Source organism: Elaeis guineensis, chromosome 1, assembly GCF_000442705.2.
Source record: "Elaeis guineensis isolate ETL-2024a chromosome 1, EG11, whole genome shotgun sequence".
Taxonomy (NCBI): domain Eukaryota; kingdom Viridiplantae; phylum Streptophyta; class Magnoliopsida; order Arecales; family Arecaceae; genus Elaeis; species Elaeis guineensis.
The window spans coordinates 133097936-133170024 of record NC_025993.2 but is presented as its reverse complement, the minus strand read 5'-3'; the positions used below and the strand labels follow the sequence as shown (position 1 = coordinate 133170024).

At 41.6% G+C, this 72089-nt stretch overlaps 1 protein-coding gene and 1 non-coding gene across 4 annotated transcripts; one reads left to right on the top strand and one right to left on the bottom strand.

Annotated features, from left to right (window-relative positions):
• Positions 1–27890: 27890 nt before the first annotated feature.
• LOC140854971 (small nucleolar RNA R71) lies at positions 27891–27999 on the top strand. Its single transcript, XR_012138064.1, has one exon. It is a non-coding gene; the product is annotated as a small nucleolar RNA R71 (small nucleolar RNA).
• A 10082-nt stretch (positions 28000–38081) lies between these two features.
• On the bottom strand, positions 38082–53802 carry LOC105034239 (uncharacterized). Of its 3 annotated transcripts, none has more exons than XM_010909303.4 (2): positions 52694–53802; positions 38082–38476 (listed from the first exon to the last, which is right to left on the bottom strand). In XM_010909303.4, exon 1 carries the CDS (start codon positions 53695–53697, stop codon positions 52780–52782), a length of 918 nt encoding a protein of 305 aa, XP_010907605.2. In that variant the 5' UTR covers positions 53698–53802; the 3' UTR covers positions 38082–38476; positions 52694–52779. The 3 variants fall into 3 exon arrangements, with proteins under 3 accessions (XP_010907605.2, XP_010907606.2, XP_029117386.2); XM_010909304.4 differs by lacking the exon at positions 38082–38476 and adding an exon at positions 38483–38755; XM_029261553.2 differs by lacking the exon at positions 38082–38476 and adding an exon at positions 52261–52583.
• Between the last annotated feature and the right edge of the window lie 18287 nt (positions 53803–72089).

The window sequence follows — 72089 nt, the reverse complement described above, 5'->3', positions numbered from 1 at the left end:
CCCTGGGGGAGCCCGGGGGGCCGCTGGCTCGGCATCCGAAGGAATGTCGATCACCGGGGTCGCCTGGACGGGCGCGGCCAGGCTCGCCTCCTCCACCCTGGCCCTCTTCGCCGAGCCGGAAGTCGTCGCGCCCTTCCTTTTCTGGGCTCTCATGGCCTTGGCGAGCATCCGTGTGGCCTCGGCGTCCATTGCTAAAAAAAAAAAAAAAAAAAGGGGGGGGGAAGAAAAGAAGAAGGAAAAAGCAGCACCAATCAGTTCAAAAAAAAAAAAAAAAAAAAAAAAAAAAAAAAAAAGGGAGGGGGGGGAAAGAAAAGAAGAAGGAAAAAGCAGCACCAATCAGTTCAAAAAAAAAAAAAGAAGAAAGAAAAGAAAGAAGAGAAAGAGGAAAGAGGAAAAAGGAAGAGAGGGAAGAAGAAGACAAGAAAAGGAAAGATGTATACTTGCTGGATCTTGAGGGCTCAGGCCGATGTTGAAGAGAAGCGGCTCCCTCAGTAGGTTTGGAAGGGAAGGAGCGGGGTAACTCAGGAGCTTCTGGGCGACCTGAAGGTCGTCCTCTCCCAGGCCAGGAGCCCGGCGGATGGAATCCCTCAGAGACCCCAAGGGGGTAGGCCCAATTCCAGGGTCGGGCAGTAAACAAAGAGGAATTTTCCCTTCCAGTTGTGAATCGAAGAAGGGGCGCCCTTCAGCAACCCCTTCTTGCCGAACTGAGGGGAGAAGTACCACCAGTCCTTCGCTGAAGGATGGCGTTTGAAGGTGTAGAAATGTCTGAATAAGGAGAGGGATGGCTGGACCTCGGCTATATGGCAGAGAGAGAGAAACCCTATCAAAAACCTAAAGGAATTCGGGGCAACAGAAGCAAGTGAAATATCTAAAAAGCGAAAGAAGGCGGCGACGAAGTTTGGGAGCGGAAGCCGAAGCCCGGCACGAAAGGCCTCCTGGTACAGGCAAAAGCGGTCGGGAGGGGGAGCGCTGGCCCTATCAGAGGGGCCAGGAAGCTCCAGGTCATACTCCGCAGGGACCCCGTATCGAGCCCTTATCAGGAGAAGTTCGTCCGGGGTCGACGAACACGAAATGGCGCCCGGCGCGAAAACCGGGCGAGGCCCTGCCCCGAGCGCGGGTTCATCCGCAGAAACGGGGGCCTGGGGGTTCGAAGCAGAAGAACTCCCAGAACTTACGGAGGCAGAAGATTCAGAAGACATTTTTTCTCGGGAAAAAACCTAAAGGACCCTAGAAAGGCAAATCGAGAGGGGAACGAAATGCCAAAGGTCAACCCGGAGGAAGACACGAAGAGAGTGAAAAGACGAAAGATCCCCAGGCGGTGAAAAGAAGGTGGGCACTAACCTATCTTGCTCTGAGGACCCGGGGGGGGGCGAGAGACGGAAGGCGCCTACGGCTCGAAAGGGCGTTCGCGAGAGCAGACTCTCGGGGAGATGACAGACGCCAGCGAAAATCAAAAATGGAGTAGGACGCTTGAAGGGGGACTCCACCGCCATCAGCAAGCGCAGCTCCGCCCGGACTCCTGCGGGAGCCGAGCTCTGCCGCCGTCATCACAGCTCCGCCCGGACTCCTACGGGAGCCGGACTCCGCCGCCGACATCAGAACAGCTCCGCCCGGACTCCTACGGGAGCCGGACTCCGATCACGACAGCTCCGACCATTGTCGAGCTTCAATCGATAGATCCACGCAGCATCATCATTCCCTGACAAGCCACAGCAGCCATAGCCGCCCTGCTCCACTTCCTGTGGCGGACTCCGCACAGCTCCATTATCCCCCTGGCAGGCCACAGTAACGGCCACGAACCTGCTCCACCTCCTGCGACGGATACCATGCGATTCTCCTGACGACGGACGCTGCTCCACCCCTCATAACGGATTCCACGTGGCAAGTCGAGGTGATACCCACGTGTCTGCTCCATTATCTTTCGCAATCAATTCCCCTGACCATGGGCGGCCCACTACCAGGCAATTACACACGTCGCCATCAGTCCGTTGCCTCCCCCGCCTATAAAAGGGGGGACTCAGATACGTTATTTTTTAAGCCCTCTCTTCTATCTAAAAACTCTGCTAAATTCTCCGTTCGAGCACTCCATTCTTGTTGAGGCAGAGAACTGACTTGAGCGTCGGAGGGTCTTGCCGGAGCAACCCCACCTCCGGTTTAGACTTCCCTTGCAGGTCCCGGCGGCGACCGCGGCTTCCTCAGCTCCAGCTTCTCCGGCGCAGGCGGATTTTTGCACCAACAGAGGTCATATGGGATTAAACTGTTGACTATGTCTAGCTAACACTGGACATAAGGTTCAGATTTAATTCTGGAGATGATAATGATCTAATCAATAATCCAAAAAATATATGAGGGATTAAATTTATGTTCAAATTAATTTCAGATTAGATCTGATTTAATTAAGGCTTGATTGGGTTAAAATTCAAATTAGATTTGGACTTGAATCCTAATCAGATTAGAATTGATAGCCTAATCAAATTTGATTCGAATCAAATTTGAATTGGATTCGATTTGATCCAAATTTGGATTAGATCCTTAGAGTCCAAAATTTCTAAGACTCTCTCTCATAGTAGGCTGACCCAGAGTAGATGGGGTGCTGGCTTTTTCGCCCTCACATGTGAAGAAAAGGAGCGCACAATTGTTGGTGCTAATCCTCTCTCTTCTAGGTTTCTTAGGTGATTGGATAAGATCCAATTTGATTCAAATTAAGAGACCTAATTCCTTTGGGTCTTGATGGGGGGTCACCTATTTAAGAAGGGGGCCTAACTATCGGTTGGTCTGGTCTTGGTTTATGTGACAAAACAAAGAGAGAAAACATTGGTAGAAACAGGTTGTGCGACAACTAAAGGAGGGTGCTATTCTTTCTTGTCGTGAGACATCCTAGGCGCTGATTTCTTGGTGTGAAGGTTTCCTTCTAAGGCATCCCTAAGGAGAGAAAATCAGATCTCTTCTCTTCTCTTGTTTCCTTCTGAAGGTTTGACGTGAAGGCTTCATCCTGCTTTCCTACGAGGCTTGGCATGCGCATGAAGTAGAGGGTCATGCGTTTAGACCTCGTGAGGCATTGGATTCGAAAATCTTCTAGAAATTTTGATCCCTATTCTACTGCATATCAGATAAACATAAAATTTATGTTAGCTTATCATAGAAAAATTTTCATATGCACCCTAACGATCTGATCAGATCAGGCAAATTTTTTCTTCATGGCCAACTATGCAAAAGGATTTCAAGAATTATGTTTTATGGTGTGACAAGTGCTAGAGGAATTCAAGCATACAACGGTTGCCTGTGGTGCTGATCACCCCCATTTGCATGCTTTGGCCCTTTGTACAATGAGGAATGTTTTGGAGCAACTTCCCCACATTGTGGATGTCAAGAAACAGCAAGGATTAGGTCGTAGAGGTCCTTGAAGGCCAGCAACCAAGCAAAACAAAAATAGCCTTCAGGATTTCAGCAGGTTTGTAAATTCTGTCGACAGGATTTCTTTCTACGATTTGAATTCCTTCTCCACCAGATATGAAATCCACCTTTTGGAACCTGAAAGTATTCTTGATGAAGCCTCCAAAAAATAAAAGATGAGACCTGAAACTCCTCTTGGATGGCCAAGAGGGGGCGCACAAACATGGGGGCATGCATAAAGGGGGGGCATTGGTTTCTAGCGCCTGCTTTCTTTCCTTTTTGGGTTGGTAGCCAAGAAACCCTAGGGTTTCTTGCTGCTAGGATGTGGAGAATACCAGAGAGAGAAAGGAAGAGAGAGAAAGATTAAGGAGAAAATAATTTTGTATTCTTTCAATTCATTGAGTCCAAATACAGTATATGTTTGTATATAGGGTCAATGTGATCCAATCCAAAAACTCTCCTAACTAACTCAATATAAGATTGCGCTTATCCAAGCACATGTACACCTATAACTTGATCCAATCTCATAATTTTGAATTCAATCCTAGTTCAAATATAAGTTAGCCCTCAAGGCCCAAAATTTTTGGACCTCATGACCCGAAAGGCTGACAGCCTTTCATCCTATAGCCCAAACTAGCCCTAGAAACCCTATGACCACCTCATGGACTTTAGACCTTGACCTTAGTCTTAGTTTCCAGAGCTTTGAAAGCACCATATGAGGCCCAACAATCTCCACCTTGGTGCCTCAAGACCTCAACCAACTCCGTCCTATCCATCAAGTACATCAGTGTCACATATTTTCAAAAGTTGTCCCGTGGAAGCACCTTCGTCAGTGCATCTATTGGATTCTCCTTGGTGTGGACTTTCACCAGCTCCACCTCACCTTCTTTCACAAGCTCTCTAATCCAATGATACCTGATATCAATGTGCTTCATCCTCGCATGGTAGATAAAGTTCTGTGCAAGTAATAGTACACTCTGACTGTCATAGTGCACCTTGACAGCCTCCTATGCGAGGTCCATCTCCAACGCCAAGTCCTTCAACCATAGGGCCTTCTTCACTACCTCTGTAACACCAATATGCTCCACCTCAGTCATGGATAAGGCCGTGATAGGCTGCAAGCATGATCTCCATGAAACGGGACCTCCAAATAGGTTAAATATAAAATCTATCGTCGACCATCGGGTGTCCACGTCTCCATCGAAATCTGCATCCACAAACCCTCCTATCTACCCCTGAGCCTCCTTGGATGTGTTTGAAAGTCGTTCAACACCTTCTCACTGTCCGTAGTAGATGCCGACTCTAACAGTACCCACAAGTACCAGAAGATCCCCTTCAGTGCTCGCCAATGCTTCCTACCAGGCTGCACCATGAACCTGCTGACCTGGCTCACTGTATGGGCGATATCCAACCTACAACACATCATGACGTACATAAGGCTTCCCATACCAGAGGTATATGGCACTCTCTCCATCTCCTAAACCTCCACTTCAGTCTGTGGCGACATCGTCTTCAAGAGTTTAAAGTGCCTGACGAGTGGCAGCTCTGCTGGTTTTGCTTCCTTCATCCCAAACCTCTCCAAAATCTTCTTAATGTAACCTCCCTAAGATAAATGCAGCATCCTCTTGGCTCGATCTCTGAAGATTTTCATACCTAAGATCTTTCTCACAGGCCCCAAATCTTTCATCTCAAACTCTCGAGATAAGGTTGCCTTTAGTTCCTGCACAACTTTCTTACTCTTACATGCTATAAGTATGTCATCCATATACAAGAGTAGAAACACCCTAGACCCATCCTCCAAAAATTTAATATAAACACAAGAGTCATACTCGTACCTAAAAAGTCTGATGCTCCTCACATAAGAATCAAACCATTTGTACCATTGCCTCAATGACTGCTTCAGTCCGTACAGTAATTTCTGTAATAAACAGACTTTTCCTTCTGCTCCTGGCTCTCGAAACCTAGGTGGCTGCTCCATGTAGATGCTTTCTTCTAGATGCCCATAGAGGAATGCTGTCTTGACATCCATCTACTCCAGCTCCAAGTCCTGAGCTGCTATGATGCTCAGCAGCACCCTGATGGAAGTATGCCTGATGATAGGAGAGAAAACCTCACTAAAGTTGATGCCTTCCTTCTGAGAGTATCCCTTGTCCACTAGCCTCATCTTGTACCTGATAGCTCCCTATTTCGGAGGCCCCTCCTTGCGTTGGTAAACCCACTTATAATTAATGGATTTTCTTTCCTTGTGGTAACTGCACCAATTGTCATGTCTCATTCTTTGGAGAAACTGCATCTCCTCAGACATTATTTGGACCTACCTCTCTCTATCCTGGCTCTCCATAGCCTCTCCGTAGGTGTAGGAGTCCTCGATCACTATCACCAGGGTATATGACACCATCTCTTCAAAGCCATATCATTCCAGTTGCCTAACGTTCCTTTTGGGCTTGTACAGTGCAACCCGGATATCTATCCTAGGATTAGTTTGCTCCTACTAGATCTCCTGGCCTCTTTCATTCTTCCGAGCTCTCTCCACTTGTGGAGACACCTTTGGGGAGTGCTCCATTTGAATACCAATTTCTCTTGATGTTGGAAAATATATCCCAAAAGCCAATCGGCAACCTATTGACGGTTGAGCAACCTTGTATTGTAATTAATTTATTAATAAATAAAATATATTTTTGATATTTTCATCACAAGTTTTCATCTTCTAATGAACTCCGTTGTTGTGATGAAGTCCTTAGAACTATTTAGGTTCAATAAAGAGAGGATTTATCGATTAGTCCTTAAAACTGTTCACGACTAAATGATAGGCTGTTAATAAGGACGACAGCTTCTATCGAGCATAGATCACTGTAGGTCATATGGGTTGGTTATCCTCTTAACCAAGGAGTGTGGAGATACTGGTATGGCATACAAGTGAGATGTAAGGATACATCGTCATTGAACGTGACCAACTCTAGAGCATTCTGCTGTCGAGAATGTCTCTGATGGGATATAGGTATAAGTGTCCCTTAGATCTGAGATCGTCTCAGTGACTTGCAAGCAACTCACTGTGATTTGGTACTGGACTAACTGAATTTCTAACTCAATGATGGAAGGCTTCTAAGTATAGTCAAGTACTTGCGAAGTCAGAGTGTGATCAAGATGGGATGGACCACTCCAAGAGTTGGAGAAGAATGAGTCACTGTATTTCAATTTAACAAAACCTTGGCCAGGGTAATCCATCAGATGAATTTAATATTTTGAAATACAATATGGACAATCTGATCAGAGTTGACAGTTCAACTCTGAGGTGTCCTATGAGCATTTTGGTCAAGGGGATGAATAATATGAAAACTATATCTGCATGGATTCTAAGGATGTTGTTCTACACATTCGACCTATCCGACCGTCAAATACCATTGCTAGATGGTCACTTCGATTGGTATAAGAATTTATTCCTATGCTACCGACTTAGGTTCGGACCTATGAGCTCACACATATTAGAGTTCACAATCCCATCGGATGGTTGATCAATGATTAAGAATCATTCTAGGGTTAAATGATCAATACGATTGACATTTAATCTAGTGTAAGTATTGCAGGAGGATCGATTAGCAATTTGATTACTAATTAGCTTAATTTGATTAAGTCAATGGGCTGAGATTAAGTTTAATTAAATATAATTTAATTAGATTTAGTTTGGACTTGATTGGATCAAGTCCAATTGATTTATTGGATAAGCCAAGTGCAAGAAAAAACTAATCCTAGTCCAATTAAGACTTGGGTCAACCTAATTTTTAATTTGATTAAAAAATTAAATTAGATTTAAATTTAACTTAATTTGATTAAAGTATATTTTTAATTGGGTTAAAACCTATTTTAATTTGGTTGATTTGGTTTTGGTTTGATTTGATTTGAGAAACTAAATTTGAACAAGTCATAGATTGAATCCTAGTAAGACTAGGATTCCACCTTGCACCAACTTAGCCCCCCACGCCCACTCTCTTTTATTTTATGTGACAAAACCTTCTCTCCCGGGTTTTCATGCACGCCCAAAGCATTCCACTCTTTCTCTCTTACATGGTATGTGGTTGTGGACCAAGTCAAAGTAGAAATTAGTTTGGATTTCAAATTCTATGAGATAGAATTTTAGGAAACCAAAACTCTTTCCTTATGGCACTAATTTTACCCAGATTTTTTCTAAAATTTTTGTGACTTTTATGGCACATATTGTGCACCCTTTGCTGGTGGTCCATGGCAAAAAAAAGAGGGGGCATCCAAGAGTTGGGCACCCCTTGTCTTGTCCTATTTGGATTTTCCTTGACTAGGTATTTGATCTAGACAAAGATTCTTCATATCTCATTATTTAAGATAAAATTCTTCTTGAGATTTTTATAGATTATAGAGCATTGAGAGACCTTTAGGGCATATGAAAATTAAGGAGAAAGAGTGTTGGAGCGTAGAGACATAAGAGACACAAAACAAAGTGTCTGGGTTAGAGCAAAGAGAAGAAGAAGAGGGTCTTCTTCTAGGGTTGCTGAGTTCTCCTCTTTTCTTCCTCCATCTGTAAGTTTTCTGAGAGTATCTCACATATAAAACTCTTTCTCCTATTTTTTATCTTTGAAAGAGTCTAAATCAAGAAGAAGAAGGCATCTGATCGATCATCGAAGAAGGATCAGCACAGTACTAGCATACTGTGCTGATTTCCTGGATCGGGACTTTTGATCATGATTCGTGGGCTTGTGTGGATGACTCCTAGACGTCGGACTCATGTGTGGCTCACAACATCATCCTCAAGTCTGGATTAGCAAAGTTAGAACATCTAACTTGCAAGGTAATAGATCTGATCTATTATATTTTACATACATTAAATGTAATATAGAAATATATTGATATGATCAACATGTAGTTCTTGCTCTTTATATTTTAATTTTTGATTTAATATCATGTAATAATTATATAATAGGATCTTAGATCTAGAGATTTTTTGATTTTATAAGATAAATTTTGATTTATTTTAGTCTTTCGCTACCTGATCTTGAAAAAATTTCAAGATCTAACCCTGAAACACTAGATCTAGTTCTTTCAATTGGTATCAGAGCCTAGGTTGTTTATTACATGATTATATATACATACTTAGATTATTTTTAAGATTAGATCTAATTTATAATCTAATTATTAAATCTAAAATTAAAATTTTTAGATCAATCATGAACTGTAGGTTGTCCTGCTGTAAGGTTTACCCCTTACAGTGCAAAGGTTGTCCTAGTTCGTGTAGATCTATTTTTAATCATAAATTTGTTAGACGTGATCTAGATTAAATTTATAATTTATTATATTTAAAAGATATTTAAATCTAAAATAAAATATCTTTATTAATAATTCTCTCGCAAAGAACCATCATATATTTGTCTGAAAAATTTGCGCAGTTTAAAGTTAAAATTATTTCAATTACATGAACTTGTTTAGATTAGATCAAAAGTAATTTTGTGCTTATTTCACTTGTATTTTGATTATGAATCAAACATGTAACTTGGTTGGTAGAACTATATTGTAAAAATATTTTACAAATATGAAAATTATTTTCGAAAAACCGAACCCCAACCTCAGCCCAAAACTTAATTGAGAATTAAAAAGTTGTTTGATTAGGTTCTAGGATTGTGAATTGAAGAACCTAAGACAAACCATAACACATTGGGTTAATGGGTTAGTGAAAATTAGGTCCATTAATTGGGTTAGACCTAAGGTTAGATTAAAAATGAACTTACTTAGAGAATTGACTAAATCTAATCAATTATTGTCTTAGATTAGGTCAAGGATTCTCTAGATCAATTATAATAGTTATAATTGGTCAAGTCCATGCCTTTAACGAGAACCAAATGGACTTGATTCTTGGCTAAGCGGTCTAGCACAAACTGTTAGGTTGATCTAATCGAAATTAATTAAATCAGTTAGTGTCTAAGATAAACCAGACTGGTGGTTTTTAATTGGCAGCCCGCTTATCTGGACATTTCTTATGGTGTTTAAGGCAAGCTTTGGCAGACCCTCCCACTGATCGAACTTATCTAGCCTCTTGATGAAATTATATTTTGATCGGATTACTTGACTATTCGAGCTGACCCATGTCAGCTAGGTAAATCAGTGTGACTGATTTAAGTGCTCCTAGACCAGCCTTTTTAATGGTCTCCCTTAAGCTGACTTGGTGAAACTAGTGGGAGGATCATGATAAGCTGGTTCATCTGACCTCCTCCTCTAAATCAATTAAATCTTCTAAAATTATTAGGTTCTTAAAATAAAATAGTTATGGTGATAACTAGATCATAGCCTCCCATTAAGTGGATGATAATGGGTCCATCAGTTGGATAATCATTGGAGGCCCAAAGGCCTGGTGCTTATCGGCCGATGGAATTATCATTCATAATATGATTTCTTGACTGCATCTTTCTTAATGGTGGTTAGGTTAGCCAACCAAAGTTGGGCCTAATTATTCATTGGCTAGATGGGCCAAATATGGTCATGTTAATGGTTGGACCTAACCAGACCTTTTTAGTGGAGGCCAAAGCCTACTGATTAGGGACTGGGGCAAAATTAAATTACTAAAAATTATTTAGAAAAATAATTAGTTATGAACCTACTCTTAGATATACATGGATTGATCAACCAAAGTTGGACTTGTGTGCAGTCTAAGTGGATTCTAGTACCCACCAAAGAATAGGGTAATTCCTCGAATTGGAGGTAGAGGCTACCAATTTGAATAAAATAGTGGGAGAAACTTTTTGATTAAAGTCTAAATCTTTAGGTTTAATGAATCAATTACTAATTAGGTTATGATTTTCTTTTGTACAGATATGGCCACTTTCCTTTCACTCCGATCATTGTTGGACAATGAAAATTTGGTGGGACCCAACTTCGGTAGTTAGTACCAAAAGTTGAAGATAGTCCTAGAGCATGAACGGATCCTATATGTGATAACGGATCCTACACCTGAGGAGCCAGCTGCCAATGCACGTGGAACAGTTAGAGACACTTACCAGAAGTGGCTCAGTGATCGGATCATGGTGCGCTGTATCATGCTGGCTGTCATAAGCAACGAGTTCAGTCGCATATTTGAGATGGCTCAGCCAAAGGACATGCTTCAAGTGTTGGAGGATGCCTTTGGCACACCCAATGATGCAGAGAGGTACAAGACTAGTTATGCCATCTTCAACGCCAAAATACGGGATGGTGCCTCTGTCACTGATCATGTATTGTACATGATCGAGCTAATAGAGCATTTGAGCAAGCTTGGCTTTTCCTTGCATGAGCAGCTTGAAAAAGATGCAATACTGAACTCGCTGTCCAAGTCTTATCTCCCATTCCTCACTCATTATAGAATGACAAAGCCTGAAGTAAACTACCATAGGTTACTGGGGTTGCTTCAGAACTTTGAGAATGATCACCAACTCCACAAGGAGTTGATGAACTTAGTGGGAGGTTCGTCTTTTGGTTCTCGACCCTTTGAGAAAGGAAAGAAGAATAAGAAGAAGAAAGTGAAGAAGGTGCAAGTTCAGGCTAGAACATCAGTGCAGGGCTAGACCAAAAAGATCAAGCCCGATAAGAGTCAAACTGAATGCTTCTTTTGCAAGAAGCAGGGGCACTAGAAGAGGAACTATCCTCAGTATATTGCCTCTCTGGACTGAAACAGACAGAGAAAGAAGCAAGCTGTTGCTGGGTAAGGTATTTATATGATAACTCTTGTAATTTCTCTATTTGTGATATAACTGACTGGGTATTGGATACCGATAGCCCTTACCATATTTGTAATTTGTTGTAGGAGTTGCAGGTCAGTAGGAGATTCGAGCAAGGTGAGAGGTTCCTGAACATTGAAGATGGAAGACCAGTCCCAGTTCTAGCATTAGGAATCTTGAAACTTATATTTGAGTCCCATACCATTATTTTTAATGATTATCATTTCTGTCATAGTTTTTTTTTAAATGTTATTTCTGTAGGTCTTCTGGCCAAAAATGATTATGAAATTTCAATAAAGAAATAAGTTTGTAATATCATTATGAATGGTGTTACTATTTTTTGTGGATATTTGAACAATGGTGTGTATATGTTATCACAACCTGTTAACGTAGTCTATTCTACTGGCAAGCATCCTAGATTAGATAGTGTATCAGATATCTACTTATGGCACTATAGGCTAGGTCATATAAACAAGAACAGGATAAACATGTTGACTCAAGAGGAATCCTTGAAGTCAATAATTATAAATCACTTCCAACCTGTGAGTCCTGTTTTCTTGATAAAATGACTAAGTCACTTTTTACTGAAAAAGTGAGAGAGCTACTGAGCTTTTGGGCCTAGTACATACTGATGTATGCGGACCCATGACACAAGTGCTAGAGGTGGATATTTCTACTTCATCACTTTCAAGGATGATCTATCCAGATATGGATATGTCTATCTGATGAAACATAAGTCGGATTCATTTGAAATGTTCAAACGATTCCGAAGTGAAGTAGAAAAATAAACTGGGAAGAGTATTAAAATTCTTCGATCTGACCGAGGGAGAGAATACCTTTCTGATGAGTTTCTCACATATCTAGAAGAGAATGAATTCTCTCCCAATGGACTCCTTCAGGAACACCACAATATAATGGTGTGTCTGAAAGTAGAAATCGGACTCTGTTAGATATGGTCCGATCCATGATGGGTTTTGCCAGCTTGCCGATATTTTTCTGGAGATATGCACTCGAATCGACTGTTATCTGTTAAATAGGGTTTCAAGTAAGTCTGTAATTAAGACTCCATATGAGATATGGATAGGGTGTAAGCCAGCACTTTCACACCTTAGGGTCTGGGGTGCCCGACCTATGTCAAACGCTTAGTTACAGATAAACTTGGACCTAGGTCTGACAAATGCACATTCATAGGGTACCCCAAAGAGACCAAAGGATATTTTTTCTACCATGCTGATGAACAAAAGGTGTTCGTCAGCCTTAAGGCAATCTTTTTAGAAAAGGAGTTCCTTAGTGAAGGAACCATTGCCTCTAAGGTTGAACTTGATGAAGTTCAACAGATAGAAGGACCGACACCAATAGCTGAACCTAAGTCGGATTTGATTAGATCAGATCCAGAGCCCAATGTACCTGCATCATTAAGACGATCCGATAGAGTACCGCATTAGCCGAACAGATACTACGATTTCTTGGTCCGGGATGGTGATCCTATTGAACTCGATGAGAACGATGAGAATCCGATCACCTATATGGATGCAATGTAGAGACCTAATTTTGAGAAATGACTTGAAGCCATGAAATCCAAAATGGAGTCCATGAAGGTCAACGATGTATGGACATTGGTTGACCCACCTGAAGGGATTAAACCTATTGAGTGTAAATGGGTCTTCAAAAGAAAGAGGAGCGCAGACGGAAAGGTGGAGACCTATAAAGCCCGTCTGGTTGCCAAAGGGTATCGTCAACATTATAGTATTGACTATAACGAGACATTCTCCCCTGTGGCAATGCTCAAATCCATTCGAAAAATGCTTGCAATAGCTACCATCTGGATTATGAGATCTAGCAGATGGATGTAAAGACAGCTTTTCTGAATGGAGAGCTGACCAAAGAGTGTATATGATACAACCTGAGGGGTTTATATCCATAGATGAGTCCAAGGTGTGCAAACTTCAGAGATCCATTTATAGATTGAAGCAAGCTTCTCGGAGTTGAAATATGCATTTTGATAAGGTGATCAAAATGTATGGCTTCGTTAAGAATGGAGAAGAGTCCTGCATCTATAAATGGGCAAATGGTCCAGTTGTGGTATTCCTTGTCTTGTACATGGATGACATTCTCTTAATTGAAAATGACATCCCCGTACTACAGGGAATAAAAGTTTGGTTGTCATCGCAGTTCTCCATGAAGGACTTGGGTGAAGCATCCTACATCCTAGGGATGAAGATCGATAGGGATAGATCTAAAAGGATGCTTGGGTTATCCCAGTCTACGTACATAGACACTGTACTGAAGAGATTCAGTATGAAAAATTTCAAGAAGGGCTATCTACCGAAAGGCCATGAAATTTCTCTCTAAGAAGGATTGTCCGACAACTCCTGAAGAGAGAGAGCGTATGAGTAGAGTCCCATATGCTTCGGTCGTGAGATCTATCATGTACGTCATAACATGTACAAGGCAGATGTGGCATACTCACTAGGAGTAGTGAGTAGATACCAATCTAATCCTGGAGAAAACCACTGAAAAGTGGTTAAAGCCATCCTTAAGTATTTGAAAATACTAAGGACCAATAGTTGGTTTATGATGAGACAGATCTGAAACTTGTGGGGTTCATAGACTCCAGCTTTCAATCTGATCTTGATGACAGCAGAAGCGTGTCGGGTTATATCTTTACTCTGAATGGTGGAGCCATCTGTTGGAAGAATTTCAAGCAGCATACTGGGCAGACTGTTTGTGAGGCAGAGTACATCGCAGCATCGGATGCTGCAAAAAAGCTGTGGCTGAAAAAATTCATCATCGAGTTCGGAGTAGCACCCTCTGTCGATGGTCTGACCTGCTCTACTGTGACAGCACTGGTACCATTGCTCAGGGAAGGAACCCAAAGCACACCAGCGGATGAAGCATATTTTGCACCGCTTTCACCTATCCAGAAGATCGTAGATCGAGGTGACGTCGTCCTTTAGAAGATCGACGGAAAGGAGAACTTGACCGACCCCTTCACTAAAACCCTGGTGATAAAGGAGTTCGACAACCACAAGTCGAAGATGGGTATTAGATACTGTGCCAAGTGGCTTTAGGACAAGTGGGAGTTGTTGAAAAATATATCTCAAAAGTCAATCGTCAACCTATTGACGGTTAAGCAACCTTGTATTGTAATTCATTTGTTAATAAATAAAATATATTTTTGATATTTTCATCATAAGTTTTCATCTTCTAATGAATTCCATTGTTGTGATGAAGTTCTTAGGACTATTTAGGTTTGATAAAGAGAGGATTTATCGATTAGTCCTTAAAACTGTTTACGATCAAATGATAGGCTGTTAATAAGGACGACAGCTTCTATCGAGCATAGGTCACTGTAGGCCATATGGATTGGTTGTCCTCTTAACCAAAGAGTGTGGAGATACTGGTATGGCATACAGGTGAGATGTAAGGGTACATCATCATTGAACATGACAACTCTAGAGCATTCTACTATCGAGAATATCTCTGATGGGATATAGACATAAGTGTTCCTTAGACCTGAGATCGCCTCAGTGACTTGCAAGCAACTCACTGTGCTTTGGTACTGGACTAACTGAATTTCTAATTCAGTGATGGAAGGCTTCTGGGCAAGTCAAGTACTTGCAAAGTCAGAGTATGATCAAGATGGGATTGACCACTCCAAGAGTTGGAGAAGAATGAGTCGCTATATTTCAATTTAGCAAAACCTTGGCCAAGGTAATCTATCAGATGGATTTGATATTTTGAAATATAATGTGGACAACCTGATCAGAGTTAACAGTGGAACTCTGAGGTATCCTATGAGCATTTTGGTCAAGGAGATGAATTATATGAAAACTATATCCGCATGGGTTCTAAGGATGTTGTTCTACACATTCGACCTATCCGACCGTCGGATATCATTGCTAGATGGTCACTTCGATTGGTATAAAAATTTATTTCTATGCTATAGGCTTAGGTTTGGATCTATGAGATCACCACATTAGAGTTCATGATCCGATCGGATGGTTGATCAACGATTAAGAATCGTTCTAGGTTAAACGATCAATACGATTGACATTTAACCTAGTATAAGTGTTGCAGGAGATCAATTAGCAATTTGATTCTAATTGGCTTAATTTGATTAAGCCAATGGGTTGAGATTAAGTCTAATTGAATATGATTTAATTAGATTTGATTTGGACTTGATTGGATCAAGTTCAATTATTTTATTGGATAAGCCAAGTGCAAAAAAAACTAGTCCTAATCTAATTAGGACTTTGGTCAACCTAATTTTTAATTCGATTAAAAAATTAAATCTAATTTAAATTTAATTTAATTTGATTAAAGTAAGTTTTTAATTAGTTTAAGATCTATTTTAATTGGGTTGATTTGATTTTGGTTTGATTTGGTTTGAGAAATCAAATTTGAACAAGTCATAGATTGAATCCTAGTAGGACTAGGATTCCACCTTGCGCCAACTTAGCCCCCCACGCCCACTCTCTCTTATTTTGTATGACAAAATCTTCTCTCCTAGGCCTTCATTCATGCCCAAAGCATTCCATTTTTTCTCTCTTACATGGTATGTGGTTGTGGACCAAGTCAAAGTAGGAATTAGTTTGGATTTCAAATTCTATGAGATAAAATTTTAGGAAATCAAAACTCTTTCCTTATGGCACTGATTTTATCCAGATTTTTTTTGAAATTTTTGTGGCTTTTATGGAAATATTGTGTGTCCTTTTTGGTGGTCCATGGTAGAAAAAGAAGGAGGGGGCACTCAAAAGTTGGGCACCCCTTGTCTTGCCCTGTTTGGATTTTCTTTGACTAGGTATTTAACCTAGATAAGGATTCTTCATATCTTATTATTTAAGATGAATTTCTTTTTGAGATTTTTGTGAATTATAGATCATTGAGAAACCTTTGAGGCATGTGAAAATCAGGGAAAAAAGTATTGGGGCGTGGAGATATAATAGACACAAAACTAGGTGTCTAGGTGAGAACAAAGAGAAGAAGAAGAGGATCTTCTTCTAGGGTTGCTGAGTTACCTCTTTTCTTCTTCCATCTATGAGTTTTCTGAGAGTGTCTCATATATAAAACTTTTTCTCTTACTTCTCATCTTTGGAAGAGTCTAAATCAAGGAGAAAGAGGCATCTGATCGACCATCAAAGAAGGATCAACACAGTACTAGCATACTGTGCTGATTTTCTGGATCAGGACTTCTGATCGTGATTCGTAGGCTCGTGTGGATGACTCCTAGAGGCCGGACGTATGTGCGGCTCGCAACATCATCCTCAACCCGGATCAGCAAAGTTAGAACATCTAACATGCAAGTTAATAGATCTGATCTATTTTATTTTACATACATTAGACGTAGTATAGAAACATGTTGATATGATCAACATGTAGTTCTTGTTCTTTATATTTTTATTTTTGATTTAATGTCATTTGTAATCATATGATAGGATCTTAGATCTATAGATTCTCTGATTTTATAAGATAAATTTTGATTTATTTTTAGTCTTCCACTGCCTGATCTTGAAAATGTTTCAAGATCTAACCCTGAAATCCTAGATCTAGTTTCTTCACCTGATGCACCTACAAGTGGTAAAATAGAATAGGATGTTAGTTGTCCAGCACTGCCCTGCTGGACCTCCTGCTGCTCCTCCATGCCATCTCATCTTTAAAGAACTGAATTTTTATCAAAGGTGATATCCCTATTGATGACAACCTTCTTCTCCAAGGGATCCCACAGTCAGTATTCCTTAACTCCTGACAGATATCCCAAGAACACCATCTTCTGTGACCTGGCATCCAATTTGCTCCATTCACCAGCACTGATGTGCACAAATGCCGTGCACCCAAACACCCTTAGATGGCTCAGCCCAATCTTCCTTTTAGACCATTTCTCCTCTAGAATACCACCATCTAACTTAGTGTGAGGTGACCAATTCACCAAATAATAGGCTACATCCACTGTATCAATCCAGAACACCTTAGGAAGCCCTACCTATAGCCTCATGCATCATGCCTTTTCTATAAGGGTTCAGTTCATTATCTCGGCCACCCCATTTTGCTAAGGAGTCCCTCTCACCGAGAAGTCCCTTTTGATGCCACAGTCCTCACAAAATATTTGAAACTCCTTGCTAGTGTACTCCCCATCATTGTCGGACGCAGACACTTCAAGCTCCAACCTGTCTCCTTCTCCACCTCAGCTTTTCCCACCTTGAATTTGGTGAAGACTTTTGATTTTTTTTTCATGAAGTAGACCCATACCTTTCTCAAAAAATTATCTATGAAGGTCAAGAAGTATCTCACCCCATTTCTGACTAAAATTGGGGCCGGTCCCCATACATCAGGGTGAACTAGTTTCAGTGGGGCTGCACTACTGACTGAACTGCTGGCAAACTGCACTCTCCTCTACTTTCCCATCAAGCATGGCTCACATACCTCTAAGATACCTCCATCCAGATCTAGAATCAAACCATGCTTGCTCAGTTCCTTCATCTCACGATCTCCTATGTGGCCTAGGCGGTAGTGCCACAATCGGTGAGTCTCCTACTGGTCCTGCCTGCTGTTGCTATATCAAATTCTTCAGTCACCACAGATCCTTCAATCTTGTAAAAGTTATTCTCCATCTTCCTACCTCTCATCACTACCATGACTCCATTTGAGATGTTCAACACTCTACTCCTGGCATGACTGCTGAAGCTGTAGCCACTCCACTCTAGGTAACCAAGTGATACGAGATTTTTTTCAGATCAGGAACGTACTTCACATTAGTGAGCATCCTCACCATCCATCAAACATCCTCACCCGAATGCTCCCAATACTAGCAACTCAATACGGGTGATCATATCCAAGTGTCACGCTCCCTTCATTCATCTTGGTGTATATAGCGAACCAAGACCTGTCTGGGATGTAGTGATGCGAATAGGCTGAATCCAGGATCCATATATCTGTGTTTTTCTGTGACCATCTGATACTACCAAGAGGTCATCCTCCACCTCACTATCAGCCATCATACTCAGTGCATCAGATCCTCCCTTATCTTCCTTTTTATTCTTCCACTGTGGGCAATCTCGTTTGAAGTGTCTGATCTCATTGCACTTGTAGCACCTAACTTCCTTCCTGCTCCTGCTCTTCCGAGACTTTGACCATCCCCTTGACTTGTCTCTTTTCCTTCCTCTTTTTGATCTCTCCCCCATGGCCAAGCTCTTTTGGAGAGCACCTTCCTTGGTCAACTTCGCTCGCTATTCATTGGACCGCAGCACCGAGACCATGTCTTCATACTCCAGGGTCTCTTTGCCGTAAAGCAGCATCGTCACTAATAGATTATAGGAAGGGGACAGCGAGCATAGTAGTAGCAACGACTTATCTTTCTTTTCCACCTTCACCCCAATGTTCAGCAACTTATTGCACACCTGATCGAATTTCTGGATGTGACCCAAGACATCTCCACCTTCCTGCATCCGAAGGCTGTACAGTCTCTTCTTCAACATCGGTTTGTTGCACATATTTTTTTCCATATACATGGTATGCAACTTCGACCAAAAACTTTTTGGGATCCTCTCCTCTAATACCGAATAGAGTGCCATATCTGCCAAATATCCTCTAATCACAGAACAAGCCTTCTTCTCTAGGAATATCCACTGACGATCCATTAACCCTTCAGGCTTCTCCTCCAATGTCTGATCTAGATCTGCTTGAACCAAAAGATCTTCTACCCAAACTTTCTATATAAAAAAATATTTTTTTCCATCAAACTTTTCAAAATCAACATTCATATTGCTTCCCATGGCTGGATCCAAACCAAAAACATAACAAAACTCGAAGGGATTTGAGAAATACCTTGACAGGGTCTTTGCTAAAAATTTCAGCCTTTGAAGATCTTCAACTTCTGGAGTCTTCTTCTTTCTCCACACAATCCGTGCTCTGATACCAATTATTGGAGCAACTTTTCAAGTTGTGGACATCAGGAAACAGTAAGGATCAGATTGTGGAGGTCTTTGAAGGCCAACAACCAAGCAAAACAAAAACAGCCTTCAAGATTTCAGAAGCCTTGTAAATCCTGTCGGCAGGATTTCTTTCTATGATTTGAATCCCTTCTCTACCAGACCTGTAATCCACCTTTTGAGATCTTAAAGTACTCTTGATGAAGCCTCCAAAAATTAAAAGATGAGATCTGGAACTCCTCTTAGGCGGCCAAGAGGGGGTGCACAAACAGGGGGGCATGCACAAAGGGGGGGCGCTAGTTTCTAGCGCCTCCTTTCTTTTCTTTTTGGGTTGGCGGCCAAGAAACCCTAGGATTTTCTGCTACTAGGACATAGAGAAGACCAGAGAGAGAGAAGAAGGAAGAGAAAGAAAGGTTAGAAAAAAAATAATTTTGTATTCCTTCGATTCATCGAGTCCAAATACAGTGTATGTTTATATATAGGATCAATGTGATCCAACCCAAAAACTCCCGTGACTAACTCAATACAAGATTGTGCTCACCCAAACCCATGTACACCCATAATTTGATTCAATCTCATAATCTTGGACTCAATCCTAGCCCAAATATAAGTTAGCCCCTCAAGGTCCAAAATTTCTGAACCTCAAGACCTGAAAGGCGGACAGCGTTTTGTCCTAGGGCCCAAACTAGCCCTAGAAATCTTATGACCACCTCATGGACTTTAAACCTTGGCCTTAGCTTTAGTCCCCTGAGCCTTGGGAACACCATATGAGGCCCAACAGAATGGACATTCTCGGCCCCTTTCACTAGCTTCAGATCAGTAGAAGTTGCTACTTGTCGTTGTGGATTACTTCACCAAATGGATGGAGGTCGAACCACTAGCCTGCATCACTAAAGCAAGGGTGACAGATTTTGTCTGAAAATTGATCATATGCTGATTCAAACTACCTTGAATACTAATCACCAATGATGGACAATAATTTACTGGAGCAAAGTTTCAAGGGTTCTACGAAGAGTATGGGATCTCACTTCGTCTTCTTTCGTAGCTCACCCTCAAGCAAACAGAAAAGCTGAGAAAAACAAATCAGACTATTTTATAGGATCTCAAAATAAGATTAGAGAGCCAAAAGATCTTGGCCCGACAAACTTCACCATATTCTCTGGGCATATCGGATGACATCAAGAGTCCTGACAAGAGAGACCCCTTTTAGCCTGGCCTTTAGGATGAAGCACTGATCCCAATTGAGATTGGGGCCCCATCAATTTTGAGAACTACGACGAGCAGACCAACATGGAGAGACTACGTGCTGATCTAGATTTACTTGAAAAAGTCGATAAAGAGCACATGTCCGAATGGTAGCTTATCAATATAAGGTCGCTCGGTACTAAACTCCAGAGTTCATAATAAGGTCTTCAGAGTCAGCGACTTAGTTTTATGCAGAGCAGAAATTTCTCAACCTGACAAACATGGCAAGCTAGCCCCAAATAGGAGGGTCCATATCAAATAGATGAAATCATCAAGCTAGAAACCTACCGACTGAATCAACTAGATGGAACCCCACTCTTCCGACCATAAAATTTGAAAAATCTGAGTGTACTATCAGTAATATATCATACAACACTAACAAGACCCTTACCATCTAAAAGTTATGATCTTTGTCTGGCCTAACTGAAGGAGCTTCTGATCTGTTTTAAACTAAAGACGACCTTTATTCAATCCAACTAAAAACTATCTTTGTTCAGTCTAATTGAAGGGACCTATGATTGGCTTTAAACTAAAGATAGCCTTTATTCAGTCTGACTGAAGGAGCCTTTGATCGGCTTTAAACTAAAGAAAATTTTTGCTTGATCCGACTAAAGGAGCTTTAATCTATTTTAAACTAAAGACGATCTTAGTTCGCCTGACTGGAGGAGCCTTTGATTAGCTTCAAATCAAAGACAGCCTATGTTCGGCCCAACTGAAAGAACCTTTGTTCAGCTTTAAATGAAACAGCCCGTGATCAGCCAAACATAGCAACAACTGGAGATCAAAAATTTCATGCACAAACATTACACAAGGAGATGTGAAACTCATTTTTCACTATTCAAAAAAGTTTTTACAAAAATAGTTCTTCAAGCCCCACCAAAAAAAAAGAGAAAAGGGATGAGGAGTTCACTCCTCATCTAAAGAAAAGGCCCCCACTTCCTCATCGTTGTTGCCAGGAGAAGGTAGTTAAGGTACAGTTACGGCATCATCCACCACAAGCGGGCCTTACAGCCTTCGAACCCAAAGATAAAAGTGGAGGTGGCAATACCGGTGACCTCTTCCTCAAATGCCGTCAAGGTCTTAAACTCTTTGATACAGCATTTGTGAACCGCATAAAAGATCCACATGAGGAGGAAGAGGCACTCTCAACCCCAACAAGTGGCGGTGGCTTCTTCTTGGGCCCCATAGAGGGAGTAGAAATTTAGCTCGATTGGGGAGCAGACGACATGCCAAAAGAGATAGACTGGCCCGACGCCCCTTTCTTTGCCTTCTTGAACAGAGGGCCTTCTTGGCTGTGGCCCTCCTCTCCTTAACTGCCTCCTTAATGGCTTTCTTAGAGGGCATCATGATGATGAAGGGGACGGAGAACTTTTGCAAATATTGAGAGAGGAGGAATGGAAGGTGAACTTTCACCAACCATCAACCCCTTTTTATAGGCATGAGTGCCTCTATTGATCGTCAATCATCAGTTTTGATGGTATGATTGTTCCCTAGGCCATAAATGGCATGTCTTCCCAACCTCGAAAACCAACTCAAGCAATGCTTTGCAGACTAGTATGTCGCCACATGGTGCATCCCTATAGGCTTGAGGCGGTCTCTCAAAATTTATTTCATCGAAGGAAATAGCATCATTATTCCTTAAGACCCTTGCCAAATCACATCACGTCCATCTTAAATGCACAAAGATTTACAAAGCACCATCCATAGTTAATGCAAGGAGTGATTGATATGACAAGCATCAAGAATTTCTCATCAAGAACTTAGTATGAAGTAGTCTAGCGATGACACTAGATAACATCACAGAGCAAAAAAAATGTAATATAAGAAGTTTTTATTGCATGTACAAAATTTTTATGACTACAAAAATGTTGTCACCTAGAATGGATGACAAAAGAAGTCATTGCACGAGGTCACAATCAATCCTGGCCATCAAAGCTTCATCGAAAACTTCCTCATGGATCTCCACACCTTCAGGACCATGCTCATGAATCTCCACCCCCGAGACCTACATCGAAAGGTGGGGGACTCAGTGTTGCCTTCAAGAGAGAGCCGAAAAGATCAAGTCCTAGGAAGGCCACCTCTAAACCAATTTCTGCATGTCCAAAAATTGGTAGTATAGCCCACATCGAACATTTATCAGATGTATCATCTAGACATGCAGGGTTGACGAGTCCTTGTCTGATCAAGCTCTAAGATCTTGAGACCACTGGCCGACTTTTCCTCAGCCTGCATTCGGCAACCACAGTTTTATTCCCCGAGCGCTCAAGTCTGGAGATCTTCTTTCGGGCAACATGAAGCTCTTTTTGGAGCTATGCCACATAATCGACGAAACGACACCTAGTCTCTTTGGTGGTAGCCTCCAACAACTCCAATTCTGAAATCCTTCCCTAAGCCAAGCAGAGCTGACTGTGAAAGTAGAGTTGTTTGGCAGCGGAACCCCAAATGGTTTCCTTGATGAGTTTCTATAGTCTCATCGATTCAGCAGCCAGCTGAGCCTTCTCCATGAAGTGTGCCATGATATTCCTAAATGGTCAACCTCAACCATGCAATTTTCATCGAAGCCTCATCGAGTGCCTTCTTGATCTTCGGTAGCTCCTTTCAGATGATAGTTTTTTTTATTCAACTCTTTGACCTTCTTTTTCAGGTCACTTATGCGAGCTCTAATCTGCACAGCACAAACTGCTAGTAAAGGCTCATCGATGGGACCAAAAGAAATATAGCCATCAGGACAAGCTGGCATAACTGGACAAACAAATGAAAAACAATGCGAGTTCAAAAAAGGCACAAGATCTCATTTCATAGATGAATTTTTTACTGAGGCTAAAGGGAAGAAAAAATATTAGATTTTTTATTTTTCGATCTCATCTTGAGAATCAGGAGACCTAGAGCAACCACTGATGGACCTGAGGATGTTTCAATCGAGGGAGTTACCCTTGAAATTGAAATATCGATGACGAGCGATGAAGAGACCTCCATTGCCATCTTTTCGCTCTGAGGCAGTCCCTCGACAATGAAAGACTCAAGAAGAATTGGCTCCCCTTCAGCTTCCTCTTCCCCCTTCTTCTCATCTAGGAAGGAGAGATCAGCCTCAGAGAGCTGAGTAGCAAGTCGGGTAGTCCTTGTATCCAGTCTCATGCCCTATATTAAAGGCCTATTAACTAAACATGATCTTGGTGTCATGAAACTCCTCTGATGCCTTGAAGCTCTCAACCACCTGAGCTTTCTCCTGCGCAAAATCCATCGAGGCCCAAAAACTCTCCACGATCGATCGATGAGCCTTGGCAATTTGCCCCTTGGCCTCCCACTTGGCGTCAGCAACCCAGTCCTTGGCCATCTTCTCAATCTCCATAACTTTGGCAGTGGCCTCCCGTGGCTCCTTCTTCCTCCAAGCAAGGCCGGCATTAGTCTTATTTAGCACCTCCTTCAGATGCTCAACCTTCCTCCTAGTTGTCTTGATCTGCGCACATGCCTCCATGGTAGCAGACTGATACGATCGCGATACTGTCATTAGGACACCGTGATTATCAATCAAATTTTAACTTAATAAAAATTAAAAATATATAAAAGTAATGAGTCGGATCGAATCCACAGAGAAGGCAAAATTTTGACTTGAAATCTTTAATTTTATAAAAAAAATAAAATTTTAGAGAAAGCAATTTAAGTCAAAAAATAAAAATTAAAAGTGTAAAAAATAAATCAGATACTAAGATCTACTAACTAGATCCTAGCATCTACTTGTAATAAAAATAAATAACAAAAATTTAAAAAGTATAAAAATAAATTGATACTAAGATCTACTAATTAGATCCTAGCATCTACGTGCAAAAAAATAAAAGACAAAAATTTAAAGTACAAAAAAATAAATTTTATATTAATTAAATTAAAATTCAAGTATAAAAAATTTAAAAAGAATAATAAAATAAAATAAAACTATAAAAAAGATCTGAAGTTGATCAGCCAAGCCTCATCGAGAAGATGGTTGATGACCACTCCATCTTCTATCGTACTTCGTAGAGCGAACTGACTTTTTTTCTTCTTTTTCTTGGGTTCCTAAAGCTATTTAATTTTTTCTCTATTTTTTTCTACACTTTTTACTCAATTTTTCTACTCACAAAGCTTATTCCCGGACTCCTATTTATAGATGAATTTTTTATAATTTTTTGGTAGGAAAAAGAGTCTTAAAATTCTTAAAAATTATATTAATTCTTTTAAAAATATTTCTGACCGTCGAATGGAGCTTGAACTACCCAGATCTGCCCAAAATCTATAGTTTTAATTCTTATCAAAGTTAGATCGAACCACAGCCATCCGATCGTGCCTGGGATTGGTTCTGGACCATCGGATCGCACTGATAATCTCTTATTCTCAGTTAGGAGCATCCTCAGCCGTTGGATCTCATGATGGATTCATTTTCGATCATCCGATCATGCAAAAACCTCTCTTTATAAACTGACAATGGACAGCAATCATTGGATCGATCCTCAGATTAAATCTTAGCCATTAGATCGCACTCAGGATCTTTTTCTCACTATGAGCCGTACCTGTGGATCGCATAATTATTCTTGTGGACCGCGCTAGCTCTGTGGATCGAGCAGTCAGTCCACCGTACATCAAAAATTATTTTCTTTTTTTTTAGGATATTTTAGCTCCATTTTCGTTTCGATTTTTATCTAAAAAATTGAAAAAAATATGCATTAAATTTCTTAAAAATTTCTCTTCATTTTGGTATTTAAATTCTTAATTAAATTAACATCTATTTTTTTATAAATATATCTAATTTTATATTTTTTTCAAAATTAATTATTTTTTAAGAAAATTCAATAAATTTATGAAATTAAAATTTTTAAGAAGATGTTAGCACCATAAATTATCAAAAATATCTTCAATAAATATAAAAATATACCACTTATCACACTCTCTAATTTAAACTTTGCTCATCCTCGAGTAGAGAAAGAATTTAGAATCAAGTATCGTTTAACTTAAAATCTCAAATTTTATCAAATAATTTTTAAAAAGACCACTGATGTTCAGTAGAGTGTAAATGAGGTATGTCATTGGAGTATTAATACTAGTCAATATGAGAGTTAAACTAAGAACACTAAATTTTTTTTAAATTTTTTCAAATTATCGCTACCTTTATCTCCAAATCATTCACCTTCACATGACAAGTATATTGTTACTTTCATCCTTCATTTATTAATTAATTTTTTTTTAAATATTGTACTGCTATTGAGTGTCTTAACCCCTTAAGCTTTTTGTTTGATCCATGTAGCGAGTTTTCAGTCAATGACTCCCAAACCAGATGGCTTTAGGGCATTAGGTATAAAATACCCCTCGAACCTACTTGCTCAAATCAAATAGGCTACGAGTTAAAACTAGCTTTACAACAAAGCTTCTTTATCTTTCATACCTTTTAATGCGAAACTCAATGCTTACTTAGGCAAAGAGGCCCAGTTACTTAGCATGAAGTACTTGAAAACTTTACTTTTTTTTTTTTTTTTTATATATGAAGAAACATATAGTTACCCTACACAAGTCTATAAAAAGTTAACTCTTTTTCTTTGATACTGATAGAAAAATTTAGAAATGCTCAAAGAAAACTATTTAAGTTCTAAACTTAACTTTTTATTGAATTTTCTTAGTACTTGATTTCTCAATATCTCACAAACTTTCTGATCTGTACATCAATTTTTTTTTAAAAAATACTTGGTTTAACTTGATTCTTAAGTATAATCAGATGCTTAAATACTAAATACTAACTTACTTGAAATTTTAAAAATTTAAAAAAAAATATTATCCTTATCCTCCCCCCCAACTTAATCGACATTGTCCTCAATAGAGTAAGAAAAATGAAGAGTGCATGCAAAGAGAAAGAAAAGGAGAGATGTCACCTGATTCAGAAATCTTTTCAAAATTGGTTCTCCCCCCAACTTAGCCAATATTATCTTCAGATCCCTACAAAAGATACTAAGCAAGACTTGATTAACCTAAATAAAATATAAAAGATAGCAAAAAGCACAAAATTGAAAATTGAAAACTGGATTGCCTCCCACGAAGTGCTAAGTTTACCGTCTTCAGCCAGACCATGCTGATTCTCTCACCTATCCTATGTCGAATATTGGATTGATAAATTTTAATAATTTTAGATTGACAATCTCAGAAAGATAATCTATAATAAATTTTAATATTTTATTATAAATCTTTAAAAAGTAGTTCGCATCTTCGTTCTTAATTTTAGAAAGATAGTTCACAAACCCATTCACAGACCTTGTTTATCAAAAATTTCTCCTATTTGTTCTTCTAAAATGCTCATGAATTTAGTTTTTAGGTTAGGAGTTGAGTTTGAAGTAATGGGTGCTGAAAGGGTGTCAGGTGATTTTAAACATGTGTACTCAGATGTGACCAAGGGCAATTTCAGTTCTGGAGGAGGTGATTTTAAAGTGGAAGAACCGACTTCTAGGACTGAAAAAAATGAAACTTTTGGTGAATATATCTCAGGTAACTCTTCTGCTCTCTTCTAAGTATCAATTTTAGGCTCAGATTTTTCTATTGGGTTAGCCTCAGTACTAACCCCCTTTTCTAAATTCACACTTTGACTAGCATCAGTACTAGCCTCACTCACTTGGACTTGGTATGGGTCCTTAAGAATCCTACCACTTCTAAGTTTTGTAATTGCTTTGGCATTTTCAAATTGAGGATTCTTAGATAGGACATTGGATTGATGACTAGGTCCAAATGGTTGATGAGTGGATGGGTTGTTCCTAGGATTTGATACTGGTTGGCTTGAGAGTTGACCTGGTTCTCTCCTCATGGTAGACTCAGCTAATTATCCTATTTATGCTTCTAGCCTAGCAATAAATTATTGTTGGATCATGATCAATTGTTGTAGTTGGTTTAATCTATCATCAACTAGATTAGTCTGTTGAGGAGGTGGGTATGATGGTTGATTTTGATATGATGGCTGGATAGATTGACTGGGCTGACCTCTATTGTAGGCATAATTCTGGTATGGAGGCCTACTCTGAAAGTTTTACAAAGGAAGAATTTGGGTCTGAGCCTGAGTCTGTTGGGGTCTCCAAGAAAAATTAGGATGGTTCCTCCAGTCTGAATTATATGTGTTAGAGAATGGATCATTGACAGGTTTGGAGTAATCTTGGGCAGCTTGAACTTGTTCTTGAATGAAAGGTGAAAACTGTGCAGCCGTGGGACATTTGCTTACATGATGGCCGGGCTAGCACAAATAGAACAAGTCTCCTGATAATTAGGTGGTGGTGTGTATTGTGCAGGAGATTGTTGATCTAATGCTAGAATTGATCAAATTTCTGGGCAAGAAGGTCGACTTTATCTAATCTTTGGGCTATTAGGTTCAGTCGGCCTTAAGACTAGAGTCTATTTGCTTGATCTCAAAAATTTCTGTCTGCTTTTGGTGAAGGATTAATCTTTCGTAGGAGGATAATGAAGCATGATTGATTGAATTTTCACTCAAAGTTTCAAATAAAGTGTAGGCTTCATCCTCACTTTTACTCATGAATGCACCCCTACAAGATGCATCTACCATCTGTCTGTATTGGTCACTAAATCCTCCTAAAAAGCTTGAACAATTTACCACTTAGATAGACCATGGTGTGGGTATTTTCTAAGAAGTTCTTTAAGTCTCTCCCATGATTCATGAATTTGTTCTCCTGAAAGCTGAGCAAATCCAGTGATGGCTCATCTCATGGTGTTGGTTCGACCTATAAGATAGAATTTCTTAAGAAACTCGTGCTGCATTTCAGCCCAAGTTTGGATTGGTCTCCCTATTGTGCCAAACCAGTACTTGGCTTTGTCTTTAAGTGAGAAGGAGAATAAAGTCAATCTAAGTGCATCATCAGTAAAATTTTAAATTTTCATCGTGGAATAAATTTTTAAAAACTCATCCAGATGCTTGTAAGGATCTTCATTAGTATTCCCATAGAAAGACGGAAGCATCTGGATTGTGGTCGACTTGATCTCATAGTGGCTTGTAGGGATATCAAGTAAGTGGATACAAGTCGATGGATTATAGGTGGAAGGAATAAAATATTTCTTCATCTACCTAGGTGGTTCTCTAGGATCTTCAGCCATCTGATTTTTAGGTTTAATATGAATCAACCATTCAATCTCAGATTGGGTTCAACTAGGTCAAGATAGAGAGATCTTCTACCTTGCATATACCAGTGCAAACCCTAATGTATGATTCAAGTTTTGTTTTTGTTTCATTTTTTTTTTAAGAGAAAAAGGAGAGAGAAGAAAGAAAGAGCCCTAGACCTAGATACGTAAGGTGAGAAGAATTAGTTGTGGTTTAATGTTAATTACAATCAAGTTAGCAAACAATTAAACCTAGACACCTATGGATTTTTAGACCTAACAGTTCGATGTAGAGTGGCTTAGTTTAGATACAAATTGGGTTTATTCTCACTTCCTTCAACTAGCCAAGTAAGAGGTGGGATCGTGGGGGTCCCCCCGTTGCTTGCCTTAGACACCAATTGAATTGGCCAGGTAAGCTAACAGAACCAATTACATAATCATAAATCCACTTAGGCTAAGTCTTTATAATCTTTTGCCTTAGACATCAGTTTCAGGAGTGAGTCCAAACTTACTTTACACTTGACTTGACCATAATACTCAGAACTGAACTCGATTAATAATAGAGGCCAATGTCTACTTGATTTTAGTTAGGCTAGGGTTAATGTGGGATGCTGGTTGGTTGTTTTTGGGCCAAGGAGGGTGATGAAATCTCCATCTTATCTTGTTATGGGTGTTGCCCTTAAATTGATTTGAGATAAATATGCACAATCAATTTCAAACAAGGGGTTCTATGCAACTAAATTAGATGTATAAAACTAATAAAACTTAAAAGGTTACCTTATCTCCAGCGATCACCAAAAATAAATCTATAATGATGAATGCTCCTAAAAATTAAGTTTTTACTCTTATCATGGAATTTTTATTAGATTTATGTGGATGAATTTTAGGTTAATTAAAAAAATAGTAATTCATACTAAAAAAAAATAGTTAAAGCTAGGGTTAGGATTGATCTCACCAACTTGGAAGCTTTCTATCTCCCTTTTTTTTTTTGAATTTTTAAATTTTTTTCTGCAAAAAGATAAAAAAAGTTAGTAAGCAATAGTCACAAAAAATCAAAAAAATTAAACATTAAAATTGATACCTTTCCTGATAACTGCGCCAAAAAATTGATATGATCACATGCTGTCGTTAAGACACCGTGATTATCAATTAAATTCTGACTTCAATAAAAATTAAAAATATGTAGAAAGTAGTGAGTCGGATCGAATCCACAAGAAGAAGAATTTTGACTTGAAATCTTTGATTTTATAAAAAAAAAATTTGGAGAAAGTAATTTAAGTCGAAAAATAAAAATTAAAAGTATGAAAAATAAATCGGATACTAAGATCTACTAACTAGATTCTAGCATTTACTTACAATAAAAATAAATAATAAAAATTTAAAAAATATAAAAATAAATTGATACTAAGATCTACTAATTAGATCCTAGCATCTACGTGCAAAAAAATAAAAGATAAAAATTTAAAGTGTAAGAAAATAAATTTTATATTAATTAAAATTAAAATTAAATATAAATAATTTAAAAAAATAATAAAATAAAATAAAATTGTAACAAGAATCTGAAGTTGATCAGCCAAGCCACATCGGAAAGATGGTTGATGACCTCTCCATCTTCCGTCGTACTCCATAGAGCGAACCGACTTTTCTCCTTCTTTTTCTTGGGTCCCTAAAGCTATTCAATTTTTTTCTATTTTTTTTATACTTTCTACTCAATTTTTCTACTCACAAAGCTTATTCCCAGATCTCTATTTATAGATGAATTTTTCATAATTTTTTGGTAGGAAAAGGAGTACTAAAACCCTTAGAAATCATATTAATCTCCTTAGGAATATTTCTGACTATCGGATGGAGCTTGAACCACCCAGATCTGCCCAAAATCCATAGTTTTAATCCTTATCAAAGTCGGATCGAACTACAGCCATCCGATCGTGTCTGGGATTGATTTTGAACCGTCGGATCGCACTGATAATCTCTTATTCTCAGTCGGGAGCATCCTCAACCGTCGGATCTCATGATAGATTTATTTTCGACCGTCCGATCGCGCAAAAACCTCTCTTTATAAACCGACAATGGACAGCAGCTGTTGGATCGATCTTCAATTAGATCTCAGCTGTTGGATCGCACTCAGGATCTTTTTTTCGCTGTGAGCCATGCCTGTGGACCACGTAACTATTCCTGTGGACCGGCCTGGCTCTGTGGACCGAGCAGCCGGTCCACCATACACCGAAGGCTATTTTTTTATTTTTTAGGGTATTTTAGCTCTATTTTCCTCCGATTTTTATCTAAAAAATTAAAAAAATATGCATTAAATTTTTCAAAAATTTTTCTTCATTTTGATGTTTAAATTGCTCAATTAAATTAATATTATTTTTTTAAAATAAATATACCACTTATCACAGACTCAGCCTATCAACACAATCCTTCATCATCTCTACTCTGTATGTTTGGTTCAAAAGGATGATCAAAAATGGATCATGTGCACCAAACCCATGTCAGGGAAGGAGATGAAGAAGAGAGAAGAGATCAAAAAATAAGAAAAGAAGCAAGGGACAAACCTGATGCATGATGGTCACATAATGTTGCTGCAGGTCATCAAAATCCATGTTGTCGATTCCCTCCAGCTCCGTGAAAAGGATCGTTCTCTCAATCAGCTCCCTAACGACCCTCCAGTTGTCAAAAGTTGCATCATTAGGGATTGAAGGGAGCCAAACATCCATGTCGACTTGATCCCTTGGGGGAGGTAGTCTACTCAAGCCAACCATCGAAGAAGGCCAGGCCCCATCTCTATGTAGGGATGTGGGAGGAGTCAGAGCACGAGCCTTGGAGGGTGGAGACACCTACCTCCGAGTAGCGAAGACGGGAGCCGCAACCATCGACAAAGGGCACGAGGGGCGGTGGTCGCCACTACAGTGGTGGCCTCGACAGTTGAAGCTTGCTCGGCCAAAATCTCTTTTCGACCAACTACGGCAATGTTGACTTTTTGGAGGTGCCCTCTGATGATGGAGCCTTCCTCTTCTTTGAAAGGTTTCTCTTCAACTTGGCTAGATCCTCAAGCCTCAGAGAATTGAAAGGTTCCTCTTCAATTGGGCTAGATCCTCAGGCCTCATCTCTGCAATCATCGAAATAAAGTCAGAAATAGGAAGGAAGAAAAATAAAAAAAATGGATGACTGCACTACTCACCCCTGGGGTCAGCTTGACTAAGCCCCCCATTATAGAGGGCTTATCGGACAATAATTTATTGATGGAGGAAACTTTGAAATTCCTAAGGGTCTTAAAATAATCCTCTTCCTCAGTCCTAAATTTTGGAACTTAGAAGGTGGAAGCTTCTGGCCAACCCTAGTTCAGCAAGTCTCAGTCATCCACTGAGGAGCTTGAAATAAAAAGAAACCGCTCCTTCCATCCATGGACGGAGGAAGGAGCATCCTTTATCAGAGGAGAAATCCTCCTCTAAGAAGAGAAGTACTACCAGTCCTTGACATATAGATGCCTCTTGATGGTGAAGAAAAAACAGAAAAAAGAGACAGATGGCCGAACACTGGCCATGATGCAAATGATCAAAAAATTCACTACAAACCTAAGAAAATTCGGAACAACTGTACAAAGGGAAAGGTCATAAAAGTGAAAGATGTCAAGGATAAAAGGGAGAATAGGGAACCTTAAGCCCGCTTGGGGCACCTCTTCATACATGCCAAGTCAATCAGGAGGTGGGTTATTCACCTGATCGCCAGTCCTAGGAAGTTCTAACTCGAACTCTAGAAGAACTCTGTACCAAATCCACATCTGACTCAAATCATTCGAATTTAGTATGGAGCCAAAGGCACTGCACCCAATCTCGCTCCATTCTCCAATCAGATTCTCAAGATTCATTGTCAGAGAGGATCGATCTCCTGCAGAATCGTCGAAACCCGCCATTCGAGTCAAACTGAAGAAGCCAAAAAAGCAGTTTGGAGAAAAAAGAAAGAAGAGAAAGGCAGATGGGTGAGAAAGGAAGAACAAGAAAATCAACCTAACAACAAGAGCAAACGGCAGAGGAATAGAACAGTGGGAAAACCCTTTCAGAAACCCTTCAGAGAGGCTGCAACAAAAACGGCATGATGGTGACTTAGACAAAGGAGATAGGAAAAGAGAAGAAAAACAAAAGGGGTTAGGAACAATTACAGAATCAGGAACAGACTTTTTTCCTATTTACAGTTAAAGAAAATAATTCCTAGAGATACCAAATTGCCTCCTGCCAAATGTCTGTAGCATGTGGCACCTACCTATTTGTCAGCTGCGGCCGTCAGTTGGCCAAATCGATGTCACACTACAAAAGAGAAAATTTGAATCGATGATCATTTAATTCAGCTATGATGGCTTGGCCATGACGCTTCACATCCGTCCCAAAAGTTGTTGTTGCCCAGCTATGCAACCCAAGAGGGGGGGGTGAATTGGGTTTCTAAAAATTTTAAGCCCAACAGATAATTTATGAAGAACAAAACAATGGCTTTAAATCAATATTAATTACCTAAAGCAGTATTGCAAGGATATAATAAAGAAATAAGATAAAGCAATAAAGCACACCACAAACACAAGGATTTATAGTGGTTCGGTGCTAACCTTGCACCTACATCCACTCCCCAAGATCCCACTTGGGAATTTCAATCCACTATCCTTTGTATTCAACCCGAATACAAAACGTCGGAAACTCCGACACTAGCTATCCCAAGCTAGAATACAAGACGTCGGAAACTCCGACACTAGCTATCCCAAGCTAGATCACTTGTTTCCCGGGTACAAGTAAACCCAAAACACTCCGATTTCAGGTTCGGATCAACCTTTCCTTGTTTTGGAAATCCTCCAAAAATAAGAACAAAAACTCACAAAGAGTTAGAAAATTTAGAGCACAGATTAATACGATAACAGCTCCTTAAATGAGTAAATATAACAATAAAAGCTTTACTCAAATGAAGAACCCCTTTTTCAGATTTTCTCAAAGTGGATGAACGCTTGAATGCTTGAGAAGAGGTTGATTGTTGATTGAAGATCTCTTGAAAGCTTTGAACAATCTCTAGATCAAGGTTGAAAACAATCGACTTGAAAGATTCTCTCTTTGAATGCTCTTGCTTTTCTTTTTCACAAACTCTCTTGAATATTGTGGATCCTCTCTCTTCTTCTTGAATATTTCGTTGATCTCAGATTTCGGATCCTCTCTTCTCTTTTGATCTCACGTTTGATCTCCCGATTTCCACACCTTTTCTTTGCAATTTGATCTGCTATTTAATCTGCAATTTTCTTTCACCATTTTAAGCATTTTATGGCATTAGTAGCAAGAGAAAATAATTTAGGCAGATAAAGAGCCGTTAGAGGATTTTTAGGAAGCATAAATGGCAATTAAAACGGGCAAAAAAATAGCCGTTGCTGACATTTTTCGTCGCAGGGGTCGACTCATGAGTCGACTCATGCTTCAGGGGTCGACTCATGAGTCGACCTCTGTTGCAAAAACCAGAGAATGCTTTTCTGGAATTTCTTGGCTCAAATTAGCAGGGGTCGACTCATGAGTCGACTCGTGCCTTGTGGGTCGACTCATGAGTTGACTCACAGGTCGTGCCAAGCCAGAAAACTAGCGTGCCAAGGAGAATTTTTGCGTGCCAATCAGCTCACAGTGCCATGAGTTGACTCATGAGTCGACTCATGCACTTCAAACCTTCATAACTTCAAAAATATAAGTCCAAACACAATGAAATTTTCACCAATAGATTTCAAATCATTTGTTCTACCAAATGATACTATCAAATCAAGATTTTAGTGAAATTATGATTTTGCCCTTGAAGATCATAAAGACTTTTTCATTTTAAAATTATTTGAATCCCTTCAATCTGATTGTAATCATCAAAATCAATCTAGGAGCAACAGTTGTATACATCCCATCAACTGAAAAATCTCTTCATGTCCTCGGCTTAAGGAAGCAAGTATACTCCCTTCACCCGACCAAAGCTCAGACTCGAGAGTAGGGGGTATATGTTGAGAAAAATTTTATACAGACCGATGATATGAAGAAGTCTAAGGCCCAAAACATCCCAGCTTAGTAGGCCCACCAACTGGGCCTCCACTGACCTATCGTCGGCTATGGCTTTCGTTGTCTTATCACCGACTAGTCCTTGACTTCCACCCTATCGGCACTCCACAGCCCGAGTAGATGAAGGCTCACTAACTGGTGCTCAATAACACTCCCTCGAGACTGTCGATGGGTTAGGCTGAAGGGTCATCTGTATGCTCCAATGATTAATTCAGTATGACCAGATAACAGTCATCAACTGATTACATCCAGTCGACCAACTTTTCACTGCTGAACAAACCACGACTTTGAACTTTCCCACCTGAGGATGGCACAGAGCGTCCGACTTCTGATAGTAACCGACCAGTCCTCAGCTTACTGATATCAATTGGCACACCAGTTCAAAATTCAACATCTACTAAGTGACAGCTATCACAAAGCGGATAAGATAACCATAACTGCCATATCTCTAGAGTCTTGGATCATAATTCTATCACCATGCATGAATTATGTCCTAGCCGGACGGGATCATGCCAACCAACTTACCAATCAAAGCTCCCACTTTTATTCATAAAAGGAGGTCCAAGGGGATCCTAAGAAAGGTACACCATCACTCTACCTCTCATGCTCTCCATCTGTTAAATAAGAGTTCTAACTCGAGCATCGGAGGATCCCCATTGAAGCAACCTCCAACCAGGATTTTTTTGTAGGTCACACCCTCGGAAAGGTCCAATCTCGCCTTCTGCTCCAGCATCCCGGCACCCTACGGAATCTTCCACCAACAGCCTCCTTTCAACCCTCATAAACAAAGCATGGTTTTGGATTGGGTGTTCGCCAGCAATTGGTTCAAGTCTTCCATGAATGTTGTCCATTGTTTCGGTTTTTTGGTTGACCAACCTCAAGATCTCATTTGAAATAAAGGCAAAGACCTTGTAATCTTCTAACTGATCTTGCTTCTCATCTTGTCTAGCTCCAAGACCATGGTTTCTAGACGGCAATTACCAAAATTCTTTTTTGAACACTCGAATCCTATTATTGCCCTTTTTTCTTCAATTGGTCCTCTTTCTTTCTTCTTCGACCACCCTGACATCGGCCATCAGTTATTTTCTTGTGGCCTCCATGCATCATTGGTCCTCCGATAGTGGCCTCCACCAGCTAGGGAGGCTCCCCTACCTCAGAAGAAGGGGAAATAATCCCCTATTTCAGCAAGAACTAAAGGAAGGGAGAGAGAGAAAAAAAAATAAAGAAAAAAAAAAAGAACAAAAAGAAAGAGAAAAAAAAGAGAGTTTCTCTCGCTTCTCTCTCTCCATTCCCTCTCTCCCCTACCTCTCCTTTTTTCTCTCTAAATTTTTTCTCTCCACTCTCTTTATGGTTGTTTGATCCAGGCTCTCCTTAATGATTTTAATAGACCCTAATGAAGGGGCCCCTAACCCTTGGCCATCAGGTAGCTACTAGCCCCCACCACGGCCCGGATCGAGCATTGCTGGATTTCAGCATCAAGCGTATCCTTGCATGACTTGATTTATAGTTGATCACTTGAATGTTCTAAAATCGAACCAATCGAAAAATTGAGTTCTACAATATAGCTAGCTCTATGAGAGTGTCAGAACCTAGAATTTTTATTCTTAAAATAATCAAGATGAAGATCTAATAAAAATATTTTTTTTGAATATTAAGCTCTGAGAGAGATGGATTTATAGATTGGTTTTGCTTGCAAGGTATGCAACTCTTTTTCTAGATTTTTCAGAAAAGTATATAGTATTATTTGAATTTTGAGTCATATTATTTATGATTTAAGAACATAAAACATAGTATTTATTGAATATATCTTGTTATGAAATATTATTTGATGCATGATCGAAGGTATTGATTTTTGGATTACGATCGACTAACTTTAATTTCATATGGTTTTGCATATTTTTCAATTTAAAACATGAAACTGATTTTATGGAAAAGAAGCTTTGATTCGAGATAGATTTTGACCCATAACCTATAAATCGATATCCTACTTATAGAAATTATATGCTGATACATCAATATCCTATCGGTAGGTATTGTAAGCTAATATATCAATATCCTATCAGTGGAAGTTATCCATTGGTATATCGATACCTATTAGTGAAGGTCAAGCACTTAGAGTTGTGCAATAAGTTGGTCAAACCATAAAACTGATTCAAACCACTACTTTTAGTTTGATTTGAATCAATTTTTTTAGATTCAGTTCAATTTCAGTTTAAAAACTATAGAAACCAAAAACAATAGGTCTGTTTTTATTTAAATTTTGAAAAATCCTATTTAAACTAAACTGACCCATATATATATATATATATATATATATATATATATATATATATATATATATATATAGTGTACACACATACATGAATAAGTATAAATCATAAGCTACCCTATTTCATCCAAAGACGTTGTAGTCCTATCCCACTTAGCTCATCCACAAGCTATTCATTTAGCTCATTCCATAGATTGCCCATTTAGCATGGTTTTAAAACTTAAAATAAATAGCAATCATTTAACTTATTCGATAAGTTGCCTATTTGACAATAGTTCATAGCCCATAATCCAATAAATCGAACCTCTTTTTTCAGATTGATTTGAATCAATTTTTTCATATGGTCGGTTCGATTTCAATTTTGATTTTAAAAAATCGATTCAAGTCAATTCGATTTGAAGATTGATCCTACACCAATCCAAATCGAACTATGCATATAACTATATGTGCTAGTATGCATTAGTATATCGATACTCTATCGATGCAAGTTATACATTGATATATATATATATATATATATATATATATATATATATATATATATATATATATATATATATATATATATATATATATATATTCTGTTAATAGAGATTATATTTTGAAATATCAATATCCAACTGATACGAATTATATGTTGACATATTGATATCATGTCAATAGAGATTATATGTTAATACTTTGATTATTCTGAACTTATTATCTAATCCAACCATTCTTAACAATCGAGATAAACCAGATGTTTTAAAAAAATTAATTTATAAGCTAAATTTAAATTTTGAAAAGATTGATTTCATATGCATATTATTTTGATAATGCCATATATTTAAATTTGATTATGAACTAACATACACTGCACATTTATTTTTAATGCATCATTATTTATTTTATTACTTAATTTATCTAGATAAAATAAAGTATGTATTACTTATTAATTTTTCTAACTTATTATTTTATATTTTATTATTTTTATAGATTTAGAGAATCAACTTGATTCAAAGATTCATTATAAAAAAATAATTAGAAACAGAATTTTGTTATTTCCATTTTAGATTGAATTCTTGTCAAAATTAATGCAAGACCTTAGAATATTATTTTATGAGATTTGATTTTGATCTAATTATTTAAATTAAAATTTAAACATTAATTATTCAAATTTATTCTACTATTTACTTCATAATATCCTGATAAGGTATCTTATATTCTTTGTGGATACAATTCTTTAAGAATATACTGCAATTGCCGTAACTTTAACCCTTAACCCTTAACTTACGATCTCAAATCGGAGATACGATAGTATCTTACCCGCTAAAATTAGATGTACATCAAAAGCAAATTGAAGGAAAGGGATAACCAACGCTAACAACCCAAAAGGTTTACAATGACATAACCGTTGGAGTACTCACCATCATAAGCATAACCCTAGTGAGAGTTCAAGGAACTTTCAAGCTTACACAGCGCCAACAAAGACATTACTGGTCCATATAGATCACTGGATACACGCAACTAAAATAAGAGTCAGTAGGAGAAACTACAAACGGTAACCACACAAGCAGCACTGCTTATGCTAATCATGGAATGCAACGCACGTCTCATAAAACAAAGTCAACAAACCAGCTTTGGATTTTATAAGACTTCGACAACTGCTGTACTAGGAGCAGAAGCCATGTGCCAGACGTTCAACAGCAACCAGGTTCCAGTTTAAACATACATGAACAAAAGATGAAGATCGAACAGAGACACACAAAAGCGTCGTCAAAGATCGATCCCCTGTACAGCATTGAGATAACACCAGTTGGATATCAGTGTCCACAAAATAGACAAGGAGAAAAACCCAGGCCAAACTCAATGATCCAAATAAAAGATGTAAATAAAGCAGATCTATCAACTTCATGGACCAAAGTAGAAAGCACAAACTATAAGCTGGACCCGGCTACAAGTATTGCGAGATCCTAAACAGCACGGAACCACCAGCATCAGAACAAGCATGGTTCCCTGCATGTAATTCTCTCTGAAGGCCATTTTGATGAGCATACCATCAAGAGTATCCTTCATGGAAAAAGAATGTAAACAGGTTATCATAGCAAGTTCTGGTCCCTTATAGAAGAGGGTATAGCAAGAAGCATCAGACATAACATTCTAGGAATCTTATGAGAAAAGTCTTTCTCATAAAGCACACATAATAATAATGTCAGTAAAGCTGAGATAGAAGAATAAGAAAATCCTGAAAACTAGTTTCTTTATATCCAACTAAATGCCACATGCCACAGGAAAAATATCACCTGCTATGCACTCGCTAGGCTAGAAAAAAAAATGAAAAACGTAACATTCATGTATCTGAGATGCTGATCAGAGGCAGCAGCAAAATAAGATAACTGTGTATAAAAACCAATACGACCTGATTGAGACATAAGTTTCAAAGATAGAAACAGAGGTGGAATCGTGGAACAAGTCATAGATTTTATTTAACCAATTCCCGAAGGAAAACAAAAAAAAATTAGACAAAGCTTTATGATTGGCAAAATAAGTTCAAATTAACTATTGACTGTGTAAAACGACACCAGTCGGAGGGATATTTACGAGTAGTTGCTCCCATAACTTATTGCAGATGGAAAAACAGCCATATGCTTATACCTGTGAGCTACAAATTTTAGGATAAAGATCAAAATATATCAAATGCATGTAAGATAAAAGTTTGGATGATCTACAACTTTCTTTACCTGTTCTATCTCAAGGTAGAAGCAAGAAACACATCTTGACACGATTATGAATTATGATCATCTCACAAGAAAGAAAACATATGAACAGCAATTTGAAAGTGTTTCTCTAAATGGAAATAAGTTTTGTGCAATATTACAACACGAACAAACGGGCAATTACCTGGACTCACAGCTTAAACCTTTACTCTTTAAAGTTCACCAGAAAAAAGTTATATTCAAAATCTATAGAAAATATGGCAGATATTCCAATATCACACCTATCTCATAATGCTCATTTGAGGTGCTATAGAAGCACGGCAGTTCATTCTAATGCAACATAAATTTATCTAAAAAGACAATTAAGTGTTAGTTTATAGAAAATCACTGGTGTGTCATAGTGTAGAAAATAGTAAACACAATGGCCTTCAAGTTCTGGTGAATCGATGATTTTATTTACATAATTTTCCAGTATGTGTTTACAAACTACCATACAGAAAAATTTGGATATCCAAGTTCATCCGTCATTTTACTTATTATAACAGAGAGCCATGTCAAAGGACATTTTTGAAGAGATCTATACAAAGAATATTTTTGAAGAGATCTATAAAACATCTAAATATTTCATATATAGCAGGTAACATGGGATCGATCAGAAATAAGAACACTTTAACTCTCAATTACCATACAACTGAATATGCTAGACAAACCTCCTGAATTTACAAAAGAACAGAAAATCCCCATGAAAATAAGGTTTTTACAGCATTCATACACATGGACTTTGTGAATTCCATCCAAACTAGGAATTGATTCTACCCTTTGAGTACATATCCAAGCAGCTGATTCTGAGCTCTAGTTTTGCCTCCTACCAAGTTACTCACATTAGCCTCAACATATAATTGTTCAAGTCAAGATTCATTGTGTCAGTCCCAGAGCCCAGACTGGTCAGCCAGCAATATGGTTCGATACGCCCTCATGCTGTTCTGTACCGGATCCGAATCAACACAACAGAGGTGGCAGAGGGAGAATGGGAGAGAGGAAAAGAGAGAGAGGGAGGCCGCCGCACCACTACCAAGCCCGATGGAAAGCTAGAGGAGGGGCTTCGCCTCTTTCCGATCGAAACAAGGACTTCGGACCCAGTTTTGTTTTTTTTATCTTGGTTTTATTAGATGAAGTTAGCCAAAATTTTATGTCCAGACGGAATAAGGGGCGTCCCAGTCGTCCCATCCTATTCCTATGAGAAAATAAAATCAAGATGGACTCGAGACACCGAAACCCATCCACACAGGGAGAAGAAAAAAGAAGAAAAGGAAGGAAAGATGAAGAAAAAAAATGAAAGAAAAGAAGAAGAAAATTGAAAAACAAAAGAAAAGAAGGGAGAAGAAGAAAAAGAAAAGAAAAAAAGGTAGAGAAAAAAAAGGAAAAAAGGGAGAAGGAAGAAAAAAGAGAAATAGAAAAAAAGAAAGAAAGAAAAGAAAAGGAGAAAGATACAAGATATCCATCAAGATGCATGACCATGACAACCGTCAGGACGGGACGGGACCATGGGGCATCCTGTTCCATGGAGAAACTGAGACATCTTTGTCCTATAGAATTTAAAACCTTAAAGTCGACAACCCAATTTCGTTTTACTTTGTCTTTTTTGTGATTTTTGGTTGAAGTCGACAACAGTGAAGTGCAATAGTGTTGCCAACTTTACCTAATAAAACCAAAATAAAAAATGAAATAAGGATCGAAGCTCCTATTTCGATCAAGCTCAACAGTGGCATGACCTCAATGGCCCTCTGATGGCCTTCTCTTCCTCTCCCTCTACTTTCCTTCCCCCTTCTCTCTCTCTTCCTCTTTTTCCTTCTCCCTCTAACCCTCCGTTGGTTTCTCGTTTTGGTTACTAGAACCATCTCAATCCACCACTGGCACGGCATGATATGGCTCGAATTGGATAGTTCGGGATGGTTCCATAACTATGGTTCAAGTTAAAACTCATAAAATCTCCCATTATATATAGGACTCTCACTGATAATCGACCACCATATGTGCCACAACCAAAGAGGAAGTCATTCATTGGTTCTTTCAATTGAGAGGACTTGTTCTCTAGTGAAAATATTCTTCTTCTGCCTGCCTTTTGCTGAAAAAACATATGCAGCAAAGAAGGACTTATATACATGAGCAACTTGAAACTACAAGGATCAAAATAATAGATGGGATTCACCCACATTAGCAAGATGGGCAGCAAAGAGTCTGCTGAAACATGTACTTAGCAGAAATGCAACATCAACAATCAACTATATTGTCTTATCCTTCAAAAGATCCATAGCATCTTCAATGCCTGGTTTTTAAATCCTTCATCTTGTTGTCAGTATTAACCATGAGATGCCCTGTGATCAAGTGAAGCATCAACAGCACTCACTTTGGTAATCCAAGCTTGTCAAAATAATCCTTCTAATCTAACATTCATTTTGACATCCCTATCACCAGTTAAAATCTGATGGACCCTTCAGCTATGCTCATCCTCAGAATCTTTGGTGAAGTTATGGATGCCTCAATACTCATCCATACATGATCTCAAATAAGACTTGCACACAAATTTGTTCTGTCATCGATTTTGAAAGGAAAAAAAAACACACACACACACTTTTCTTTGAAAACAAGTGCGCTTTTTCTCACTTCTTTCTTAACAAGACACCTAATGATTTTCCCCAGAATCATGTTCACAACCTGAATGTAGATCAGCTTAAGAACTGTCACCATATGGAATAGAGGCACCAAACATCACCAGAAGTTGTATAGAAATGGCAACAACTGTACCAAGACACATCGGGCAATTGCAGAACTTTAAAGAAATGATTTTCCACATATCTTTGTAGTTCTTCAGAATATCAAGAAAAGCATATGTTGAATCCATATCGTATTCTGTACATAGGACTTGGCTGAAATTACCGATATACATCTTCTTGGGTGTTTGATATGGAGTTAAAATTTTGAAGCAAAACTGAGGCACGAAAAGTACTAGACCCAGGATGGTAAAATTACATTCGTACCATACAAGCACTGGCTGGCTGGCATACCTTTGGTACGGCCATTTTTAGCCCCCATTTTTTTGACTTTTTTCTTTAAAATTTCCCAATGCTCCTATTACATGGAAAAATAGTGTGTAGTGCTCTAAATACTTGGGTCATCCTATTTTATGTGTGGTAAAGATTTTCATTGCTATTTAACATGTTTTGTACTGTATCATATAATATCACATAATTTATCCTAAAAAATACATTGAAAATCTGTACTTATCATTTTATAGCTTATATAAAGTCAAATCATGCAAATCCAGCACTTAGAGAGCTTCACATTGCCTCTCACCACCTTGGAGGGGTGGGACTATATTTATCCATTTCAACACCAAACAGTTTGGGTTAGATCTGCCCTGATCCAGCACAATATGAGAGGTTCAGGCCTGGTATGCAGATAGTGGATGGTATTAGGGTTCTATGTACTGGTTCAAGGCTTAGTATGGCATGTAACAGCTGATACACCTAGTACTTTAAACCTGCTTTAAAGGCCATAATTGGGCATCAAGGCTTGTCTTTCAATTAGCTTCCAGTTTCATGTCTAATATTGAATAACACTTCCTCCTCACCCTGGCCTTTCACAAGGACAGCAGCTTGGAGGAGCCAAACATGATGTAAATCCATGCAAGAAATACTTTATAACTCCACTCTCAAAGATTGAACAAGATCTGTTCACTTCTTCCTCTATAACACATGCTCTCAAACACCCAATTCCATCCACCTATAATTCATGATCCCAGTTACCGCCTTTCAAATCTACCAATCCTAATCTCCTCAGACCTCAAGTTGACCTATATTCCCTTTAATTTTTCTCATGATCTTATTTCCTTTAGACCAAAAACAACCACCACCAACTTCCTTATCACCTTAATCATCACATTCCACTAAAACCTAAAGGTCAATGAAATTATTTACATAAAAACTAAATCTAATTTAAATTTCACTCCCATAGGCAATATGAGAAATTCTTTGCTTACCGCCCGCGGTGTAGAAAATCTGATGTGGAGCGCACCGTCTCGTCCGATTGGGCCACGTAGCCACCTCTTTCCAACGCACATTTAATATCTGTAGTTCTACTTTTTCGATTAAAATTTTGAATGATGAAAATGTCCCTTCTCTTATGAAAAAATTATGACATCCTCCTGCGTTGAAATTTTGATTTTCTGCACAGGATGTCATAAATTTTTCAATGACGAAAATACCCTTCTCTCTTTATGACATCTGGTGGCTACGTGGCCCAATCGGATGAGGTGGTGCACTCCACATTGGATTTTCTACACCGCAGGTGGTGTACAAAGAATTTCTCTAGGCAATATAATGTAGAAAGATATGGACTTGCTTCTTAAATTTTTCCTACTTGATGATCAACATTATAATTTATAACAATATCTTCTAAAGCATGCAGGCATTGAACCAGGATTGGCAAGGACATGTGTATGTGGTTTTTCACAATAGAAAATTCTGCAATGTGTGAAATGTTAAACATAAGAACTTGAGTTTATCTGCCTGTTCAGATTCTGCCATCATTAGGGTAAGAGAAAAAAATATTATAAGCAAATTATATCCATTGCAAGTTCATAGATTGTTAAGGAACGATGAGAAATGCACAGTGGAATTCTGCTGTATACTCACACACACTCAGATTTGATTTTGTTCAATGTACAAAGAAGTACTAGGGTCTGTGGTTATCTGCTGAAATTATATAAACGAGATGAAGACTTCATATGTAATACATAAGAATATGTGATCTTGGGTCAAGTAACAAAACCAATCGCATACTTGCACAATATCAATGCACCATATCATATGTCAGATACCTATAGCAAGTTTTGCTTCTTTCTCACTAAACAATAGACAACTTTGCTCTATTAAGTATACTTAAATCTATGTGAGTATTGTCTCCAGCAAAACAAAAATGAAAATTATATGAAGTTTTAATTTGCCAGAAGCATCAAACACTGTGTTAAATGACAATCAATATAAAACTACAGTAATTTTCTCCTTGATAATTTGGGATCTCTGTTCAGACTCCAGTACCCACTATGGTGACAGAGTACTGCTACCTGTTAGAACTTGACAAGTATCTCAAAAATACTGGAGACAAAGAATAGCATGTCACTTTTTATTAAAGCAAAAATGTAAACATGCTCATTCTATCGACCTTATATCGTATTTTTGATTTGATAACAATCACTAAGGAGATCACTCTGAGAAAACGAGACAATCATAAAACATGCCAAGTATTTCATCCAAGATTTTAAATACCGGTACCGGACCCTGTGCCGATAATAAAAAAATCCCACAACCAGCAAAAAAAGAGCAAATCAGGCCGAACCGGACTGAAACTATACCGAACCGGGCAGTTCGGCCCGAAACCATACCAAACCAACAGGTTCGGACCATTTTTGAAAATCCAGTCGAAACCGTTCCGATTCTCCACTGGTCCGGTTCGGCACGCCCCAAACCGTCTGATTCGAGATGGTTCTGAAAACCATGATTTCATCTATGGAGTACAAAATCAGTACTTGACACATTCTATTACCCTTTCGTCCTCAAGAAAAATCAAAGCTTTCTTGGAGTTATCAAAGCTAGAATAGTGAATCGAATCATGATCCTAAACAAGAGTCCTCAATAGCTTTAAAATCAATCTTAACAGCTTGTGCTTAATAGGAATCATCTAGTAATATAAGTAATTTGATAGGGCTGAATCACCAATTTCAGCAGCAGCCAAAACTGCCACCAAACCTTTTTCCTATCACAATGGAGCTTGATATGGAGTCAGGAAGGTTACACCAAAGAATTAAGAGAACTTATTATACCAGCTACAAAGATATCACAAACCCTCCCACAAGTTGTTATGCATTGGTTATTCAGCTCTGAGTCTCCATTCCTCTTTAACCATAAAGACCAGCTTCATTATCATTTCACCTTTAAGTTTATTTCCCTTCTCATAGTAAACAATTTGTACCATCATGGTTTTCCAAAACAAAAATGGTAGGTACAGCGATCCACCATATCACATGCTTTCCGGTGAAGATTAAATATTGCTTACAGATCTCTGCAGCCTCCCATCATAAATTTGTCTAAGCAATTTGGTAGAATATTTAACTAATTTTTTGGATCTTGCCATTTCAATATCGGTCAGTGATAAATGTTTAGTGTATTATTCCACACGATACTCAACAATAATTTTGCACAATAAGTCCAGGCTAGTAACTTTTGGCACATACATGGCTCTTCTGCAACTAAAACTTGGTCCACACACAAACACAATTATACCTGGTCTTACAAGTAATATCAACTTCTTCACACTCTAATAACCAGTCATCATGTTGGCTTAAAATATGCCTAACAATTTCATCATTGAATGTATTTATATGTTCACTTCAAGGGCAACTGAAATAGGATTATTCCATTTTATCCCACTTGCAGCACTTTCTCTAGTTTTAATCAGATAGTATGTCATTCTCATCCATATTAAAGTGAGCAACCTAGAAGAAGTGCAAGTTTGCCTCACATATAGTATTCATCTATTGTCTTCTATTAGGCATTGTTTGCACTTTGCAATCAACACCCACATCTCCCAAATGCTTCCTCATCCTAATTCTAGCGAATGCTTTTGCTGTTGTTGGCTTCTTCTCACACTATTTAACTACTCAATGTAACAAGTTGATGTGATTCATCTGAAAGTTGGATCTATTGAATTGTTTCTCAACTTTTTTCTTTTGTTGCCAAGAACTCACACATAATTTGATCCATTAAATATACATAAACTGTCAAATTTTCCAAAGTTAATTTAGTTCAAAGAAGATAGAACATCAAAATATAAGATCAACATCTGCTTCCTATCACAAAATTATCACCTATAGCTGCACCTGCATGTATAACTGCTGCAAAAATTTATGAAGTTCTATGATATCTTTGGACATGTTCATATATTTGGAAAATCTGAATGCCAATCAACTAAACCATGGTTCACTGAACCATCCCGAATCAAATGGCTCCAGACGTTCCAAGCCGTACTGGCCATAAACTGGAATGGTTCAGCCTTCTAAATTAGAACACTGGATGAGGGAGAGGGAAAGAGAGGAAGAGAGAGAGAGGGGAGGAAAAGAGGAGACGATGCCATCGGAGGGCCGGTGATGGCCAACCAAGGCCGTCGGAGGACCGCGAAGGCCTTCGGGACTCCGTGTCACCTGATAGGCTATTTAATCGAAAGAGGGGAGGAGCGAGGGTACTAGAGCGAGACGCAACCAGCAAACAGGCCACTGGAGGATGCCGGGTGACTGCCGTGACCATCGGGTGGTGGAAAAGGTGCAGATGGAGCCGCAGCCACGAAACAGAGACGACAGCCTCTATTCATTGTGTTCTTTTTTAAAATAATGATGAATAGTGAAACCAGCAATGAGTTTGTCAGCTTTACTTAAGTGAAGTCGATAATGGGTCAGGCTTCACTGTGGTCAAGCTTTTTTAAAAAATTCCTGTAAAACAGGGACAATCACCCCTATTTCATGCCCGCGAAGTCACAAGCTGTGATTTCACCATCCGACGGCTAGCCGAAAACCCTCTGACAGCCTCTCCATCAACTTTTCCTCCCTCCTTTTCTTTTCCTCCCATCCTCTATCTCTCTCTCGGCCACGATTTGACGAAAAAAGTGGAGGCCTTAGCAGGCCTTTGAGCGTGCTTGCAGCCTGCCTGTGGCCACTGTCGGCATCTCCTTCGACCATCCTCTCTCTCCCCCTCCCCTCTTTCTCTCTTTTCCTCCTCTCCAATTTCTTTCTTCGTTTTTGTGTCGGTTTGTGCTGATCTAATCCGATATGGATCAATACCGACTTGTATCGCCAACCGACCGGCCAGCAACGGTTTCGATACCAACTCTGCGGACCTTGAACCAAACTAAGATTTTTTTTTTATCAAGGATGACCATAAAAAACAAAGAGTGCCATTCTAGAAGTGGTTATTCTACTCCAGAGATACTGATATCTTTGATAGAAATCTCAAGGATAACAAAAACCCTATTAATCATAAGCCATCCAAAAATATCAGGATTTTGTAGTTTAAGACCAGATCTACATTGCCATTACATCTGCTCAATTGTTCAAGCCTCATGACCAATTTCTAAACAAATATTTAAAATTTAATATTATATGTCAGAATTCAGTTCTTTCAGGTCATTAGCAATGGAAAAATGTGAAGTGTTTTTGCTTACTTTTCCCCTTTTTTTTTCATAATAGTAGACCAATAAATGCCATGATAATGCAAAAAATCAATTAAACTTGCAGAAAGGTTTTTAAAAAGAAGAAACTACAATGCTGCATCAGAAAACAATTAATTTTGGAATCAAATAACCAATCAGAAATAGTTCCACATGGTCTTTCTGAAATCATTACCCATGTGCCAATATCAAATAGCTCCTCTTTAGCAATTGCAATATAACACATATGCTGAATAATAGTCTGTTGCTGCCTTAAATTCTGCTCCAATATCCTCTAGTTTGCTGAACCTCTAATGGCATCAATCATGTTCCTTTAGAATTGCCATAATAAGCCCATTAAGCCACTCACCACTCTCTCTCTAAAGGGTCATGACTATATTGTTCCCATCTTGCTACCTTACTAATCATTCCATTAAGCTGATCCATTCTGCGCAATTTTTACCTCTCCAACTAGTAACAGTAAGAAAAATCACATATCATTATCTCCTTTGAGCCAAAAGGATTCATGCTTTTGTCCATTCAGATGCCGCTCTAACAATAAAGTTCATATGAACCTTCTTTCACAAAAAAAAAAAGAAAATCCCCCTTCTTTTTTAAAAAATCCAAATACATATCTATGTCAAGACCCAAAAATTTCCTCCTTCCATTCTTCTATAAGTTGATCTCTGGCTTCTATTCCTTAAAGATAGTTTTCCAGAATTTACTTCTTTTCTAGCTTTTCCATGACCTGAATAGTATAAAAGGATAACTGGTGCTGTCACATATTGTAACCATAACCATCAACCCCTATCCCAACTATTCGGTATCAGCTTTTATTGTTTAGGGCTCAACTATTTCAAGCTTTTGTTGCATGGACTCACCAGAATATGAAGTACTAAGCTGCAACTTGTTTAACCTCAAAGGTAGCCTGTCCCATCTTTCCATCATAGGTTCCACTATATATGGGATCCACACAAGATTAACCGTAGCTTAAAACACCAACCCTACAGACATTTAACATCCTTGGTTATTATGCAGATTAAGTGACAACTAGCAATGAGAACATCAAGCAATTCATTGGCCTGGTCAATGTCATAACATCTTATAATTAATTAAAGCACATAATGATGATCCAGTTTGGCTAATCCACATACCTCACCACTAAAACCCCAAAACAAGGCCAGAGAAAGTTACATTTCTTCTTGGTATCAAACAGCTTACCTAGAAATCCTTTCCAAGTCATTCTAGAAATTTATAGACCCTATTGCAACACCACAAATAATCTGAAAAATAGATAAAGAATAACTGTTACAACTAAAGGTTTAGATCTTATTTGCAGGAATTTATTAACATGGATGTGATACATGCATTGGAGAATTGTTCTCCACTCAATTTCTTCTTCCCACATAAAGCAGGTTGCAATATATTGAAGAAAAATTCCAAGTGGTATTGATATATCCATCCAAACCAAGTAAAAAATTTATTAAGTAATGCACATTTTCAAACGTGGCTCGTGAAACTAATGCAAATACCTTTCCAAAGAGCAAATTAAATGAACTACCCCGCCCAAGAAAAAAAATGTAAAAGAAAACTTCAATACAAAGCATCAACTAGAATACTAGCTAATTATACTTTTGAGGCAATTTTGTTTATATGAGTTATTTTAGGTTTGTCACCGCTCCTCCACACCAAATTACTTTGGCCCCCACTCTCAATGCATGCAACTTAATATCCCATAAGATTATAAAATCTTAGACGCCCTTTAAAATATAAACTTGCTATTTATTCAAGTCTAATATCCTTGTCATCATCACTCAAAAGCTCCTCTGATTCAATTATGCTCGCATTACCACTCAAACTACCTACATATTCCTCAGGACATCACCACCACCATCAAACCTTGACCTAGGTAGTCAAAACAATGGCAACCTGACCCGAGTCACCAATATATGCATGACTGCCCAGACAAACCCTCCCCCCACATGATTTGAGAGAGAAACAGTGTTGAAAGAGAGAGTGAGAAAGAGCCTATGATAGAAAGGTACCTTCATGTTTGTAAACACCATATAAGCAGCCACACTTGTTGCCCTGTCCCTAAATTCAGGGCTGAAGTGCCCGAAATGATCAACGTTCCTAGTCTAGTATCCAAGGCCATCATACAGTCCGACCTACATAACTTATAAAACTTGAAAATGTGATTTAGAAACCCAACCCCTCCCCTCACCTTTATCTAGACATGGGACATAGGAGTCAAGAATCCTAAAGAATCTGATAGCTAACCTCAAAAAAACTCATAGGCAGACCAATTTATATGTCATTGTGTGCAACATGCATTTTTCAATAAATAAACAAAAGAATAAAATATTGAGATGAAGAGACATTGAAATAGACCAGACTAGGCCAACAACAGTTCACCAGTCCATCCACCACACTAGTGATGCTACTATTAGGATCATGTGATAGACGACAGCAATTTACTAAAATCTATAAAATAATACGAGAGGTAGCTATTAAAGAAAGAGATGAAAGGAAGATAATAGACAACCGGGTCTTGAAGCAGATCATGCAAAGAAATCCCAAAAAATTTAAAAAAAAAGTTATAAGGGATTAAAAAGCCTGGTTTCAAATGAACCAAGAATGGTGGTGGTAATCCTTCGAGGTGGAGTGGGGGGGTTAACTCCCATTGGAGGCAAAGAGGAGGAGTTAGGTATCTGCCCAATCCTCTATCTCCACCCCTATTTGGTCCTCCCACCTAATGGCTTCATCAAGCAAGAAAGATGAGAGAGGAGGAAATCCGGCAAGCAAAAAGAGATTAATATGATCCTAGTCCCTTTGCCTTGTTTTCCCTCATGATTTCTTTATATTTAGAAAGAAGTACCGCTGAGTTCGGACCATTGAAAAGTAGGTATAAGCAGGCATGAAGAGTCAATACCATGGAACATGCTATTGAGATATCATACCATGTCCACCACTGCTTACAAGGATCCCTATTTGGATATGGGACGAAAATTCAAAAATCACCATTTCAAGGTAATTACATCTACCCTTAAGGTCTCATTGGCCCCAAGGTAAAAGCATCAAATATCAACATCTAAAAACATTAAAACTTGTGAAATCAGAAAAATCATAACCAACTGACATGCATCAGTTTATCTTTATATTAGAAGAAGATGAGATGCACACACGTCAGCATATTACAAGCACTTTATAGAATGAGCTTTCAACTCTTAAAACCCTCTGGCATATGCATTTGCTTTTTCATTCACTTGTAAAAGAAGAGACAAGAGCAAATCTTCAAAAGAGTTTGCTGAAATCTTAACCAGGCATGAGCTGCAGTTGACCAAGTATCATTTTTCAAACCCATCACTTAAAATCTCATGAACATTGCCTATCTCGTTAGAAGATGACTGCATAAAGGTAAGTCCATCCATCATCCTCAGGCCTTAGATGGAGAAGAAAGTTCTCACCACAGCCCAGACTAGCTCAAGTAAGATCATGTAAGGTCACAATGACTAGCAGCCAAAAAAATGATGGCAACTTACTACATGCCATAATTTCTCTTATTTGTTTCTTTTCAAATATCATGCACATGAAAGTGCCATATAATTTCTTAACCCTCTCTCATACCCCAAATTCTCACTCCAACATCCAATACTTGAGTAGTTGACACAATTGATGTGGTACCCATGGTCAATTCCTTAAGGTAGCTGTGTTACTTCATACACCTCAAGTAATAAAGTACAGACCCCACCTGATGTAGACATTTTCCAAGTTGCATATACTTACTCGTGAATATACTTATTCGTGAGTCATGTCCATGATATGCTGGTTTTACTGCAGTTTATCGGACTTCCTATATTACTTATGATTATTCTTTCAAAAGATAATCCTCTACATCCTTTTGAGAAACCTCAATGAGGAACTGCAAGAGAATGTTACCATCACCAAACACATCAACAAGAAGTCCACAAGTATCCAATAATACAAGGTCAAAAAAATCTGCATAACTGAATACTCAAAGCCTAATAACTGTTAATCTCCTTCACCAACTAAGCATGCCCCCAATAACAAGTGTTTTATGGACAATGTTGTATTTAAATTTTAAGGCATTTGCTATAGATTGTCGGAATAATCTAAAATATTATTGAAATTACCTTGCCTATTTTATGAGAACATTTTCATGAAAGAACACACAACACTGAGAGAGATATGTACATCATAAATTAGAAACCAATAAACAGAAGATGATAATATATTATTATTCTTCATTGTGATCTAGAAAGATCATATGTTTATTATCCTTATTTGTAGGTGGAGGTTTCTAGAGCAATCGAAAAGATGTATGAAGAGTTTGAGAAGATGAATGCATGTCCCAGAGAGAGATGCTGGTCAAACAAGCACAAGATAAAAATTCAGTGGCAACATAACTCAGTATGTCCCCCCCAGCTTGCACCTCTCTTGGATCTATCTGTATGCATGTCTATGTGTATCTTTTTATTCCTTATATCAAGCTGCTATCATGTAGTGAAGCATTACAAGAATAATGAAGAAGAAAGAAAGACTAGTTTTAAAATTTAAGAAACACAAATTATGGAATTCATAGCAGCATCCTCATCATCATCCATTAGCATCTACTCTTGAAATTATGATGCAGACTGAAGGTTGTGAAATCAGAATCAAAACCTGAAATCATGTACAGTTAAATTAAAAGATGTCCATTTGAATCTCGCACTAATACAGTGACTCACAAGTAACTACCACAGTTGTAACTTCTAATACCACTTAAAACAGCCTCTATCTCCTCCACTTGTCTACTGAATTTGCTTTCTATGGTAAATATCTCTGTTACAGCTTTTCCTCATTAAAAAGTCTTGAAACCCAAACCCCTTGCCACATTATCTACCAAGGGCAGCTATTTCAACCATCTGACCAGAAAAAAATGGTAAGATATCATATCTTGAAGCAAGTGGCAGTATAAAACCAGGAAAAACTTATATTGAGTGGATTCGTAGAGAACAGAGGAACACCAACCAACCATTTCAGATTCGCAATTCCCATGTTCACCACCAGTTTCAAAACTTCTTTCTTTTTCCCTTTCAACATCATTCCTGACAGAAACTCTCACAGGAAGCCCTTCTTGAGCTTTTGGATGGCGCAGTACATCTTCCTTCTCGACCCCACCGCATTGATCCCCATGTCCTTCAGATCTTCAAGAGTCAGGTAAGGTAGCACCTCATCATCCACCTCATGGATCTCGAACACCGGTGCATACCGGCTCAGCCCAAGCCGGTTCAGCCACGACCGGATCTCGCCGTCCTCGTGCGATCCGCACCGTCCATTCTGATTGTCCCAATCCCCACCGTCGGTCTCCGACGGCAAATCCTCTTCCACAGCATCAGTGGCCGGACCTATATCCCTGCTGTCCGAAACCCTAACCCCCGCCACCGCCCTCGGGCTCTCGGAGTCCTCAATCCGGAGGTCGTCAAACTCCCGGTACCCTTCGTCTCCGGCGTCCTCCCCGCCGCTCGATTTTAGGTCGGCGGCGTCCGTGCCCTCGTCGACCTTGGAGGTCCAGCCCGACCTCGCCCGTCTTGCGACGGCCCGCCGAGCCTTGGCGTCCCGGACCCCCCGCCGGATCGTGACGCCGACGGGCTCCAGGATCTCGTCGACAGGGAGGACGACCCTGTCCTCGACGGCAGCGCAGGAGGAGGAGGGTGGCAGGGGAAGGTCGGGGGCATCGCGAGGGTCGTCGGGGCCGAGGGTGGTAAGCGGACGGCTCTTGGAGGGGGGCTTCGAGGGGTCCTTGGACGGCAGGGGGTGGCGGGGGTGATCGCCGACTAAGGAGGAGGAGATCTTCCACTGCTTTCCGCGGCGGAGGTGGGGCTCGGAAGAGATGGCCGCGGGCTGCTCGCCGATGTCACCGAGACGGACGCTGGGGCGACGCTGCCGCTTGGAGCCCGGGACGAAGGTTTCGCCAGCGGTGGCGGCGGAGGAAACGGCGCCGTTGGTGGGCGCGTCCTGCGGTTGGAGGTCCGCCATGGAGCTTCGGGTAGACAGGAGGGGGACGGGGGAACGAAAGAGGAAGGGAGAGCGGACGGTGGCGAAAGGAAAAACGAAGTCGGGGTTTTATTTTTATTTTTTTAGTTTTGGAAAAAATGATGGTTTCACCCTGTAGTTTGGGCGATTCCGGGTGCACACAATCCTGTCAAAAATTTCCATATATATATATATATATATATATATAATATGTGAGGAATTTATCCATGATACGCGTGTTTGATAAAATTAATATTAATAAATAAATAAATAATATAATTAGATGAAAAATCTCATCTAATAATACATGACATCATAAGTAATCCGCTTATATTTTATTCTCATTTTGTAAATTTATCTATATCATTGTATCTTCACTTACGCTGTGCGGCAAATTTGATGCCAACAAGTTGAGCGGAACAAACTACATGGACTAGTTGAGGAATCTGAAAATAATTTTCATCTAAAAAAAAATCTCTTATATTCTTGATATTTCTGATCTTGATCCGATATGCTACAGAGGATGATAGCCGCATATAAGATATGGCAAGATAATAGTATGACTATCAAATATATCATGTTCGTCTCTATGAGTAATGAGTTGTAGAGACAACATAAGAGCATAGATTTTCAGTCCATACTTCTGAATCTAAGAGAATTGTATGGAGAACAGAGCAGGATTGTTAGATATAAGATATCAAAGTAGTTGTTCCTTGTCAGAATGAGTGAGGGCACATCCGTATAGACTCATGTGCTCAAAATAATTGACTTGATCATCCGATTAGATCAGTTGGATTTTATGATAGATGGTGAGCTTTGCTAGGATTTGATCTTGCAATCACTCTCTGATTCTTTCTCTCAGTTTATAATTAATTATCCTATAAACAAACTGAACATGAGAGCTGTTCAATATGTTGAAGATAGCTAAGGGGCATTTCAAGAATGAAAAGGCTACGATCATGTTAGTGGATGGCCTTAAGAAGGCAGCAAAGAAAGGCATTAAGAAAAAGAAAAAGTTGAGTCTTAAAGGTAGTATCTCCAAGGAGAAGAAGGCAAAGAATATCTCTATCAAAGTAAATATTTCCACTGCAGCAAGAAAAGGTATTGGAAGAGGAATTGCAAGACTATCTTGCGAGCATAAAGCAGCAAAAGCAATTCCAGGTTATTACGAACTTAGGTTTGAACCTATGGGGTCACACACATAGAATTACCTGTCTGATCAAATGACTGATCGACGATTATGAATCGTTGAAGGATTTAATTATCAATTTGACCCTTCAGGTCGAACCTATAGGAACCTACTTGTTAGAATTATCTTTTGATAAAATTTTAAAACCAGTAGACTATTATTATATATCTAAAATCATTAGAAACTTTTTTTTTATATCTATGTTATTAGAACATAGTTTTGAAATTAATGGAAAGAGCAAATGCTGCTCTATTTCTCAGTTTGGTGAATTTGATGGCTATGGATATGTTGATAGTGGTCTCATATTTCTATCGCTCAGTGATAATATTTTTCATATTGATGAAAATAAAAAAAAAAGAGAAAAGATATGAATATCACATATCTTTAGCACTATCGATTTAGTCACGTTAGTGAGTCAAGAATAAACAAGCTATACAAAAAAAAAAAATTTAAATCATACGACTTTAAATCATATGGTACTTATAAATCTTGTCTCATGGAAAATATGACTAAAACCCTATTTACTGATCATGGGGAGAGGGTCAGTGAGTTATTAGGCCTCATATATATAGATATTTATGGGCCAATGACAACTCAGATCAAGCGAGGATACTCCTATTTCATCATCTTCGCTGATGATTTATCGAGATATGAATATGTGTATTTGCTAAAATATAAATTCAAAACTTTTGATAAGTTTAAGGAGTATCAAAGTATGGTTGAGAAATAAACTTGCAAAAGTATTAAAGCTCTTCGATTTGATCGAGAAAGTGAATACTTAACTAGTGAATTTTTTAATCATCTTTAAAAAAAAATTTGAATAGACACCTCCTTACACACCATAATTACATGGTATTGTGAAAAGAAAAAATCATACTTTATTAGATATAGTACGGTCCATGATGTGCTTCAAAGACCTTCTGATCTCATCTAAATCTGTCTCTAGCACACCATATGAGATATGAAAAAGAAAAAAGGCTGAGCCTTAAATATATGAAGATATGGGGCTGTTCTGCTTATATGAAAGGAGTTGATGGATATAACCTAAGTGCTAGCTAGATCGAATAAGTACAGATTTGTAGATTATCATAAGGGGAGTATGGGATACTATTTCTACTATCCTACTGAATAAAAGGTGTTTGTCAATAAGTATGCCATTTTCTTAGAAAAAGAGTTCATCCAAGAAAGGGATAGTGAGAGGATAGTTGAGCTTAGAGAAATTCAAGGCCTGCAATCTATCCCATAATAACCTATGGAGAGTCTGATCCTTGACCAGATGTGCTTATTGATGAGGTACAACCACAATACATACCTTCTCTCCGAAGGTCAAACAGAGTGTGTAATATACTACTCAATATGGATTTATCATTGAGAATGACAAAGAACTACACATCATTGAGAATGATGATCTCATAATTTATTCGAAAGCAATCATGAGTAATGACTTTGACAGATGGCTTGAAGCTATAAAATCTAAGATGGACTCCATATATACCGACCAAATATGGACTTTAGTTAATGTACCTAAGGGTGTGACCCCAATAGGCTACAAATGGACTCAAATCCAATTGAATTTTGCCTGCTATGGCTGCATCTGAGCCAGAGAGATTTATCTCTAATAGGAGGATAGATTAAATCTGCAAGCTAAAGAGATCTATTTATGAATCAAAGCAGGCATCAAAAAGTTGGAACATCTATTTTGATGAGACAGTTATGTTATTTAGCTTTATCAAAAATATGGATAAACCAAGTATGTGCAAGAAGATAAGTGAGAGTGCCATTATCTTCTTAGTTTTGTATGTGGATGATATACTACTCATTGAAAATGATATTCTGATGTTGCAGTCGGTCAAGACTTAACTATCACAGAAATTTTTCATGAAAAACTTGGATGAAGAATCCTACATATTGGGTATAAAGATCTATAGAGATAGATCTAAGAAGATGCTAGGTTTGTCACAGTCTAGATACATAGATCTTATGTTAAAGGGGTTCAATATAGATGGGTGTAAAAGAGTTTACTTATCCATGTGTCACAGCATACATCTCTCTAAGAAGATATCTCCTAAGACACCTAAGGAGAGAGAGGATGAGTATAATCCCTTATGCTTCAACTATGGAATCGATTGTGTATGCTATGTTATGTATCAAGCCTGATGTTGCTTATGCTTTGGGCATAAAAAATAGATTTCAAATAGATCCAAAAGAGAATCATTGAAAAACTATGAAAATATTCTCAAGTACTTGAGAAGCACTAAAGATATTTTACTCCATATGATGGAGCAGTGAGTTGGAAGACTTCCAAATAACAGACTATAGCTGACTCAGTTACAAAGACAGCCTACATTACTGCAAGTGAAGCCTGGAACAGGAAGTCATGTGATGAAGGAGTTCATTACTGAGTTGGATGTGATTCTAAATATTAAACCCCCATGCCACTTTATTGTGATAGCACCAGGGCTGTTGCTCAAACAAAAAAACCAAGGTCTCATTAGGAATCCCAGCATATTCTAAGGTGCTTCTATTTTGTTCATGATGTGATATAAAGTGAGTTGAGATCTAAAATAATATAGCGAATCCATTCACTAAGGTCTTGTCATTATAACAATTAGATCACTACCTTGATATCATAGGCATCAGATACAGGGGTGATTAGCTTTAGTATAAGTGGGAGATTAAAAAAAAGTGTCCTACAAGCCAATCGCATAGATGATATGATGGGATGGTTCTATATTATCTCCATACTCATGTACATGACATTCTTTTTTAATAATAATAAGGTATTATATTTCATCATACGCTGCATCTTTTTACTTCATGTCTTAATTAAGATTATGACGAACCCCATAGATTAAGATAATGATTTTAGGACTATGATGAGGTCATGCCAGTGAGACCTAAAATTTTGATAGTTCTAATCTAAAATATTTTCAATCATAAGATCATTGAGTCAGGGATCGATGATATTGATAAGACTGGCATATCCTATGTATACTCAATGGAGAGGGTGATTGATCTCACAATCACTTGTGTGGTAAAATTAATACAATGATGTAGATGCTCATTAGAGAATGAGTTCACTGAATTAATCTATAAAGAGAATATCTGATGGAGCCTTATTAGCATGTCAAAGATGGTTCTTTAGCGGGAGTGGTGCAAGTGATCTTTAGACCTGAGATCACCATGATACCTTATAAATATGGATCTATACTTTGGTTCATACTGTAGCATGACTCTCTAAGGTATATGTGGGATATTTTGGGTATAGTGAAGTATGCATAAAGATTATGAATAGTCAACAAAAAATCAGTCACTCCTTGTAAAAAAGAGAACATCCTATGTGGTCCCATAGGATGATGACTCAGAAAATCTCTGATCAAAATAGGATGAATATTAGAAAGAGTTTCTGAAGTTTCATCAATGGAGTCATCATCATTAGATCGAGATACATATAGATGGTATTTGAGTTTGACATGATTTCATGCTCATAGTCTATCTAGGATGTTGTGTGATCGAAGGATTGAATTATATGATAACTCATCACGGAAGGATATTTTGATCTTCCATCAAAATTTTATATTTTCTGGATAGTCATGATATATTGCTAGATATCAATCTTGATTTATAAGTTATTATGAATTAAAAAATTTAATTTAGTAATTAAAGTAAAAAAGTTCTAATTAATTATAACGCATGAGTTGAATATGTCTTGGATCTAATTAGATTGGGTTGACGCAAGCCTAGGCCTATTACTGGCTAGAAGAGGAACCCAATGAGTCACACACAAAAGAAAATTAATTTTGAACTTATGATTAAACCTTGAAGGACCTAATTGGATTTAGTTGAAATCCTAGTTTGGGCTATACGCATGCTAGCATGTGTCAAACCCTTACTAATCCCTCAAAGAGTTTGATTAGTCAAAGGTTGATTGATCAAAGGTTTGATTTTGTTAAAGGTTGACACAATCAAATCATAATAGCCCATGGACTTCTAACTAACTTAGATTATGTCAAATGTTGACATCAAGGAGTCTAATAACTAACTAATCCTAACCAATTGAGGTGCCACATCTCTCCCTATTTAAGAGGGGTTAACGCCCCATGTGAATGCTAATCCATCAGCCCATGCCACCTCTTTTGAGCGCCCATATTCCCATGTAAGAAAAAAGCCTCATGCCCCTCCTTTGTGCACCCCTTAGTTTATGCCTAAGAGGGCTAACACCTAGCTAGTTTTTATGAGGGGATAACCATCCAAAGGTTGGACACCCAAGGAGGAAAAAAGTCAAGAATTGTTCTTGGCTTAGGGAGGAAAGAAAATCAAGAAAGGTTCTTGATAAGAGGAAAGAAAGAAAGAATTGGTTGTGTTGGATTCTTTGTGAAAGGATTCAAAAAAAGCCTGGGGGAGAGTTTTTGATTCGTTCCTATATGGATCAATGTTAGAGGGTACACACTTGGGTACCTCATGGATATAAACCAAGAAATCTGAAAGGTATAATACCATTTTTCCTCTGGATTATGCTATATACGTTTGATTGTTATTATCAAGATAATTTTAGGTTCTGGGGTTTGGATCAAAGGGGTTTCAATTGTTGAATCTATGATAAATTTTTTTTTATTTTTCATGTTCCACTGTGGATCCAAATCCTAACACTAGCATGATCTCTGAGAGATAATGTATGGGATCTTTTGGGCATAGTGAAGTATGCTTGAAGGTTGTGAGTGGTCAATAAGAAATCAGTCACTCCTTATAAGGAAAGAGAACATCTTATGTGATCTCATAGAATGATGACTAAGATAGTCTTTGATCAAAATAGGATAAAAATTAAAAAAAATTTCTAATATTTGATCAACTGAGTTATCATCATTAGATCAAGGTACATATGAATAAGTATTTGAGCTTGACATGATTTCATGCTCATGGCTTATCTAGAATGTTGTGTCATCAAAGAATTAAATTATATAGTAATTTTTAATAGAAGGATGTTTTGGTTATTTCATCAAAATTTTATATCTTCTAGGTAGTCATGATACATTGCTAGATGTCAATCTTGATTTGTAGGCTCTCTTATGAATTAAAATATTTAATTCAGTAATTAATTAGAAAGAGTTCTAATTAATTGATGCACTTAGGCTTAATATGTTTTGGGTCTAATTAATTAGGAGAGTTTTAATTAAGTTAGGTAGGAATGAGTCTGGGTCTATTGTTAGTAAGATGTGGAATCTAATGGGTCACACACTTAAAGAATTAGTTAAGAACTTAAGATTAGACCTCAAAGGACCTAATTGATTTTGGATTTATGTGAAATCCTAGAGAATGCTATAAGCATGCTAGCACATGTCAAACCCTAACTAATCCCTTAAGAGTTTGGATGTTGTTGGTGCAAAAATCCGCCTGCGCCGAAGAAGCTGGAGTTGAGGAAGCCGCGGTCGCCGCCGGGACCTGCAAGGGAAGTCTAAACCGGAGGTGGGGTTGCTCCGGCAAGACCCTCCGATGCTCAAGTCAGTTCTCTGCCTCAACAAGAATGGAGTGCTCGAACGGAGAATTTAGTAGAGTTTTGAGATAAGGCAAAAGAGCTTAAAAAATAACGTATCTGAGTCCCCCCTTTTATAGGCGGGGGAGGCAACGGACTGATGGCGACGTGTGTAACTGCCTGGTAGTGGGCCGCCCACGGTCAGGGGAATTGATTGCGAAAGATAATGGAGCAGACACGTGGGCATCACCTCGACTTGCCACGTGGAATCCGTTATGAGGGGTGGAGCAGCGTCCGTCGTCAGGAGAATCGCATGGTATCCGTCGCAGGAGGTGGAGCAGGTTCGTGGCCGTTACTGTGGCCTGCCAGAGGGATAATGGAGCTGTGCGGAGTCCGCCACAGGAAGTGGAGCAGGGCGGCTATGGCTGCTGCGGCTTGTCAGGGAATGATGATACTGCGTGGAGTCCGCCACAGGAGGTGGAGCAGGGTCGCAGCCGTTTTGAGGTCCTGTCAGGGGGCGTGGATCTGTCGATTGAAGCTCGGCAATGGTCGGAGCCGTCGTGAGCGGAGCCCGGCTCCCGTAGGAGTCCGGGCGGAGCTGTTCTGATGTCGGCGGCGGAGTCCGGCTCCCGTAGGAGTCCGGGCGGAGCTGTGCTGATGGCGGCAGAGCCTGGCTCCCGTAGGAGTCCGGGCGGAGCTGTGCTGATGTCGTCAGTGGAGCCCGGCTCCCGTAGGAGTCCGGGCGGACCTGCGCTGCAAACAAAGTCAAGGGTGAAGTCCGACAAGTACAGCTCCGCCCGGACTCCTACGGGAGCCGGACTCCGCCGCCAACATCAAAACAGCTCCGCCCGGACTCCTACGGGAGTCGGGCTCCGCTCTCAATATCAATTACTGGTAAGCTCAATCCGGACTCCTATCAGGGCCGGACTTCACCCTTGACTTTGTTTCCAGCGCAGCTCCGCCCGGACTCCTACGGGAGCCGGGCTCCACCGACGACATCAGCACAGCTCCGCCCGGACTCCTACGGGAGCCGGGCTCTGCCGCCATCAGCACAGCTCCGCCCGGACTCCTACGGGAGCCAAACTCCGCCGCCGACATCAGAACAGCTCCGCCTGGACTCCTACGGGAGCCGGGCTCCGCTCACGACGGCTCCGACCATTGCCGAGCTTCAATCGACAGATCCACGCCCCCTGACAGGACCTCAAAACGACCGTGACCCTGCTCCACCTCCTGTGGCGGACTCCACGCAGTATCATCATTCCCTGACAAGCCGCAGCAGCCATAGCCGCCCTGCTCCACTTCCTGTGGCAGACTCCGCACAGCTCCATTATCCCTCTGGCAGGCCACAGTAATGGCCACGAACCTGCTCCACCTCCTGCGACGGATACCATGCGATTCTCCTGACGACGGACGCTGCTCCACCCCTCATAACGGATTCCACATGACAAGTCGAGGTGATGCCCACGTGTCTGCTCCATTATCTTTCGCAATCAATTCCCCTGACCGTGGGCGGCCCACTACCAGGCAGTTACACACGTCGCCATCAGTCCGTTGCCTCCCCCGCCTATAAAAGGGGGGACTCAGATACGTTATTTTTTAAGCTCTTTTGCCTTATCTCAAAACTCTGCTAAATTCTCCGTTCGAGCACTCCATTCTTGTTGAGGCAGAGAACTGACTTGAGCGTCGGAGGGTCTTGCCGGAGCAACCCCACCTCCGGTTTAGACTTCTCTTGCAGGTCCCGGCGGCGACCGCGGCTTCCTCAACTCCAGCTTCTCCGGTGCAGGCGGATTTTTGCACCAACAGGATTGGCGCTAGAGGAAGGGGCCTGTGTCTTCGCAGCACCCTTGTTCTTGAAGGAGCGCTCAACGGAGCCACCTCCGGCCATCTCTCCGTCATCTACTTCTAATCCTCCCCCACGAGATCGACACCCGATGCCTCCGCGCAGGGCATCCACCCGGCGGTCCACGGCCTCCGCGGCCAGATCTCAGGCTCCGGCCTCCCCTCCCGTTTCTCAGCCAGCTCCTCCTCCCCCTCCGGCGACGGCGGTCGGCGTGGAGCAGTTTGACTTGCTGGCGCAGCAGGTCAAGGGCCTCGTCGAGGCCGTACAGGCGATGCAGCAGCAGCCGCCGCAGGCGTCAGCGCATCCGGAAGGGGCATCTCCGGAATGCCAGAACCCGACGGTGGGGCGGGCCACCTGGGCCAGCCGCCCTGTCCTTCCCGAGAAGGCGAATCCAAGGGTGGAGAGCCCTCAGTCGGACCACGACTCCACCCCTGGGAGATCCCTGCCCCCGTTCTGCCAAAGGACCCTCGAGACTCGAAGTCGAGAGGATTTCCTGGACCGGAGGCTCCAGGAGATGAACCGGCGGATCGAAGAACTCCGCCATGCGCCTCCCACTTATGGTGAGGATATCTGCACTGACCCTCCCTTCTCCCAAATGATTATGCAGGAACCGATCCCGCCGAATTTCAAGCTCCCCCAGTTTGAAAGCTACGACGGGACGTCGGATCTGGTGGACCACCTGGAGGCCTTCCGAACGATGATGCTGCTTCATGGTGCCCCCGACGCCATCTTGTGCCGGGCTTTCCCATCTACTTTGAAGGGAGCAGCAAGAAACTGGTACTCGGCACTGAAGTCGGGTACCATTTTCTCCTTCGACCAAATGAGCCACCAATTCGTGGCCCATTTTGTCAGCAGCCGACGTCTCCGAAAAGGTTCGGAGTCCCTCATCAACATCAAGCAGAGGGAAGGGGAGTCCATACGGGCCTACATCAACCGCTTCAACATCGCGGCGTTGGAGGTCCGGAATTTGGACCAGTCGGTTGCCATGGCCGCCCTGAAAGGTGGCCTTCAGAAGAATGATCTCTTGTACTCCCTGGAGAAGAAGTACCCCAGAGATTTTGCTGATCTGCTGGCTCGGGCTGAAGGATACGCCCGAGCGGAAGAGGCCTTCAAAATGAAGGATGAAGAGACTGCGAGAGAACGTCAGGCGGGAGATTCTGGCAAGCCCACAGTTGAGAAGAGGCCAAGGGAAGTCCGGCCTCGCTCCCGATCCCCTCCTGGGCACAAGCGCGCCCATACTCCACCCCGGGCACGCAGGCAGAGAAGCCCGGACAACAAGTTTCGGCGGGGTTCCCCGCCAGGGAAGTTCCGCAGCTACGCCCCCCTCAACGCCTCGAAGACCCAGGTACTGATGGAGGTCAGGGAGCTGATCCCTAGGCCGGAGAGGATGCGCACGCACCCCGAGAAGCGCAACCCCAACAAGTTCTGCCTCTACCACTGCGACCACGGCCACGATACCGAAGAGTGCATCCAGCTCCAGGATGAGATCGAGGAGCTCATCCGGCGAGGTCGGCTCGACAGATTCATCCGCCGCAGGCCTGAGGGTAGAGGAGACCGGCCAAGAGCCCTCCCACCGCCCGAACCGCAGAAGAGGGAGGAGCAGCCCGGGGACCGGCCTCCTATCGGGACCATCGACTCCATCGCCGGAGGGCCTCAAGGAGGAGCAGGAGAACTGTAAATGTATTGCTTACTGTTTCGTTTTGAATCTACTTTTCTTTCTAGCTAACGCACTCCTCCTGCTTAACGCGGATGTATTATGACTGGATATGACCTCTCCAAAAAACAACGGCCATGTCAGGAACAGGAGGAGAACCTCGTCCTGACATGAGCAAAGTCAAAGGCCCGATTCTTTTAGACCGGATGGGGGGAGAGGCCTTACAACGCCCTAATGTTCCCCCACAGCCCTGTTAGGGACAGGAGAAAAACCTCGCCCTAACTTGAGCAAAGTCAAAGGCCCGGTTCTTTTAGACCGGATGGGGGGAGAGGCCTTACAACGCCCTAATGTGCCCCCACAGCCCTGTTAGGGACAGGAGGAAAACCTCGCCCTAACTTGAGCAAAGTCAAAGGCCCGGTTCTTTTAGACTGGATGGGGGGAGAGGCCTTGCAACGCCCTAATGTGCCCCCATAGCCATGTCAGGAATAGGAGGAGAACCTCGTCCTGGCATGAGCAAAGTTGAAGGCCCGGTTCTTTTAGACCGAAGGGGGGAGAGGCCTTACAGCGCCCTAACGCGCCCCCACAAGCCAGGCTGATAACGAGAACCTCGCGCCGGCTCAAGCAAAATGGAAGACCCGGACTCCTACGGGAGCCGGGTTCCGCCGCCAAGGTAAACTCCACCCGGACTCCTATGGGAGCCGGGTTCCGCCGCCAGGAAAGCTTCACCCGGACTCCTACGGGAGCCGGGTTCTGCCGCCAAGGTAAACTTCACCCGGACTCCTACGGGAGCCGGGTTTCACTGCCCAGGTAAGCTTCACCCGGACTCCTACGGGAGCTGGGTTCCGCCGCCAAGGTAAAGCTCCACCCGGACTCCTACGGGAGCTGGGTTCCGCCGCCAAGGTAAACTTCACCCGGACTCCTACGGGAGCCAGGTTCCGCCGCCAGGAAAGCTTCACCCGGACTCCTACGGGAGCCGGGTTCTACCGCCACGGTAAACTTCACCCGGACTCCTACGGGAGCCGGGTTCCGTCCCCAAGAAAGACTTCGCCCGGGCTCCTAAGAAAGCCGGGCTCCATCTGCCACTTCGCCAGCAAGGGTTAAAAACGGTGGCGAGGCTCGGCCACATGACGAGATCGGATGGAAGGGAAGAGCTCTTTCCCACGACGACCTCTAAGCCAAACAGGCCAAACAACGAGAAAGGGTCAACGAACGACAATATTGGTGCTATGCACGGACAAGGTAACACAAATGCTTTTTTCTCATTTTCGATATATGTACTACAGGGCCAGGACGGCCAGAAAAAGAGGGACAAAACGACAAGAAAAGAAAGGGGGGCAGCTACAAAAAGGGGGTGACTACAAAAGAACTCTAAGGAGGTCCTGCTCCCTCTAACATAGGGTGATCACCTCCATCCCCCGACCAGGACTGCCTCAGGGTCTCCACCGTTTCCTCTAGTTCTTCCTTCTTTTGCAGCATATCCTGGAGCGCCTGACGAAGTCACCGGCTCTCAGCCTCCGCTTCCCGATGCCACTTCCGCAAAACTTCGGACTCCGCCTCTGCATCCGCGACGGCCTTCCGCTCAAGTCCAGTTGGATTTTTACTTGTTGAAGCTCAGCTGTCTTCTCCCCAAGGGAGACAGAAATCCCTTCGACAGAGCCTCTCAAGGCTTGGAGCTCTTCGTTATCTTGGGCGTTAGCAAGCTGCGTCCTAGTAACCAACTGCCTATGGAGATGGACTACCTCGTCCGCCGCTCAACGGAATCTCCCCTTGTGCTCCTCTACCTGTCGGCGCCAGCTGGCCCACTGCACATCGTGGCTCATCTCAGCGTCTTGAAGCTGCCTCTGGAGGTCGGAAACTTTTTGTGACCATATCTGCTCATCCCGCACTGTGAGCCGGGATGAGTTTCCTTCCAGCTGGCCGATCCTCCTCTTGGCAGCCAACAGCTCCACTTTAAGGGCGCTGATCCTGGCTTCTTGAGCCCAAGTTCGGTCGCTGGCGCTCTTCGTGCATTCTTCGAGCTCCTTCGCAAAGTTCGCCTTCCTCCGGCTGTAGTCCATGATTGCCTTCACTTGGAGACTCCTGAAGTGGGCGGCCTCAGCGGCGGCCTCGGAGTAGCATTTTTTCGCTTGACAGAGCTCGCCCTCCGACTTTTTCAACTTCTTCGTCAGGTGGAGGACCTCCTTTTTTAGCCGTTGGATAGTTGACTTCAGCGGGACCCCCAGGGGCAAGGGAAGTGCTTCGGCAGGACACTGCCATCGGAAAATGCAAACGTCAGAGACCAACTCTTTACAAGAAGAAAGGCAGAAAAGAAGAAGCAGGGGGAAGGAAAGGCCATCCACAATAAGAAGTTCGACTTTATTGATTAATTTTGAAGACAAGCGGAAAGGAAATATGGCGACAAAAGAAAGATACAAGATCGGAGGTCTCAGACCTCGGGGGCAGGGGGTGGAGAGCTCGACGCGGGGGGCGCGACTGCGACAGCAGCGGACGGAGGGGCGGCCTCGTCGTCAGACTCCTCTAAAAAGCCAAGATCAAGGTCGGGATATCTGCTGGCCATCCTCTCTCGGCAGAGCTCGAACCCCTTGGTGAACGCCTCCAGGCCGAACTGGACGTTCAGCTCCCTCATCTCCGCGGAGGTCTTGAACTCCTCCACTGCAAGGGTCCTGGCCTCCGAGACCAGAACCGGGGTTTGCTCGGCCAGATGGGCGACCTCGGCCTCCGCCTTCCTTGCCGACTCCTCCAGACTTCGCCTCTCCTCCTCCCGGACTCACCTTTCCTCTTCCCGGTCTTGTCTCTCTCTCTCCAGAGCCTCCCGGAGGGCGGCCACCTCGGTCGTCTTCGCTTGAAGACGAGCAACCTCGTCTTGGCAGCGCTCCTCCGCCCGAATAAGATCCCTTCTCATGCGGCCTGACGCCTCAACATAGGCGAAGAGCTGGTGCCCGATCTGCAAAGACAGATAGAGAATTACAACAAAGACCGAGCAACTGTGCAAATAAAAATCCGCTTACCTCAAGAAAGGACCCCAAGGTGTCTCAGGCCCGCTGCTCGGGATCGGCACGGTCGATCCTCTCTACGACATCGGACAGGATGCAACCATCGAGCAGCCGACGGATCAGGGCCTTGTCGTTGAAGGGGTTCTCCGATCCCCCCTCGGAGCAGACGGACTCGTCTGCAGCAGCTCGGTGGCTGCTCGGCCTGCGGGCCATCGATTTTCTCCTCCTCCCCGCGGCAGGCGCCTCCGCGGGGCGGACCTCCGGAATGGGGACCCCAGTCGGTGGGCTCCCTGAGGGAGCTCGGGGGGCCGCTGGCTCGGCATCCGAAGGAATGTTGATTGCCGGGGTCGCCTGGACGGGCGCGGCCAAGCTCGTCTCCTCCACCCTGGCCCTCTTCGCCGAGCCAGAAGTCGTCGCGCCCTTCCTTTTCTGGGCTCTCATGGCCTTGGCGAGCATCCGTGTGGCTTCGGCGTCCATTGCTAAAAAAAAAAAAAAAAAAAAAAAAAGGAGAAAAGAAAAGAAGAAGGAAAAAGCAGCACCAATCAGTCCAAAAAAAAAAAAAAAAAAAAAGAAAGAAGAAGAAGAGAAGAAGAAGAAAGAAAAAAGAGAAAGAGAAAAGAGGAAAAAGGAGAGAGAAAGGAAGAGAGGGAAGAAGAAGACAAGAAAAGGAAAGATGTATACTTGCTGGATCTTGAGGGCTCAGGCCGATGTTGAAGAGAAGCAGCTCCCTCAGTAGGTTTGGAAGGGAAGGAGCGGGGTAACTCAGGAGCTTCTGGGCGGCCTGAAGGTCGTCCTCTCCCAGGCCGAGAGCCCGGCGGACGGAATCCCTCAGAGACCCCCAAGGGGGCAGGCCCAATTCCAGGGTCGGGCAGTAAATGAAGAGAAATTTTCCCTTCCAGTTGTGAATCGAAGAAGGGGCGCCCTTCAGCAACCCCTTCTTACCGAACTGGGGGGAGAAGTACCACCAATCCTTCGCTGAAGGATGGCGTTTGAAAGTGTAGAAATGTCTGAACAGGGAGAGGGAAGGCTGGACCTCGGCTATGTGACAGAGGGAGAGAAACCCTATCAAAAACCTAAAGGAATTCGGGGCGACAGAAGCGAGAGAAATGTCTAAGAAACGAAAGAAGGCGGCAACAAAAGCTGGAAGCGGAAGCCAGAGTCCGGCACGGAATGCCTCCTGGTACAAACAAAAGCGACCAGGAGGGGGAGCGCTGGCCCGGTCGGAGGGGCCAGGAAGCTCCAGATCGTACTCTGAAGGGACCCCGTACCGAGCCCTTATCAGGAGAAGTTCGTCCGGAGTCGACGAACAAGGAATGGCGCCCGGTGCGAAGACCGGACGAGACCCTGCCCCAAATGCGGGTTCGTCCGCAGAGACAGGGGCCTGGGGGTTTGAAGCAGAAGAACTCCCAGAACTTACGGGGGCAGAAGAATCGGAAGACATTTTTCTTTGGGGGAGAACCTAAAGGGCCCTAGAAAAGCAAGCCGAGAAAGGAGGGAGACGCCGGAAGTCAACTCAGGAGAGGACACGAAAGAAGTGGAAGGAGGAGAGGACCCTAAGCGGTAAGAAGGAGAAGGTGGGCACTAACCTATCTTGCTCTGGGGGCCTGGGGAGCGAGAAACGGAAGGCGCCTATGGCTCGAGAGGGCGTTTGCTAGAGCAAACTCTCGGGGAGATGACAGACGCCGGCAAGAAATCAGAAGCGGAGTGGGACGCCTGAAAGGGGGGAGGACGGGTTTAAATAGACCCTGGGATCCGGCGCCATAATGATCTTGAATCCCCCCAGGCCAGTCCGCATCCGACACGTGTCCCACTCCCCATGGCAGATGGCTGAAGGCGGCTGGCGGTTGGCAGGGCCATAATTGCACCGTACCTAGGCCAACGTACCTGCGGGGTCTTCGAAGCATCCCCTTGTACCGCCCCAATTTGAAAAGACTCCGGCACGCGCTCATTTAATGCCGAAATATCTGGGAGCGGCAGGGCGCGGGATTCGAAGGGACGGTTCCGGCTGTACTTCTGTGTACTTCCTTCATTTGAAATTCAAAACTCGGATGTAGGGGGACTGGTGTTGGGTATAAAATATCCACAGCCGGAATCCACGGCGGAACCGCCATCGGCAAGTGCAGCTCCGCCCGGACTCCTACGGGAGCCGGGCTCCACCGCCATCAGTAAGTGTAGCTCCGCCCGGACTCCTACGGGAGCCGGGCTCCACCGCCATCAGCAAGTACAGCTCCACCCGGACTCCTACGGGAGCCGGACTCCGTCGCCAGCATCAGAACAGCTCCGCCCGGACTCCCACGGGAGCCGGGCCCCGCTCTCAGTATCAACTGCTGGTAAGCTCAATCCGGACTCTTATCAGAGCCGGACTTCACCCTTGACTTTGTTTGCAGCGCAGCTCCGCCCGGACTCCTACGGGAGCCGGGCTCCACCGACGACATCAGCACAGCTCCGCCCGGACTCCTACGGGAGCCGGGCTCCACCGCCATCAGCAAGCGCAGCTCCGCCCGGACTCCTACGGGAGCCAGGCTCCACCGCCATCAGCAAGTGCAGCTCCGCCCGGACTCCTACGGGAGCCGGGCTCCACCGCCATCAGCAAGTACAGCTCCGCCCGGACTCCTACGGGAGCCGGACTCCGCCGCCAACATCAAAATAGCTCCGCCCGAACTCCCGGCTGTGGGTATTTTATACCCAACAGATGTCTTACAACTTTGATTAGTCAAAGGTTGACATGTGCCAAAGGGTTTGGATACTTTAAGAAGTCTTCATGTGAAAGGGTTTCACGCCCCAATAACTCCATGCCTCATGCCATAAAAGGGGTGAACCATGAAAAAAATTTTCACGTCTCCCTTGGATACACACCCTAAGATCTTATACGTCTCTCTTGGATACACACCCAAAGATCTTACATGCCTCCCTTCGATACACACCCAAGATCTTACATGCCTCCCCTCTTACGCCTCACACCTTTGTGTGTGCGTCAAATATTTCTTTCGCCCAAGAAGAGTTCTTATGCACAGCAAAAAGGGAGAAACGAGAGATAGGGGGCGGTGATTTCTTTGTGAAGGGAATCAGAAAAAAGTTGAGGGAGAGTCGTTGATCGATTTCTATGTAGACTAGCATTAGAGGGCATCCATTTGAGTCTCTTATGGAAATCAATCAAGCAGCGAGCAATCCAAGATCTTCTTGGAAGGTATACTTATTCTTCCCCCTTGTTTGATTATTTTCTTTAGGTTTGATTATAATCATTAAGGTGATCCTGGTTCTAAGATTCAAATCCTATATTTTCAATCATTGATTATGTTGGTGCAAAAATTCGTCTGCACCGGAGAAGCTGGAGTCGAGAGAGTCGCGGTCGCCACCGGGACCTACAAAAGAAGTCTAAATCGGAGTTGGGGTTGCTCCGGCAAGATCCTCCGACGCTCAAATCAGTTCTCTACCTCAACAAGAATGGAGTGCTCGAACAAAAATTTTAGCAGAGTTTTGGGATAGAAAATAGAGCTTAAAGAATAACGTATCTGGGGTCTCCCTTTTATAGGCGGAGGGGGCAACAGACTGATAGCGATGTCTGTAACCGTCTGGCAGTGGGCTGTCCAGAGTCATGTGGAGTTTGTTGCGAAGAGTAGTGGAGTGGGATCGTGGCCATCATCGGGACATGCCACATGGAGTTTGTTGCGGGGAGTGGAGCGACGTCCGTCGTCGCGACTTGCCAGAGGGTGGAGGAACCGGATGGTACCTGTCGCAGGAAGTGGAGCAGAATTGTAGCCATTATTATGGTCTGCCAGGGAGTGATGGAACCATGCGGAATCTGTCGCAGGAAGTGGAGCAGAGTCGTGGCCGTTACTGTGGCCTACCAGGGAGTGATGGAACCATGCAGAATCTGTCGCAGGAAGTGGGGCAGAGTCGTGGCCGTTACTGTGGCCTGCCAGGGGGTCCAGGTCTTGGTTGGAGTCCGATCCCCGTAGAAGCCCGGATGGGGATCATTTATCGTGGAGTCTCGACCAAGGCCGCTCGTGATAGAGATTTGGAGTAGATCGTTTGTAGCGAAAACTCGGAGTGGGTCGCTTGCAATAGGGGCTCGGAGTCTGGCTCCCGTAGGAGTCCGGGTGAAGTCCTCCTGTGGTTGAAGTCAGGGATGAAGTCTGGCTCCCGTAGGAGTCCGGACGGAGTCTACCTACGATCAAAGTTGGGGGCGAAGTCCGGCTCCCATAGGAGTCCAGACGGAGTCTACCTGCGATCAAAGTCAAGGGCGAAGTCAGGCTCCCTTAGGAGTCCAGACGAAGTTTACAAGCAGTTGAGGTCGGGGATGGAGCCCGGCTCCAGTAGGAGTCCGGGTGAAGCCTTCCTGCGGTCGAAGTCGGAGACGAGATCTGGCACCTGTAGGAGTCTGGATGAAGTCTACCTGCAATTAAAGTCAGGGGCGAAGTCCGGCTCCCTTAGGAGTCTGGATGAAGTTTACCAGCAGTTGAGGTCGGGGACGGAGCCCGGCTCCCGTAGGAGTCCGGGCAAAGCCTTCCAGCAGTTGAGGTCGGGGACGGAGTCCGGCTCCCGTAGGAGTCCGGGCGAAGCCTTCCAGCAGTTGAGGTCAGGGACGGAGCCCAGCTCCCGTAGGAGTCTGGGCGAAGCCTTCCAGCAGTTGAGGTCGGGGACGAAGTCCGGCTTCCATAGGAGTCCGGACGAAGTCTTTCTGCGGCTGGAGTCGGAGATGAGATCTGGCTCCCGTAGGAGTCTGGGCGAAGTCTACCTGTAATTAAAGTCAGGGGCGAAGTCCGGCTCCCTTAGGAGTCCGGATGAAGTTTACCAGCAGTTGAGGTCGGGGATGGAGCCCGGCTCCTGTAGGAGTCCGAGCGAAGCCTTCCAGCAGTTGAGGTCGGGGACGGAGTCTGGCTCCCGTAGGAGTCCGGGTGAAGTCTACCTACAATTAAAGTCAGGGGCGAAGTCCGGCTCCCTTAGGAGTCCGGACGAAGTTTACCAGCAGTTGAGGTCGGGGATGGAGCCCGAACTCCTACGGGAGTCCGGACGAAGTTTACCAGTAGTTGAGGTCGGGGATGGAGCCCAGCTCCCGTAGGAGTCCGGACGAAGCCTTCCAGCAGTTGAGGTCGGGGACGGAGCCTGGCTCCCGTAGGAGTACGGGTGAAGCCTTCCAGCAGTTGAGGTCGAAGACGGAGCCCAGCTCCCGTAGGAGTCCGGGCGAAGCCTTCCAGCAGTTGAGGTCGGGGATGAAGTTCGGCTCCCGTAGGAGTCTGGATGAAGTC

What these genes read in the sequence shown, in the direction of transcription:
- LOC105034239 (XM_010909303.4), bottom strand. Translation starts at nt 53,697, where the DNA reads ATGGCGGACCTCCAACCGCAGGACGCGCCCACCAACGGCGCCGTTTCC.